We start from the raw sequence: 69,857 nt of genomic DNA on the forward strand, positions 1-69,857 counted from the left end.
CAACAACTATCTATCCTTATGCTTATATACCTCTCGAGGGTTGAGCTTGTGTCTGCATGCATATGCATTCGGCTATTTCCACTCATGTGGGGGATTGTAGAAATCATGGTATTAAATATGCCGGTCAATGGATTTTGACCAAATAATAAATGTGACGAGACATTTAATTTTGTAAAATTAAATGACATAGCGTCGATCTACATTTTACGTAGATAAATGTAGTATATTCACTTTCTCAAATCCGATTTCCGGTGAGTGAGAAATAGTGGATTAAAGTTGGGCATAATTAGCTTTTAATTAAAGCTTGGAGTTGGAGCTTAGGGAATAATTAACTAGTGTTAATTATCCCACATTGGAGGATTAACACATCTTTTAATGTGTATAAATTAAGTGACTTTATGTTACTTAATAATTATAGTGGTCCAAGATGGGTGAAAGAGCCCACACGCGCGCACACGCGGGCGCCGCCGCCGCCGCCCGCCCGCCCGAGCCCGAGCCCGTGCTCGTGCACGTGCTCGTGCTCGTGCTCGCGGCCGCGGGCCTCAGGCCTCGGGCCCGGACCCGATCCCGATCTCGATCTCGATCTTGGACTTGGACTTGGATCTTGGCAATTGGTCTTTGGGTGGTCTTTGGGCTTGGGGCTTGGCCCAAACTATTCTTTTTGGACCACCTCCGAGTCAGCAATCCAAGTGGCTTGACACGTCGTCAAGCGAGGCACAGTCACGGCTGCCACGTGAGAAATCCACACGCTCCACACACGGATGGCACACTCCTGCCACACGCTCGTAACCGTCGGCGGTTACAAATCTGCCATGATGAGCCTTCATGGCTGTTGACCCACAGCAGTGGACTGAGCCTATAAATAGGCTAGCCACTCCATGCATTACACTACATCATTCACAAGCATTACAGCATAAACTCTCTCCCTCTCTGCATTGTCTTTCTGTCGAAGCTCTGCCCTCTCCTACATCCAGTTCGTCGGAGCTCTACTGATTGCGGTGCTGCATCAATAGAGACGTAGCCGTTTTACCTTTGGGGACGACACGCAAAACCGAAGAGCACTACCGGGGCATATCTCGTCTTGCGGGAAGAGGCCTCCTCGACTCGGCTCAAACATTTTTCACGGTTACTGTTTCGTTTTTACATTTGTAATCTCATTCTAGTTCAGTTTCCTCTTTTGTATTCCTTCTTTTGGGTTGTATTACGCCCGGCTCTTATCTCTTGTAATCCAGAAACCAACAGAAGTATGCCGCCACGCTGACCTTGGGGGCGATGATTGGGATGTGCGTGGTGTAGATTGCACCGCCGACGTTGGGGAAGCTGGAGGAGGCCTCGAATTGGCGCTAGATGGCTGCGGCGCGGGCGCGGGCGGGGTGGGGCCAGTGGAGGTATTTGGAAATGAGGACGGCGCGGATGGTGGTGCAGACCTCGAGGACGAGCTTGTTGCAGGTGGAGATCCCGAGGCCGAAGCGCCTCGAGACGGAAGGCCCCCCGTGGCCAGGCGCCACAGGCACACGGCCACGCGCTGGCGCACGGGGATGGCGAGGCGGAGCATCGTGTCCTTCTTCGTCACGGCCGGCTGGAGCTCCTCGCAGATTAAATCGAACGTCGCGCGACCCATCCGGAAGGACTGGCAGAATTCCTCGTCCGGGTAGTCCGGTCTGCTCACGTGCTCCCACCACGCGTTGGACCGGGTCTTCACCCACAGGCGCCGCTGCCCCGACGAGCTCGGCTCGTCGGCGTCGTCCCGTGCCCTCTTTAGTAATAAATGATCGTCCATGATTTAGTGAGCATGAAGAATTAATTGAATCAATATAATGGGTGGGAGAGAGAGAGAGACGTTGCGAGGCACGATTGGGGAATGGGGGTGGACGGTGGGGGGTTCGGGTTTGCGTTTCGATATAATGGTTTGTTTTACGCGGTGGTTGGGTTTTGAGGTGAGTTGGGTACGCAGTCTTGGGAAAGGACGAGGAAGCTCTTTAATTGGGGGCATTTCACTAAAATTACTACCCAACTATTTAAAAATAGGGATAATTGTAATTTAAATCACGAATTTTAGTCAAATTTTGGTTTGTCTTATAAACTTTGAAATTAGAAATTCAGGGCGGGGCCAGAATTTCAATATAGGAAGGGCAAAAATATACACAAGGAAGTTTTAAAAAGCACTCCATCCGTCCATGATTAAATGTCACATATTTAACCGTCACAGAATTTTAATAAATTGTTTGACTTTATGTAGTAAGGTGAGTAGAAAAGTCAGTGGAATGTATGGCCTACTTTTATATATTTGTTTTATAATAAAATGTGAGTGAAATGAGTTAGTAGAATGTAGGGTCCATTTACCAAATATAGTAAAAGTGAAATGAGACATTTATTGGCGGACGAACGAAAAAGAAAAATTGAGATATTTAATGGCGGACGGAAGAGTAGAGGAGGGGCATTTATAAAGAAATTTGAATATATTTACAAATTTGATGAACAAGATATACTACATGCATGATTCTGAGGGGGGCATTTGCCCCACATAGACACCATGTGGCTCCGCCACTGATTAGAATATTATTAAATTATAAAGTTTCAATTTTTCTTGATTGTCTCGTCCACATGCAGAATATTGTCTTTTAACGATCAATAAAACTGACATGTTTAATTATGGTAAATATTTTTTCTTTTATATTCCTTTGTTTTTCTCTTTTGCCTTCTTATTTTATTAGAATATTATTGTTTTTAATATTATAAAAAGATGGTAATTTATGTATGGTTGAGACAATTAAGAAAAATTAAACTATTTAAATTTTAAAATTATGAATAAATCAGGATTTGATAAAACTTTGTGATTTAAATAGCTACTATACCTTAATAATATCACAATATTTTATACTCCTTAGTCAAACTTAGCAAAATGGGTGAAAAGGGAACTTTTGTTCGCTTTTCACTTTCGGGAAGTTTACTTCATAAACCGTAAACGGTGATTGGACATGCTATATGTGGTCTGTGGAAAGTATGAAACTCTTGGATTTCTCATCTATAATTAGTTATAAACAAAAATATTATAACTATTAATTTAATTTATAATTAGATGCATAAAATGTGTTGTTGGTGACGTACAAATTGAGCAACTGACGTTTCTTTTGAACAAATGAGCTCGCGGATTAAATATATGCCAATATAAAAAATAGGAAATTTTTAACTTTTTTGAATTTGAGAAAAAGTTTTTATTTTAGAGAGAAATAATTTTTCTTAAATAGAATTGAGAGTCTCATTATTCACAAATCTAGTCTTAAAGACCGAACTAGAGACCAAATTAGGGCCCTTGGATCTAGATTTTAATGGATGAGATTAAACCATGTCTCATGAATTTCGCTACTTCATTATATAAGCAATATACTTCAAATTAGGGGTATTTCGGTCAAATTACATCTAGGGTAAAAAAAATCACCCCTGCTTCTCCTCATTCACGCCGCTCCTCTTCATTCTCATCTCTCCCGCTCTTTTCTTCTTCAAATCAAAAAATACTTCTCCAAATCGAAGAATTCTTCTACTAATCGATGAATTTTCTACAACAAAGCGACGAATCTTCTTCTACAAAGCGACTCTCATCTTCTACTCCAAATCGATGCTCAAACGCTGCTTTTCTGCCAAAATCGACGACTCCACAACTTCCTCTTCAAAATGGTTGATACTAGAAAATCTTAGACGGAAAACAGCTTTGAAGCTTTTCAAAGATCTTACACTTAATTTACTTCATCTAATTCCTAACTTTGATTCTGATTTTTGTCAAAATAGCACAACAATATACTCGCAAGCATCCGGCTAAATCAAAGACGGTCAAACAAGCAACTCACAAGCTCGATGCAGATCCTGGAAACAAAATTCCAGATCCTGGAAACAAAATTCCAGATCCAGAAGGTAAAACCTAGGATTTAAATTTGTAAAATGAAGTAATAAAACGTTATAATAAAGTAACAGACTCTAATTATGAACTACCTATCTCCTGTATTGCATTGTTTTAGGATTTTTGGATTAATCTAAACTGCTGTGCTCTTTCGACATTAATATGAACTACATATTCTTTTTAATGAAGTAGTAAATTGATAATATGAAGTAATAAATTATGATGATTAAGTAATATAAATGCTCTGTTTAAACAGTAGGGTTTATGACTGAAATGAAGTTATAAAACATTATAATGAAGTAAGTGACTCTAAAATTGAAGTAGTAACAATTAATAATGAAGTAACATAGTATTCCAAGTGAACTAAGTGGATGATATGTTGTACATTAATTTTTGTGTTTGTTATGTATATGTAAAACTTCCTCTGCTCCCAAGAAGAATGCAGGTAGTGCTCCTCAAGTCCCTACTGAAATCCCTGCTACCAAAAGTAAAAAAAATGAATTTATATTTAATGTGCACTTAATGAAGTAACATAGTATTCCAAGTGAACTATCTATGATTGTGGATGGTATGTTGTATATTAATTTGTGTGTTTGTTATGTATAGGTACAACTTCCTCTGCACCCAAGAAGAATGCAAGTAGTGCTCCTGAAATCCCTCACAGCGAAGGTAAAAAAGTCTCCTTAAAGCATAGATACATGATATATTGAATTCATATGATTAAGTTAAATGCATATTAACTGAATTCAAATGAACCACATATTCTATTTAGTGAAGTAATAAATTTGTAAAATGAAGTAATGAAACATTATAATGAAGTAACAGACTCTAATTATGAGCTACCTATTTACTGTGTTGTATGGGTTTAGGGTTTTAGGATTGAACTTGACTTCTGTGTTGTTTGCACATACAAATGAACTACATATTCTTTTCAATGAAGTAGTAAATTGATAGGATGAAGTAATAAATTATGATGATGAAGTAATATAAATGCTCTGCTTAAACAGTAGGGTTTATGACTGAAATGAAGTAATAAAACATTATAATGAAGTAAAAGACTATAAAAATGAAGTAATAACACTTAATAATGAAGTAACATAGTATTCCAAGTGAACTATCTATAATTGTGGATGATATGTTGTATATTAATTCTGTGTTTGTTATGTATAGGTAAAACTTCCTCTCCAAATAGGAAGAATGCAAGTAGTTCTGAAATCCCTACTGGAAAACCTGTTACCAAAGGTAAAAAATGAAATTAAAGCATAGATGAATGAAGTATTGAATTCATATGATTAAGTTAACTTTGTATTAACTAACAAACCTCATGTATAGGTAAAACTTACTCTCAAAAGAAGATGAATGCAAGTAGTTCTGAAATCCCCACTGAAATCCCTGCTAAGAAAGGTAAAAAAATGAAATTAAAGCATAAATGAATGAAGTATTAAATTCATATGATTAAGTAAGATCTTGATCATTATCTAATTTTTAATGTGTTGGATTTTTTTATGTAGCAAAAGGTTCATCTGTACAGAAATTGGATGCAGCTCAAGGGACCAAAAATTCTATTTCGGAAGGGAGAAAGTGAAGTCTAAGCTATTTTATTTTGAAATATTGAATTGACATGGTGTAGTTAACTAGTATGTATTAAGTAATTAAATCTAATACCTATTATATGAAGTATCTATAACTGTAGCTCATATAAATGCATATAACTGTGTACATAGCTAAAAAGTGAAGTATAACCTAGGTAAAAAGTGAAGTTAACTGGTATGTAAATTGATAGTAATGAAGTTAATGCCTTACTATGTAAACTATGAAGTAGTAAATTGATAAAATGAAGTAAAAAAACATGATAATGAAGTAACAGACTCTAATTATGAACTACCTATTTACTGTGTTGTATGGGTTTAGGGTTTTAGGATTGAACTTGACTGCTGTGTTGTTTGCCCATACAAATGAACTACTTATTCTTTTTAATGAAGTAGTAAATTGATAAGATGAAGTAATGTAAATAACCTGTTTTCATATAACCTAGTTACTGTGCTTAGACCTTGACCATTATCTAATTTTTGATGTGTTGTATTTTTTATATAGTCAAAAGTTCATCTAAACAGAAATTGGATGTAGCTAAAGGCTCCAAAAGTTTTGTTCTAGAATGTAAAAAGTGAAGTTCAAGTTATTTATGTTTTGAAATATTGAATTGACATGGTGTAGTCAACTAGTACGTATAAGGTAATGAAATCTAATACCTATTATATGAAGTATCTATAACTGTAGCTCATATAAATGCATATAACTGTGCACAGCTAAAATATGAAGTTAACTAGTATCTAAATATATAGTAATGAAGTTTCATGCCCTACTGTGAAAACCTATGAAGTAGTAAATTGTTCTTGTAAAGATGAATCTATTATGCTTGATGATCCTGTCGACTCGACTAGTGGATTAGAATATGCTTGCTCAAACAAAACTATAGCAGCTGATCATTATTAATTAATTCATAGACAGTGAAAACGCAAGGAAACTTGGTTTTTCGAATGTATGTAGCATTTGTTTGATCAAATACTGGAATGAAGTAAAACCGTAGTCCAGTGAAGTAATAATGTTTTATAATGAAGTAAAATCCTACTTAAATGAAGTAAATATCTATTCATTTTCAATTTATTACATACCAGAATAATTTGTGTTTGTTATGATTTTTGACTAACAACAGTTAGTTTTTATATTTTATACCAATGTCTTGTTTTATTTGCCAAATAAAGTATATGTCCAAGCATGGTCGTAGATGTGCCAAATGAAGAAATAAAGGATTTGTCCAAGCTTGGTCGTAGATGTGCCAAATGCCACGTGGTTGGTCGGCATGATTGAAGGAATTGTGACAAAACAGATGAGAAGAAGAAGCAAATATAATTGATGCGTTGTTTTATTGATATTCTTTTGTTAGCATATTGATTTTCTAAAAATGATGTGATACATTTATTTGTTTGTAATTTATTACTTCTTTCCAATAGATTTGATACTTCATTCAAGTAGTTAACTACTTCATTTTGGCACTTTATTACTTCATTCCACTTTTAATTTGAATCTATTTAAACTTTTTGCAAACTTTAAAGTGAATAGACTGTATGAAGTGTTTTATTCATATGTTAATACTGAACCTATTCATTTAAAGATAACTATATGTGCATGCATTATTAAGGTATTTCCACATCCTCAGTATTTATTATGATGTATTCGTATAGTGTGTGATCGTTTAAATTTTTGGAGGTAAAATAAAATATCATTTCAAAAGTACATAATAGTTTTACGAACGAAGTACTTTTTTGCATTTTGTTTCATCATTTGTTAACCTTCCAATCTCTTTCCAAACAAAATATATAGCATATGATTAATATTATCGTGATAAATGTTCTGTTGGACAATCATTTATCAATAGTTCTTGTCTTGTTTTATGTTGACTCAAAGTAATGAACGGACGAAATGAACTAAATCATTTACGAGATAAAGTTTATAAACCAATGCTATAAAGGATTCAAGTGAAGATCAGGAAGATTAATCACTACTTCATTTGTGCGTGCATTTACTTCATTTAACAAGTATATCACTTCATCACAATAGCTTTTTACTTCATCGAACTTCAGGTGAGTTATTACTTCAGTTCACTACCTTATTAAATGAGATTATAATTTCATCAATTAGGTTATTTAGTCAATACAGGTACAAGTCCAACTGCACACTTATACATAAACACAATTCAGTTCATATTACATCATTACATGTGGTTATAACTTTATTGAATAATTCTTTGCAAACTATGCATACAACACAGTTCAGTTCATATTACTTCATTACTTAAGGTTATAGCTTCATCAGGTGCGTTATTTAGTTCATTACAATATTAATTCTTCGCAAACTATATATACAACACAGTTCTCCATCCGTTCTTTCCCACTCTGAAAAACTCCTTCAGTCTACCACGATGATTTCCACCAGAAATCCTTCAAAATCAAACCAGATGACGATAAATTGTTCTCGAAGCTTCTCTAGCCCGAATCAAGCAATATATGCATTTCTTTTTCGAGCAATTCTCTCAAGTAGTATTTTATTTTCTACTGTATACATTTGCCAGTAATCTGCATAACAACTAAACAATACGAAAGAAGAAAGAATAAGAAACACATACAAAGATTAACACAATAAATCATGAAGTAACTCAAATAATGTGGATTTGACAACCAATCATGAAGTAACACACAAAGAATAAAGTAGATGTACGTATGAATAAAGTAGTGATCAATCTTCCTCATCTGCTCCATAATCATTTAGACTAATAACCTAGTTGAATGAAGTGATGGAACTATTTGAATCAAGTAATAGAACATAATAATGAAGTAATGACCTAGTCAAATGAAGTAATAACCTAGTTGAATGAACTAATAATCTAACTGAATGAAGTTATAGCCTAGTTGAATGAAGTAAAATCGAAATCTAAATAATGACAATTTTCATATTGCTCTGCAGTTTCTTCCTCTTCTTCGCCACCAACGGCAGCTCGTCCAACATCCTCTCCAGCCCGTTCCCCTATGGCCCCATAACCTCATCAATTATCTCCTTCTACATTTTTTTATTCACCACTTTCCCTATGTTGAACATCAAGTGCAACACCATGTTACCCACCATCGTACCTGTCACCACCTCCCAATATGCATCCATCCTCATCTTCAGATCGTATGACACCAGCAACATATCCGCGTTCACGCCCTACATGTCACGACCGCCCTTCTAGGGTATAATAAATGCGGCGATCGCGACTTAAACAGACTTAAATGCAAAAAGGAAAAATAGGCTAGGGTTTCATCAAAGAGGTTTGACCAAAGTATTTAATGAACAATAAGTATAAGAAAATACGACTCTTTAACAATGAAATCCAATGAAGAAGGACTATCATACTTTAGGTCAAAAAGGCATGGCTTAAAATAATTCAAAATGTAACGTGTTTCAATATTCAAAATGAGAATCCAAAAATATCAGTATCAACTTAACGGCGAAATAATCATGTTTTAGCGGAAGCATCCAAGATAAGAGTGAAGTCATGTATGAAGACACGACGACACTCGGGGTTTCAAGACAATAACATTTTTTTTAATTGATTTGCTCAACACTGCCAACCGCTCGTCGCTGCTCAACCTGCACATAGGGAAAACACATGCAGGGCTGAGTACTATAAAGATACTCAGTGGGCTCTTGCCGAAAATATTTTCAATAAAAGTATTATTTATCATGCCATACATAAGTAACCATCGGGGTTTAGCTTTAGAAAGGCCCGAGGCACTCAAAATCATTTCTCATAGCAAAAGTCGACTGATCAGTCATTTTCCCATAGACGTTAGCCATATCTGCTCATACATGACAAGGAATGCGGCCGCAAACCAGGTCACTAGACCGGCCAGCCCGTACGCTAGCACACGGTCTACCATAGGTGTACACTAGTCCAAGTAGGGTTTGCGGCCTTACGAGGACCCAAATTCGATTTAAATAATAATGGCATAAAGCCATATCAGATAGGCACGTTAAAATCAAACAAGGCATGATAAACACAGTTTCATATCCCATCGATAAAACATTTAGGACATCGTCCTTATTTAAAAGAAAGCCCACCTCGACTGCTTAGATTTCAAGTATCTCCTTTCCCTTGCTATCACGCTGAGAGCGCGAGTTATTACCTTTGAATTATGAGTATCACAATCAGTCCCAAATACTGACTCAAAATCATGCATGTCCCCAACTTTCCCCTTTTCCCATCGATTCATTTTGTCAACATGAGGAAACACACCATAGCATGTATCAATGCACAATACATCACTACATCATCGAATTGGTTTATCATGTATATCATTCAAAACTTAATCATCAAGATCATTTGATCGTGGTAGGAATCTGGCAGCACAGCGCAAGCATTTTGTAAAAATCGTTAAGAATTTCATCCAACCTCCGTTGGAGCTAAAATTTTACCACAATGCAGTAAACACATCAAATACCATCCAGCTAAAATTTCACGTCAAAATAACCTTTTTAGGTCGGTCAAATAAAAACGAAACCCATTGGTCGAGAAAACAATTTCTAGCAGAACTGCGCAGTCGATTTCAAAATTTCACTAAAATTTCATCTTTCGTCCAAATAGGTTGAAATTTTCACACAACACAGAAGACGCCTTAAAGTTTACTCAGAAAAAGAATCGAATAAAAAGGAGTTCTTTTGGTAGGTCAAACACGCGTCGGAATCTACTGTCCGAACACTACAGATTTCAGGCTTCACAATTCCGAATTAGGGTTTACCAAATATTCATCCCAACACATATATTCATGCTTCAACAAGATCTCACAATTGTGTTCTCACATATTCACATAGCATTCAACATAAATCATCCACAAGATAAATCATATACAACCATAACGCATAAACATATCTTTTCTCATGAAATCATCAATCCCACCCGATTAATTTCTTAGACCTACGATCCTACACTCATTATGCATGAGGGAATCAAAATCAATTTTTGAATGGAGAGGATGAGGAAAAGAAGTTCAATTGTACCTTTCTTGATTGAAACGATCGGTAGAACAAAGTATGAATCTTGATTCTTCAACAAATTCTTGGCAAAAAATGAAGAGGTCTTGAGTGGAATAGAAGAACAAGTGGAAGAGAAGTGGAGAGGAGAAAGTGGCGTGTGGGATGGTGGGGGGGGCGTAGTTGTAGGTTTAGGGTTTTCTCCCCCTCATATGTAAAGAGTTGAAATAAAATCTCAATTAATTACATGAAGATTTGGAAGAGATTTGATGGGGGGAATTAACGTGATTCTTGGGGAGGAATAAGGGGGATTTCAAAAATTATAGGCTATTTAATTAGCCTATGATTTAATTTGGTATTTCACGAAGTAGAATAAAATAATACGGGGCAGAAAAATTAATAATAATCCTCCCAAAATATAGGGAAATAGGCGTGTGTTAAGTTCCTCCCACAAGGAATAAATTTCAAATCTTTAATTGAATAAGGTAAGGCAAGATTTGCTAGAATATTTCAATTCACTCATGGAAAGAAATAGATAAGGGATAAAAATAAATAATTTCCTCCTCCCATAATTAGGAAAATTTCGAAATCTCCCTTGGAATAAGCATAGGGATCGATTTTTCTCATGAAGAAATAAGGTAATTGGACTTTGGATTTAATTTGGATAATTATCCCAAACAAATAATTAAATCCAAGAAAATAGAATTTCTCTCCAATATTTAATAGTGGTCGAAGATTCTAAATAAAATGGTCAAGATAATTATTGATGATCCTATTTAATCTTACTCACCCTTAGAAAAAAAATAATTCACCGCAATATATTTCACCCCGCATCAAATATTCAAATAGCCATGTCATCAATTCAATGAAGTTGACTCCGTCAACCCAAAATCATAACTACGAACCAAAATTAGGTCACCAAAGAAATCACACAACAATTCGTCATTTAATTCACGACATTAAAAGAAATAAATGCAATCGTCTTAGGGTTCGAAAATTAGGGTTCAAAAAGTGGGGCGTTACACTACAGATGAGCGATCTCCCTGAAAATTACCATGAATCTGCTCCATGAATCTATTCTGCTCATCAGCTTGTACTACGATGCCGTGTACGCCCCATTGCACGTGTAATCGGAGAGCTTCTCCATCTCCACCAGATCAGAGATCCACTCCACATAGTGATGCGTCTTCCTTAGAGTGCTACTTCTCCATCTCCACCAAATCGGAGATCCACTCCGCAGGGTTTCTATCTCCACCAGATCGGAGATCCACTCCGCAGAGTGCTGCTTCTTCCTTGACTCCGATGCGGTGGGGCGGGGGAGGCCGTACGCCGGAGGTAGTTGGCGTGAGGGATGAGTAAGAATTGTAGAGAGAGAGAGAAGTGGGTTGGGTTTGAGAAGATAGGAGGAGATGCATACACAGTAACTGCATAATATTTGATCTACCAAAATTACCCTTTTGTTAATAAAAAAAATTAGATATTTTGTAATTACCATTAGATGTGATTAATGGGTGGATGAGATTTGGTCTCTAGTTCGGTCTTTAAAAAGGGTTCGACATTGATCACAACTCATATAATTGATACTATGTTTAAGGGATATTAAAAATGTCAAATATGGTCTATTGGGACGGATGGAGTATATATTACGGGAGGACAAATTTTTATATACTATATTCGAAAAACGTCATAAGTTATTTCAGTAGGATAAATATTTATATACAATATTTTTAAACACGCCAATAAGATAAAGTGTTTTTCCTATTTAAACAATGCTAAAAATTTCCTTTCAAGGAACATCTTTCCAAAATCATCCAAAATTCGAATTTTGCCAATATAAATAGCATGTAGGCTAGTTGTGTAAACCTCTTTCATAAAAAAATAAATCGATCTTATTTTTTTTCCTTTTTGAAAAATCTAGACTATATATTCACGATAGCATTTGGTTAAATTGGTCACGCAAATTAGATAATGGGTATATAATCCATATTTTTTGTTTTGTTATTTTTTAGATTTCTTCAGATGAATTTTAAATATGAGGGCAAATAGTTAGTTTATATAAATACTTTGATTATTTTTTAGAGTGAACTAAAAAAAGGTCCTAAACTATGGGTTTATCTTGTAAATAATCATTGGACTTTTGCATTTTTCACCTGAAAATGCCATTTTGGGGATGCGTACTTTGGTCTTTACACAATTTTCACTTTTTGAATCAGATACTATTTTGATATTATTTTAATGATAGTTACAATATTTTAGTTTTAATAAGTGACTTTAAAATTGAACTTGTTTTAATAATTTTATTTATTATAAAATTTGCATCCCCAATCCAAAAGTCTAAATCCGCCATTGCCTCTTCATACATTCTTCACTGTTACTGAGCAAAAACCCTTTTGTCATACATGCTAACCTCAAATTTGGTAGAGGTTGGGTCTTATTAAAACCTCCAAGTGATAAAATTCAGTGAGAAAAACTTTCTACAAGGAAAAAGAGTATCCCTGTGGCTGGGAGTAAGGCGAATTTGATAGCTCTTGAGATGTGATTGCTCATGTGAGTAGAGAGAGTATAATGTAGGATATGTCACTGTTTTCCCTTCAAATACAATGTGTTTATGTTTTTTTTTCTCATTAAAAGGAGGATCAACGATGGTTCCCCATCTACCCCCCCGAAGTGACTCGGACCCCCGGCCTAACGGTCGGAGGTGAAGCGTCTTACCACCGAGCTGCGCTTCGTTGTCTTGGAGGGGACCAACGGGTCCACCTACCTTCCTTCCAGGAGTTCTTTCTTTTTTTGTTATACCCCACTAATGGAATTCCATTTTAATGAAGGAGATTATAAGTATTCCGAAGGGAGGAGTGACGCATAAGAGTTATGCGTCGTTATTAATGAAACGCACAACCCTTATGCGTCTTTCGTTAATGACGCACAATGGTTATGCGTCGTTCAATGACGCATAACGCTTATGCGTCATTAACGAAAGACGCATAAAGGTTGTGCGTCTTTCAGTCAGCTTTTAACACACCACAGGAAGAAGCAGCGCACAGAATACAATTTCATTTCCTCTCTCGGGTTTCCGGCGATTTCCAACGTTATCTCCATAAGATCCGGTAATTTGTTCATCAATTTAGCTACATTCATCATTATTCATATTTATTTTGCTTTCATTTGTTAGTTTTACCAAATTTATAAAATTAGGGCTTGTAGGAAAAATGTTGTTGTTTTGATGATTTTGATGCAGAAATCATGCAAGTATTTGTGAGTTTGTATTGGGGTGGTAGAGTAGTTCAATTACTACATATGAGTATTGGTTATGAACCACCTCGTGCGAGGAGCTCCATCATATTAAATTCATGTGTTTCCTATTATGAATTGGTAGCAATGATATGTGATGTGATGAGAATAGATATGAACCAACACACAATTGAATTATTATGGAGACAATGTATAGTCTTTGCTTCCGGTATGAGTTATACATGTTCTGTGATTTGCAATGATGAAAGTGTGATGTATATGTTCAACAATGCTCAAAATTCAAGTGGGTGTATTGAATTATTCGTTGAGTATTCACCTGTGAGGACTTCAGAAATCCCACCAGTTGTTGATTATGGTATTGGATCATCTGCGAGGGTTGAACAAATGAGCTTTGATTGTGGTATCGGATCATCTGCGAGGGTGGAGCATATGAGCTTTGATCGTAGTATGAATGAGCAGAGAGATGTTGTAGATGTTGCTGATGTTGGTGTTGGATTGAATGATGAGGTAGATGTTGCAGATGATCTTGGTGAGCCAAGGCCACTATCTGAGACAGAGCCAGACCCCGATATCAGTGATGGTGATGGTGCTGATGATGTTGATGGTATTTATGATGATGAGATAGTACCATGTAAACCTGTTATGCAAGGTGAACAACCACTTCCGGAGTACAATCCTAGGGGGTTTAGATTCTTTTGTGAATTACCAAGTCGTCCATCTGGAGTATCTGATGATGTTGGTTGTAATGAACACAACCTTTTGTATTGGGATGAGAATGCACCGCATCGGATTGTGTTGGGAACATAATTTGATTCCAAGCTACATGTGAAGACTGCTATAACTATGTGGAGTTTGTGGAATGAAAAACAGTTTAAGGTCGTCGAGAGCAAATTAAGAAGGTGGCATGCCGTATGCAAATTTCCAGCAGGAACGACAGTAACAGGGGTAGGCATCATCAGCACCACCGAAGCTAAAAAGGCGAGGGAATGTAAGTGGGAGGTTTCAGTTACACAAAGGTCGCATGACGATATGTGGGAAGTTAGGAAGTTGAAGGATCGGCATACTTGTGTAGGCCATCGTGTTAACAGAGATCATGCTAACTTTTCATCAGCAATGATTGTTCTGTTGATTCGACATCATGTGCGACAATGTGCCGATTTCAAGGTCTTCTCAATAATAGCTGATGTTCAAGACAGATTTGGTGTGTTAATCAGTTATAAGAAGGCATGGTATGCAAAGAGAAAGGCTATAGAGTTTGTATACGGTGGATGGGAAGAATCATTTAGGCAGTTTCCAAGCTATATGTTTGAACTCCAGTCATAGAATCTGGGCACAATTGTTGAGTGGAAGCACAACGAGCTGTTGAGTCAGAGGCGTACAATGGTGTTCAACTATGTTTTCTGGGCATTTGGGCCTGCAATACATGCGTTCCAAAAGGGCACACCGGTGTTAACAGTGGACGGGACTCACCTCCGAGGAAGATTTAAAGGTAAGTTTCTTGTTGCTTGTGGTTTTGATGCTAACAAGACATGCTTGCCTATTGCATATGCTGTGGTGGATGAAGAAACCAACGACAGTTGGTCGTGCTTTTTGGATCATGTCAGAACTCATGTGGTGAAATACGAGAGGGAGGTGTGCATTATATCAGATAGGCATAAAGGAATCTTGAATGCAATGGAGTCTGAAATCATGACAAGGGCCCCGCAGATACACCACAAATTTTGTTTGCTCCATGTGAGGGCAAATGTGTTGAAGAGGCACAAGGTCCCCAATGTGAAGACCATTATTTGGAAGTTGGGGGTCAGTACTCAGGAACGTAAATTTGGTAGAAGACGTCGGGCACTATATGATGTCAACAGTGGTGCGGTTCGAATGCTCAATAGGATTACAAAAGAATGTTGGTCACTGTGCTACGATGGTGGACTTAGGTGGGGGTGGCCACAACAAACATGTCGGAGTGCTACAACAACGTGTTGAGGGGTGTGAGAGAGTTTCCTATTAGAGCGTTGGTTGATTTGACATTTTGGAGGACGGTACAATGGTGGGTGCAAAAGAAGACAACAGTAGAACACACCGAAGGTGAGTTAACCCTATGGGCGAGGGACAGACTTGCTAAGAATGACTCAATGGGGCGAAAACATTACATTACTGTCATTGACCGAGATACAGGGAAGTACCATGTCCGAACTAGATGATTGCTACTACCTAGGTACATGGAGATCATAGTACTATGGTCAAATTTCATTTGATGCACCAAGACACGAAGATTATTGGGTTGAACCTTCATGGAAATTGTGCATCACCCCTCAGCAGCTGATTCCTAGAACGCGTGGCTGAGTTAGAAGAAGGAGGATACTTAATCAAATGGATGTCATCGAGGAAGATGAACCGAGAGCTCCCCACCGTTGCAGAATTTGCGGGATTGAGGGGCATGACCGAAGAAATTGCTCAGCCGGTGCTGTTTAGTAAATTCGTGGGGCATATTTGATGGATCATATTTGACATTTACTATATTTATGTATCAACATTTGTGATATCTTGTTACATTCAAATAGTTTTTCTATTAGTACTAAAAAAAACAATGTAAGTTTTATATTTGTAGAAGTGGTTCGAGCTTTGATGTGTTTATCTAGTGTTTGATAGGGTCCAATCCTATTTTGAAACTACCAGTGTCTTCATCATCGAAAGAGCTTCGCGTGGGTACCTCACACGCCCCATTCGGAGTTCGGATGAGAGAGATATGGCCGATCTACGAAAGCCGCGGGGAACTGCCGAACATGCCACCCGGCCGGGTGGATTTTGTGTTGCGTAAATCCACCCGGCCGGGTGGATATTTTTGTGCATGAAATCTCCAGAAACTCTCACCCGGCCGGGTGGATTTTGTGTTGAATAATTCCACCCGGCCGGGTGGATATTTTTGTTCATGGATTCTCCAGAAACTCTCACCCGGCCGGGTGGATTTTGTGTTGACTAATTCCACCCGGCCGGGTGGATATTTTTGTGCATGGATTCTCCAGAAACTCTCACCCGGCCGGGTGGATTTTGTGTTGAATAATTCCACCCGGCCGGGTGGATATTTTTGTTCATGGATTCTCCAGAAACTTTCACCCGGCGGGGTGGATTTTGTGTTGAATAATTCCACCCGGTCGGGTGGATATTTTTGTTCATGGATTCTCCAGAAACTTTCACCCGACCGGGTGGATTTTGTGTTGAATAATTCCACCCGGCCGGGTGGATATTTTTGTTCATGGTTTCTCCAGAAACTTTCACCCGGTCGGGTGGATTTTGTGTTGAATAATTCCACCCGGCCGGGTGGCACTCCCCGTCAGTCGCGCGCGGCTTTCGTTAATCGGCCATATTTCTCTCATCCGAACTCCGATTTGGGCGTGTGAGGTACCCACGCGAAGCTCTTTCGATGATGAAGACAATGACAGTTTCAAAATAGGATTTGGACCCCATCGTGATAGGCAGATTAACGTTTGAAGCAGACCTCAGCCTCGTCTTGGCTCATTTTGACCGTTTTTACCTATTTTAACTTCAAACACTAGATAAACTCATCAAAGCTCGAACCACTTCTACAAATATAAAACTTAAAATATAAAATGAGAATTATTTCTGCAAGAATTGAAGTTGAAACAAGAAATTGTTAGATGACTATTTTTTTTAGTACTAATAGAAAAACTATTTGAATGTAACAATACATTGTTATTCCTTGTTGAAATATTATTTCCCCGAAGGCGTGAACTTTGTTGGAGGTTTCCCTTTGTTCTTCCTTGTTGAAAATCCACTTAATACATTGTGCATAGCCTTCCCAATCTTACTTGATGAACTCTTCACAGTTGGACGTGAGGATCCCTCGGTCGGTGGTCGAAATATAACTTCATTATCTTCTTCCCCGACCTCGTCTTCATGGTCATCTTCTTCCTGGCTTCTTCCCCCACAGGATCCACAAATTGATAATTCTGAAAGTATGGATCACGTCCTGGTTGAGCTGCATCCCAATCAAACCCACCGCCAAAGAATGAGTCACATGATGCTCGTGCTCCCCATTGCGAGGGCTCGTGGCTTGCACTACTCAACTGAGACCATCCTGGGGGATCGTACTCCGGACTCAAGGGCTCTGGTACCGGATACTCAGGTTGCAGCTGCTGCTGCTGCGACAACCTATGCTGTCGTGTAATCCCTTGTCCACCCGTCCGAACACCCGACAGTCCATGACGAAGAGAAGTTGGATGGCATGGCGGCATGACCATATTTCGCCCTTGCGAAGTTGGATACTCCATCACATCAGTATGATCCGTCGTACGAAGGGCCTCAGCACCCATTTCCCGAATCTGCCGTAACCGAGGGTCTGTGTCATGTTCAGAGGTCAAATGCCATATCACCTGAAGGGTCTCAACCTAGATAACAAAAATACTAAATCATTACAATAAATCTGTACAAACTTCAAACTAAATACATTTTTTATACAAAAACACAACATACCAATTTCTTCATTTAAGAGGCTGACTCGTCATCCCAACAGTTGACTGTGTCGCAGGTTGAACTAGGTACGACACTGTGATCCTATTGTACCACGCCATATAGCCCGGATTAATGTGACCATCCATGGTCGCCGTGGCATGGTCAAAAGTTGCTTGGAACCTGTCGTGTCTCAAATCCCATTCATCAATGAAGAATTTATGTACCTTAGCCCAATCGGCGCCCTTCCTCCCACGGTGGTGACTTTTACACAGATGTCCGGCATTATGCAGCATCCTATCACAATACTGAGGAATACGCTGGTAGCGGTTAAATTGTCGGCAAACGCGTCCAGCCTCGTGTGCCTCGACAAATGACCAGCACACCAAATAAGTGTCGCACAAGAAGGATGCAGTCAGATCAATGCAGTAATCGGGCAGGATACAATCTGCATACGGTGTCCACAGAAACTACAAAAAAATAATATGAACAACATAATTAATTTCATACTATAGTAAATTCATTAACTAAGTCAACAAAAATAAATTTTACCTGGCCCGGACGAATCAGTGATAATTGATCATGATAATGAGCTACTGAATGTCAGGGAGCATTTCCAATTTCAGCAACTCCGTGCCACCTATACATAATATTAATGTCAAAAATAAGTTACCAAAAAAATACATAATTAAGTGAGTTAATGTAAAAAATACATTACTTGGCTCCGCACGGGGTATACGGCGTGTGCATAGGCGATATCAAGAAGGCTGGCCTCAATGTAGGCATTCTTTCCCACGCCCACAGCTGCAAGAGAACCATAGGTCCACCCATATCTCTTTTCTGCCTGCCTACAGAAGCCTCGCACAAATAATGATACAGATATGCTAAAGCAGCACTACCCCAACTGATATTAGCCACTTCTTCCGGATCGTCAAAGGTATTTAACCACATAAAGGGGACCTTGCACCCTGTGGTGTCCGGTAAAATAAGTCCCCCTAACAAGATCAGAGCATGTATGCGTGCTCTTTGGATGTATGCATAATCATGCAGCCCATCACCCAACGACATCGTCGCTTGGTGGATCAGAGATGTCATCAACAAACCACCGTGCTTCGTTTCTGTTTCTGAGTCAGGTATCCATCCCAACACATCTCTACACTTGCTGGGCCAATCTTCATATCCAACAGGGTAGTCACGGCCAGTGAAAACACGACCGTCTGCTCTCAAACCCCACAGGCTTTGCACATCCTGTAAGGTTATGGTAACTTCACCAACTGGAAGGTGGAAACAGTGTGTCTCGGGCCTCCAGCGCTCGATCAAGGCAGTTATAAGCTCATTATCCATCCTCATCGGCCTTCCACATTCAACCACGCCTCTGAACCCCCATACATCAAGCCAGTACATCACATTTTCATGTATTGGCACTGCCCAAACCTTACTCTCCGTCCTACGAACTCTCTACACATTTGCTGTGTTATTTTCCAACAATGAAGCTGAAATGTGTTCGTTTTAATGAAATAGTAATGATGGATCCTCAGGTCCATAACATAACTGTTGTTCGGAACTTGCAGATGTCATCTACTTCAAAACATTCACCCAAGATTCAATTTTTATCATAAAAACTCAACAATCTAACTAAATTGCATATGAAATACACAAATTACAAAAAATCGACCAACAAATCCATCAATTTCATCATAAACCCTAATTTTGCTAAATTATATGCATATGAAATACACAAATTACGGAAAATCGACCAAAAATTCCATCAATTTCATCATAACCCCTAACTTCATCATAATCCCTAATTATAGGCAACAAAACAACAAAAATCGACCAAAAATCCATCAATTTCATCATAAACCCTAATTTTGCTAAATTACGGAAAATATGCACAAATTAAGCCATAAATGATGTATTTAGCCAAATTTAAGAACAATTACCTGAATATGGTTGCAAAATGGTGTAAATTCGCCGGAAATTGCTGGGATTCGTCGGAAATTGCTACGGTTTCGTCGCTTGGTTCGCTTCGCTGCTTCTGCTCTGTTTGTTTCTGAGATGCTTCTGCCTGTTTTTAAAATGCGACGGAAGACGCATAAGCGTTATGCGTCCCTAGTGAAAGACGCATAAGCGTTATGCGTCGCTAGTGAAAGATGCATAAGTGTTTTGCGTAGCTAGGGAAAGACGCACAATGCTTATGCGTCACTAAATAAAGACGCATAATGGTTATGAGTCTCTCTATTAACGACGCATAATGGTTATGCGTCACTCCCCGAGTCGGAATTCGACTAATGTGCTTCATTAAAATGGAATTCCATTAACATGCATTACCAAAAATAGAATTTTTCCTTCCCTCCAGTCACGGGTCCAGACCAGTTAACCTATCTTCTCAAGTATGGGCCTGACCAATTAACCTATCTCCCCCTGCTCCTGGGTTCAGGCCAGTGAACTCATCACCCCCCAGGGGAAATAAATCCCCAAGATGCGCCTCCCATAGGTCGAACACGTGACCTCTAACGATGGCGCGGTATCCTTGCCCCTTTCTCAACCACTTGAGCTAAGGGGCTTGGATGTACAATGTGTTTATGTTCAAATGCAGCCTCCTCAAATATTAGTGCATTTCAGGCCCTCCGTATTAAGCTCACTTATGCCATGAATTGTGAGCCAACCTTCGAGCCTTGCACATGACATCCACTCCACTTATTTTCTTAATCATTCACTTGATGGCACTAGGAATGGTCATAATGACTCTACGAAATCCAATCATCTCTTGATTTTCCTATATACCTCTCTTATATCACACTAGAAGAAGAGGTGATCAACAGACTTAGTGTGTGCCATGCACAGTGGGTAGTTTGTCCCTTGTTGGCAGGTTGCCTCTTATGGCTTGCCAGATTGTAGATGAGTGTTTGGATTTGGAGCTAGCCCAATGGGCTAATATGGTTGCTATCAATAAAATTAGCATGTGGTTATTTTAATACCTAATGATGAAAATTAGTCATATTTATAAAATATAAAACATTCAATTAGTCATGTGGTCATATTTATAGTGTATGAGCGTAATTGTATGTCTTTGTGTGTAGTGACTACATGTGTGTAACTATGTGTGTACATGTGTGTGTACATGTGTGTGTTTCTCTTTGTGTGTGATTGTCTATGTGTGGTTGTGTGTGCTGTGTTTATATAATGTGTGAAATTATTCAATTTTATGAAGTTCAAATTGTGAAATTAAGAGAAATTAGAATTATACTTCAATTCCAAATTCAAATATTTTGTGGTACCATATATTGGATTTGGAACCAAAGGCTCCAATTCCAATTCCACAACCCCAATTTTGTGATACCGAATGGAACCTAATTCTTTTTTTAATACCGAGCGGAACCTGGTTATTTTTAGAGGAATTAGAATTGTAATTTAATACCACATCCAAATATTTTGTGGTACCAAACATTGGATTTAGAATTGAAGGCTTCAATTCCAATTCCACAGCCTCAATTTCGTGATACCGAACGAAATCTGATTCTTTTCTATTTTATTGTTAATTACAAAAATTTACTAAAATATAAAGCAGATGTTATCATATGTGTCATATATGAATATATACAAGTGGTGATATAATTAAATAATAACCCTAAAAATATTCTTCTAGTTCGTTGTTGATAAGGTGTGATGCTATTTGTCCTCTGTTAACATCAAATCTTAAAATATAACGGTCCAGATCATAGTTTAGATTTATAGAAAAGATATAGTTTGCATTTTAACATTAAAACAACTATCATTTGAAATTATTTATTTTTCCATAAAAACTAAATGTTTCATTAATTAGGCATGGATCTATTGTTTACTTTTTCTTTTAATGGAAAAGACATATTCGTTCTATGTTATGGTAGAATATGGAATAAAATATTCATACAAAATGTGAACTTTAATTTAATTCTAATAATTAAGTAAAATTAGTGTATTCAGCAATCATATAATCTACAGATTATGATGTAGGCGTCAAAAATTGTTGCTTTCTCTCCGATACATCCCTCCAATCCAAGCTCTCATTCAAATTCTGTGACAATCCGGAAAATTATTTGTTTGCTTGGCGCGATGGGGAATCCAAAGCAGAAGTGGACCGCCGAAGAGGAAGAGGCGTTGCGCGCCGGCGTCGCCAAGCACGGCGCCGGAAAGTGGAAAATTATCCACAGAGACCCTGAGTTCCATCACCTCCTCTCTTCTCGCTCCAATATTGATCTCAAGGTAATTATTTTCTCTGCACTTGACTATTGACAATTGCAATTTCATCATTAATTTTTAAATTTTGAAGCATTGTACTCAATTTATAATTGGTTGTTTTTCTCTACTTTATCTGTCCATCTCTTTCTCTCTCGTTGTTTGTGCATAAACTACAAGTATTGCAAGCTTTATTGACTTCATAAATGGGATGGAGAATTAGGTACTGTGGTTGAAGTAGATAAAATGTTACTCTTTTGTGATTACAGTTGGTTTTTCTTTAACAGGATAAGTGGAGGAATTTGTTTCCTAGTGGCCAAGGGCCAAGAGATAAATCAAAGGCAACAAAGGCGAAACGGAATCCTGCTGATGCTCCTGCTACTCCACTGCCAACTTCACAGACCTCGGGTTCAGTTACTCTGTCGTCCCAGGATGTAGTTATGATAGACTCTTTAAGACCCTTTCCAGAGGGGATTAATGCTGCCAAGTAATTTTTCTCCACCACTATTGGCTTAAACACATTTGTTTGTTTGATGTGTTGATGTGCTTTGCCACAAAGACTTAGTACTTATTAATTTAGTAGTTTTCTATGTATGTATGTATGCGCGTATATGTATGTCTGGAATCCTCAATCATAGGCAATAAAACAGAATAAACATTGTTTTGTTATCACCAGCCTTTTTTTTTTATCTTATTGTCTCTGTCGTGAGTGCATATGCTTGTCAATGGACTGGATAGCTAATTTAGCTATATAAGCGTCTACTGTAGTAGCTTGGTACGAAATAGATTGACGAAGATAATATATTTCATGCAGTTTAACTTAGATGCAAATATGTGATGTAGCGTGCCATTAGTGAATAGGGGAGGCTCAGGAATAAGGATATGGAGGATGAAGGTGGAACAGTACCCAATGCAGTATTTTTGGACGATATAATGAGTTTGGGGTTCGGTTTAGATGCTTGGACATCATCTTAAGAATCTAGAGCTTTAACAAGTTCAAATTTACTTTCCATGTAAATTATTAATATTACTAGTGTCTAGTAGGTTGGTGAAGTGTTTTTGCCTTAACAGGTAGAATAGAGCTTTTATCTATTTTATTGACAGCGTAACAGTAAACAATCACTATTTCAGTAAAACAAAGACTTTAAATTTCGATAGTTCTGCATTATTTGGCTGCACTAATTGATCGTTGGAGCCCATGTATACTAGGTTTTCAATATCATGAATTGACCTGGAGACCCTTGTAATGATTCTACACTGGCTAAGTTCTACAAAATGCAACTTTAAAGTGCACTGATCAGATAAGCTTCCTTCTAGAACAGTCCTGTCGACTATGATTCAATTTATACCAACAAACAGTAGAAAGGATTTTATGTAAGTTTGGGTGCGTTGTGTCAATGTGTACTTTTTGATCTTGAATTTTATCTGATAATTGTAGAAACAGATTTACAGACCCTTAAAATGTCCTGAGCGACTTCTACTCACAGTTAAGTTTAAAAGGACAGATTTCTATTTCCCAAGCACAATAAATATCATATGGGATTAGTCTGGAAAGTTTTTCTTTTCCATCATAGCGAGGGTTGCAGTTGATGTTGTGATATGGTGTTTATGACTAATAAGGCTGATTCCACTGCCTAAGTGGCTTTATTGGATTATGGCTTTTGACATTATTATATCAATTGAGATGTTTGTTGCTTCTGGAGTTAAGAATGACGTGTGAAATTGTGGAACTTACTCATATTTGATTAATATGTTACTATGTGCTTCTACTAGACTTTCTAGTTGTGGTAGTAAAGACAGTGATAACGAAGGAAGACAGAAATAGAATAAAAAATGTTTTATTCTTGTATTTCCCTGATAAGCATGTTCTCGTTTTGGCATACTCTCTGTCTTCTTGCGACCTGAATTTCTTGATTTCTGGTAAAACTTTATATTTATCCTCTCTTGTAATGCATGTCATTATTGATTGGTGCAGGTACAATACAGTGAAATTTGAGGCATTGTCAACTCTTATAGACCTAAATGGTTTGGATTCTAGTGCAATAGCCAGCTTTATTGAGGTTGGTACATTTGGTTCTGAAAAATCTAGTTGCATGCTGCAACTCAGTTTCTACTGAATTATTTTAGGGCCACGATCTTCTAGTGAGATTATATTTGACCTCTTAAAGTTGTGTAAATATTCCAGAGGCTCATTAGTAATATTTTATTTGTTTTATATTATTTCATTGGTTCCTTGAATTGGAATTTGTTACCTATCATTTCTGCACGTTGCTGACATTTCACAGAATTATGATTAGGAGCATAAAGATCGTTATGCTATATCCTTACTCTGGCTCATTCTCTTAGCTAATTGATTCATTTTCTTCTGTCTTCTATAGCTGAAACTCCTAATGTAGAGTTAGATACATCGAGCCTCTGTTTTAGTGTGAACATTAGTATTTCAGTTTGCTTTATTCTGCTGTTTTAAGCTGGATAGAAAGAGGCTGTTTGGATCAGAGATTGTTGTTGCCATGTGTTTCATTGTCTCTCTCATCTTGTAAATGTTTTTTGTACTTATGAATTTAATTTTACTTAAGTTTGTGCTCATAGTGCCTAAAGAGTAAAGATATTTCTGCTTCGGTGTTGAATATTCATGCAGCAAAAGCATGAGGTACCAATTCAGCCTAGACCAAATCAGAGCATTGGTCGCCTTGTCGATACAGTGGAAGAGGCAGCAGCCTCCGCTGCCTACCAAATTGCAGAAGCTGAAAACAAATCATTTGTTGCTGCTGATTCGGTGAAAGAGGCGGAGAGAGTAGCTAGAATGGCCCAAGACGAGGAAACACTCCTACAATTTGCAATGGATTGTTTCAATCAAAGTAACTTCCAAACCCTTGCATCTTTTTCTCTACCTCATACTGAGTGGTAACCTATTTATTCATCTACAAGAAACATGTTTGACCCATTTTATCCTCAGCGACAGGCGAAATATTGGTAATGGCATAAGAATGGTTGCCGCAGTGGTGGCATTAAGGTTCGGTGTTCTGCAGTTCGTTACCAGAATCTTGCCATGGTTCCTGCTGAATTTCGATAGGTTATTTAAACTTTAGGATTTGAAAACATTATTAGTATTGCTTGTGTAGTTTTAGTAGAAGGTGCCTAGACTTTCATATTTATAGCATTTCTCGTCGTTTTGTTTTGCAACGACAAGAGCATCCTGAACGAGTAACAAACCCAGTCAAATAGTGACGGAACGTCTCAGATCTCATTCTTTCTCTGTAGCGTTTGATTGCACGAAGAAACTCCTTCGTGTAGTTGAACCTCGATAAGGTGTCATCATCACCAACAAAAAGTAAACCTCATCTAAATCCTTATCCTGCTCTTAGGGCTTGAAACTTCTGCACAATATTTCATCTAAACAGTTTCTAAAGCCGGAAAGAAAAAGAGAAGCAAAATCTTGTTATGGATTTTTTTGTTGGATTCATTTCATGACTGCCATTTTCACTTTTCTCTATTAACCACTATCAATGTTTTTGGCCAGAAAAATTTGCATAACATCATAACAATTTTCACTAAACTCTTCAGCTAAAAAATGTGCATAACACTAGGATGGAAGGTGAAATTAATAACAATAAGAGTCCGATTAAAGGTCAACCGGTTTAACAATAAGAGTCCGATTAAAGGTCAAATCGGATCACAATTAGTCCTCCGTTTACAATTCCGTTAATTTCATAACGGTCAACCGGTTTAACCCAATTTTGACCGATTAAAGCTCTTAATTATGATTTTTAACTCATTAGTTATTATTCTAATTTATTACTCCTAATAAAACAAAATAAATATATTAAAAACAAATGAAATTAAAACAAATTCCCTAACACTTAGCTAAAAACGAATCGTCTTCTCACTCTCCCCTCTCCCTCCCGCGATGAATCACACTCCATCTCCCTCCCCCTCACTTCGATCGCCGACGAATCCCATTCCTGGACGAGGGATTAGAGTAGTTCTCGACGAAGCCTTGTACTTGACTAACCCTTTCTTGTCGCCCAAACGAAGAAACCTTAACCCAACGAACAAAGAAACCCTAAATGGAGAAGGGGAACGACAAGAAGAAGGAGTGAAAGAGGGAAAAGGGAGAATTCTGTAGCAAAAAGGAACGAGAGAATAACATGCAAAGCATGAAAAAAAAGAAAAAAAAGAGAGAGAAGTGTGTTAGTTTTTGAAAATGAATAAGAGTTGACCAAAAAAAAGGGGGAATTGGGAGTTGAGAAGAGTCTAGGCAAAGCCTAGGACTAGCTAAGGATTGCAGTGCACAAGGGTGAAGTAATCGTAGTTTCATTTCGGGATTATAGTCACTTTGGTCAAATTTTCCTCACCTAACCAATGAGCCTTACATTACAACGTTTGGAAAAGACCTTTTGGATCCTAAATTTGTAGTCACAACATAGTAGAGGAGAGTCTAGACTTCGAGCAAGCTTATGGTAAGCTATACATTTTTGATTGATTTGAGAGGTTCATACTATACATATACACTTTGAGAGTGAGGGAAAAATAAAGAAAAAAAAATATCACACTATATGCATCCTGTGAGGGCAAATTGACAAAGTGGAATACGTGCTAGTAGCTTGAAGCAATGTTCATTTTGGTGTACTTGTTTGCGAAGTTATTGATACATGATAATTCTGTTTTCTTTTACTGAAGCAGTGATGACAATCCAACATACATACACGAGTTCTTATTCTCTGTTTTCCACTCCTTATTTGAGGACAAACAAGTGTTTAAGTTTTGGGGAGTTTGATAAACTCGTAGTTTAGCAAGTATTTTGGATGTTTAACGTGAATATTTCAGTGTTTTGTAGCATATTACTTGAGTTTGCCTCCATTATCCACTATTTAGGTGTTTTGATGAGTTTGTAGAGTGTTTGTAGTTAAAACAGGCGAAAATGGGTTGAAAAGGAGTTCGGGGCTTGGAGTACAGATAATTCGCCCGACCGGGCGTTTTGCAATGAAATATCGCCCGACCGGGCGTTTTGAAATAAAGAATCGGGAGTCCAGAAAGTTCGTCGGACCGGGCGTTCTGGCGACTTAAAATCGCCCGGGCGGGCGATTCGTGCGGAACATCACAATTGCTTCTATTTCCGCCCCAGGTATAAAAGGGACCTAGGTTTTCTACTCCAAAGACATCAGACACGCCCAGAAGCAGTTTTGAAGGCTTGAGAGCGAATTTGAGAGACAAGGAGTTCCAATCCTCAACAAGATTGAAGACGAAGATGACTTGCCCATTCAATCCACCCTTAGGAGTATCTTTATTAGTTTTCCTATATTCAGTTCACTTTCTATGGATTTATCTTGTGAATTTGCGTTGAATATGAGTAGCTAAATCTCTTGTAGAGTTTTGGTGAAGACTACAATGAACGCTTTTGATTAATTCAAGGACTTTTGATTACCCATGCTCTTGTGATTTCTTTGTTTCATTCTTAAGTTTTTTCAATTCAATTGCTTAGCTACCAATTGGGTTTGTTGACCTAGTTTTGAGTAATCGAGACACCTAGATAATTTACATTCGAGAGAAGGAATTCTAGAGTGAGGGCTTGAGCCTTTTGTTTTAAGGAGTTAATTGTGAAGTATTGGAAGGAGACTTCAATATTAATGTTTAATCAACGGGTTGAGTGCACTCGAGAGAGGGCTTAGCCTAGACTAGCGACTTTCCTAGTAATCCTAGAGACTTCAATTGGGTAATCGAAGTTGTTGAATTGTTCGTATCGTGTTCGTTGTAATTGGATCCAAAGCTCTACCTCATTCTCTTATTTGAAACTTGCTCTTTTGTCTCTTGTTTTACTTTGTTTATGTTTAATAGTTACATACCAAAACCAAACTTTTGATTTGTCTAGATAGTAGTTGACATCAGTTCGTGGTACTTGAGTTTATACAATTTGTCTCTGTGGGATACGATACTCTTGCTTGCTTTGTGCTACACTAGCCCCGTACACTTGCAGGAATTTCTTGTGTTTAAATAAGTTGAGTCAAGATTCCTTTCTATTTCTATGGATATTAATACCCAAAATATTTTGAGCATCACCAAGGTCCTTCATGTCAAAATTATCACATAAAGCAGATTGCACATACTTGATGGATTTAAGGCAGGGTCTCATAATCAGCATATCATCAACATATAGCAACAGAAAGACAGGAACCTTATCAAGATTTTTCACATATAGGCAAGCATCAAAGGTATTTCTCACAAACTCAAGTTTTTGCATACAAGAATTAAACTTGATATTCCACTATCTAGGGGATTGCTTTAAACCATACAAGGACTTTTTTTAGCAAACACACATGATTAGGATACTTGGGATCTACAAACTCCTCAGGCTGTTTCATATAGATAGGTTTATCTAAATCACCATGCAAGAAGACAGTTTTCACATCCACTTGTATCAATTCCCAATCAAAATGAGCACACAAAGCAAGCATAAGTCTACAGTAGTAAATTTCACAACAAGATCAAATATCTCAGTATAATCTACCCCCTCTTGTTGAGTAACCATTTGGCTACAAGTCTGGCCTTGTACCTCAGGCCATCTACCTCATTTTTAATTTTATATAACCACCTGCAATCAACAACAGAAGCACCAGCAGGCAGAAGAACAAACAGCCAAGTACAATTAATTTTTAAAGATAACATTTCATCTTCCATGGCTTTTTGCCATTGACTCCAAAACTTAGATTTAACAGCATGTTTATATGACTGAGGCTCATCACCATCAGATTCATGCACATTAAAAGCTAATGTAATCAAGTTGACCAAACCAGCATATCTATTAGGTTCATTAATATGCCTCCTGACTCTATCTCTAGACAGGAGATAATTTCTCAAATTCGAACCAATGTTAACAACAGGTTTAGTCTCAACAACTTGGTCATCATGATGAGTCACATTTTGGTTGTCAACACGTAAGGGTTCAGTCTCAGGTTCAAGCTTAGGGGGTGATAGGGTGGGAATTCCAGAAGTGCTCCACCTCACTTGGAGTATCCTCAAATACCTCCACATCAATGAGAGTGTCAGTGGACTCCACCTCACTAAGAGGCTCACTGTCAACACTTGTTGGAGTGGAATCAGAGGCAGGTTTAAGACAGAGAAATTCATCCTCATTGAAGATAACATCTCTACTTATAGTGACCCTGAAACCAGGCTCACTCATATTCCAAATCCTATAACCCTTTACACCCTCAAGTTATCCAAGAAACACCCATTTCTTGGATCTGGGGTCCAGTTTATCAGTTTTGGTATGAACAAAGGCACTACAATCAAAAACTCTCAAATGAGACAAGGAGATTTTTCTACCAGTGAAAATAGACTCTGGACACTTTTCCTTTAGGGGAACAGAAGGAGACCTATTGACAAGGTAGGCTGAGGTCAGTAAGGCTTTGCCCCAAAATTTTTTAGACAAACCACTTTTAGACAAAAAGCACCTAACTTTTTCTAGAAGAGTTCTATTCATCCTTTCAGCAACTCCATTTTACTGGGGGGTATAAGGGGTGGTCTTGTGTCTTTTAATTCCAAACTGAGAACACATAGAATTCATTTGGGAATTACAGAACTCAAGACCATTATCTGCCCTAATTACCTTAATGGTTTTTCCAGTTTGATTTTCAACAAAATTTTTCCATGTTAAAAATTTTTCAAAGACCTCAGACTTGTTTTTCATTAAAAACACCAAACTTTCCTAGAAAAATCATCAATTATAGACAGAAAATACACAGATCCTGAATGAGTAGATACAAAGGCCGGACCCCAAACATCCATGTGTAGGTATTCAATAACACTGTGACTAATATTTTTAGTCACAGGTGTTGGGAAAGACACTCTATGTTGTCTGCCTAAAACACAGGTGTCACAGAAGGGGAGACTATTTTGAAAATCATTTTCAGACAACAACTCATTTTTCTTCAAAATATTTAGACCCTTCTCACTCATATGACCAAGTCTATTATGCCACAATGATAAGTCGCATTCTAGGCCTTGGTTACTGGTCAGTATACTTGCATAATTGGATTATATATGCAAAACAGTTGCTAAAGTGTGCAGGGAAAGGGTTCTAGTCAGAAGAAAGGGTTTCAGATAACTCAAGGGAAAAGAGCGACAGAAGGGTGCAATACTAATCAGAATGCATGCTAGAAAAGGCTCGAGATGGAGAAGAAGGACTGCTGGGAAGGATCAACCACAAACAAGGGCAAAAGAGTCATTTCACGAAGAGAGTCTACCCTAAAAATCAAGGTCAGGCCTCCCTATAAAAGGAAGCCACTTGGAGAGAGAAAAGTGGATCGACACACTCCACTATTAGTTAGAATATTTTCTCTCGGTAGATCAGTTTCCTTCAGCATTGTCCTACATCTTCTCATTCCTCGCCACAACCATGATCACCTGAAGTTTCCAGAAGTCCGCCGGAGATTCGCCTTCCACCGTTCCAGCCAGTTTATTCTGTAGTCGTAGCAGTTTCATCGCCCGGAGTGGCAAAACAATCTTTATTCGCTTTCTTAGTTAACCTTTACTTGTTTTCCTTTCGTTGGATCTGTTGCATTTTCAGTACTTGTGATCTTTTGATGTGTTTCGTTCAGATCCAAACGTTTTATGCAATGAAGTTGTTTTTATGCATCTCTTTCTGTTGAATTTGTTTCATTATGCCTAGGTAGCTTAGATCTAGTTGTTGTTGTTGTTTCTAAGTGTTGAAGGCATGATTTCCTTGGGAGTTGTTCGATCTGAGTTTGTAGTTAAATTTGTTGTTTAGATCTAATTCCCGAAGTGTTTAAGTGCGAAATTTTAGTTTACGTGATTTCCGCCACCTTGCATGTCACCCAGTGAGCGTAATTTTAGTTTCGCTAGATTAATCTTTTGATTTAGAGTTTTAATCATGAATCTGATTTGTGGAGTTTGTTAACCTGAAATTCTCGTTCATGGAATCTGAGTTGTTTGCTTTGTGTTCATACTTGTTCGAGAAGACAATGTCCACATCCAAATTTGGGACCACTTTTACTTTTTAGTTACTTTTGCTTTTGTGCTTTACTTTTTCAGCTGGTACCCTACATATCTGACAGTGTAGCCACCCAACTACCACCTTTTCTCTGATATTCCGTTTAGCCTTTTATAGTAACCCAGTACTTCCCACATGTTCCTGAAACACCATGTTCGCCACTCTCACGTACAGAGCTGCATGTCGATCAATTCTCACTCCACCTAGTCAGTAGAGTACCACCTTTAATTCCTGTCTAGGTAGAATCTCAACCCAAGCGTGGTAGCTAACCAAACCCTTCCAGAATATCACCACAATTACCCAAACGCATCATCTATGTGGGATTCGACCCTTACCTCCACTATACTAGCCAGTAAAAGTGGGTTGAGGAATTTCTTTGATAGCCAGGTTCAGACTTAGCTGAGGTTTTTATCCTGATCAGTAGGATACACCTTGCTTTACGCGACATCTGCACACCTGCATTATGCGCTATCACACAACATGGTTTTATTAACCCTGACCACATTTGAGACATTATTCACAGAGGCCAAAGACTAAGCAGAACACACATAGAGGTTACATCTTTTTTCAGCTTTAAACAAGCACATAGCACCTTTACAGATTTTCATAATCCTCTGCCCCACTTACCCTCAAGCCCATCTAGCTCTAAACAGGTACAAGAAAGGAGGTTATAGCACAGATCATACACATATCTCACATCTTTCAAGTTAAGCACATAGCCATTGCTGAATTTCAAACACACAGTTCCAATGCCAAGAATCTGACATTTTTTATCATTTACCATAGACACAAAAGTATTTTCAAAAGGTTTGAACTCAGAAAACACAGATTTGAAAGGAGATATGTGATAGGTGCATCCTGAATCAATCAGCCAATCATTCATGGAAAAAGAACAGCAAGAGAGGAGTTTACAGACAGAATATCATGAGTCATGAAGCAAACACCTTCAGAATCATTATTCTTAGCCAGGTTAGCAATAGAATCCAGTTGATTATTACAATTTTTCTGCTTTTTAGGGTTGGGGCACTCCCTTTTATAGTGACCAACATCACCACAGTTAAAACATTTTCTATTAGCCTTAGGATTCCTGCTTTTAGACCTGGACCTACTCTTGCCCTTCTTTTTACCATAGTAATTAGAGTGATTGTCCTCATTACCCCATCTTGTTTTAGATCTGCCCCTAACATATAAAGCCCTTGACTGAGGAGGTTTAAAAGCCTGATTTTCTTTAATCTCAATTTCCTTAGATTTTAAAGAACTAATGATCAAATCAAGAGGGACACTATCCCTGCCATACTTTATAGCAACTTTAACATCACTATACGAATCAAGGATAACATTCATTAGAGCAATGCTAGTAGTATACTCATCAATTATTTTATCACCAGATCTTTTAATATCTTGAACAAGTTTTTGAAAGGTATCAATGTTATCCTCAATGTCCTTTGAAAGATCAAGTTTAAATTTGAAAAGTTTTTCCAACAAATACATTCTTGAAGACATTAAGGTTTCAGTAAACAGAGTATCTAGCTTTGCCCATAATTCAGAGGCAGACTCAATGGCTCCAACCTTTCTGATCACAGAATCAGAAAGATTGAGTATAATAGTAGATCTGGCCAATTCATTCATTTCTGCAACCTTGTCTTCAGTATCAGTATCAGGAATAGTTCCCTCAACTGACTTAAAAACTTTTTGCTGAATCAAAATACATTTTATTTTCTGTTTCCAGATTACAAAATCATTTTTCTCATTGAGGGGTACAATACCAACTGGCTGAGACATTTTGAGAAAGAGTTTTACACACACAAAAGGACCAGCAACCCAGAAGGCACAACAAGCAACCCTGCTAGCACAAAAGGGGAATTAAACACATAACAATCGGTGAGTCCACTTAAAACAGTTATGCAGGGATTTATCATGTAAGAAATCACAGATGCACAAAAAATTACAGCAAGGCGCGCACACACACAGGATACAATTCAAAGTGATTCCAGACACAAGAATCAAGTCAAAACTGAGTTCCTCCCTATCTGTCACGTGTACCCCAGCAAGAGGATTTCCCAGTTCGCAATCACCCAATGTATGGGGGCGCAGGGGGTCACTGAAGGCGGTTAAGGCACAGGGTAGATAGACAATTCACTCAAGACACAAAGACTAAGAGCATCAAGAAGCATAAAGAAGACAAGAGCACAGAAAACATAAGCCACGGCTAGTGGCATCTACCAGCAACAACTACCCAAACCTAGACTAGAAAGCTGTAAAAGTTAAAAGAAATCAACCAATTTACTAGAGCGGATATCCTTCGTTAAGGAATTCCCGTCTTACCTCAGGGACTATACCAGAGGCCGAGCTTTACTCTGACGAGCCCACCTCCTTATTAATTTGCCACCCGGCATGCCCAAGTGATCCCCCCGTGGCTCTGATACCAATGTAGGGATCAGATCACTCAGGATCACTAATTACCGTGACCTCGTTTTGTTATTGGATCAACACTGAGATGGCTAATCTCAGTAAAGAACAAGACAACTACAAGATATTTGTTACAACTAGAATCGTATGCTACGAGTACAAGATTACAGAAAACCCTAGCCTATATAGGATCTGGAACCGATCGAATATCTCGAGCTATACACTGTGAATCTCATGCACACTTAATACACAAGTTAGTAACACAATATCCAAGATCCTTCCGGATCTAAACCGCAAATGAAAGACAAGAACCAAATAGGACAGAAGATTTAGGATATGGCTCAGGTCGCACACACGACTGCACAGGGCCAAGGATCTCCTCAATCTTCTCCAACAAATCACAAGGGAGCATAGTGGAACAATCGAACCCTAAAACCTAGGGTTTCCGATTACTACAACACAGTAGCCACCTCACACATCCAATGACTCACACCACAGCCATAAGGCTTCAAGAACACACAAATCCCACGGATCTAAGAAATCAACCGAGGATCTTCTACCAAACAGCCAGAATCGAACTCAACCGTTCGAAACCAAAGAGATCTCCTAATCAACACAGAAGTTGAGAGATGCACACTCGATTCTCACTAAAACAGAGAAGGAGTCACCAGAGAAGAAAGATCGGATGTCATTTCAGAGAGAGAGAGAGAGAGAAGCCGGAGAGAAAGCATGTAGAGAGAGGGGCAAGTGAACAGACTGAGGAATCATAGAGGCGCAGGGAGTGTATAACTCAGCAAACAAACACACCCTAGATCCAACGGCTCATCGTTATGATCCGCGTGAGGTGGCATACGTGGCAGCCATCGGAGCGTCCATTTAAGTATTGGACCATATCCGGATTGGTTCACCAATAAACATAAACGGACCATCAATAAAAACCAGCCCAACTGATTTAAATAGCAAGCCCAAATTGAAGTCCACAATTATTTCACAAGATTTGATTTCTTCGGCGATTGATATAGATTGAGTTTATCTAGCTGATCGATTGGTTTTCTTCCATTTGTATCGTGATTTTGGCGTCATTTTTTTACGATTGTTGATTCATTATGTGGAATATACGTGCTCGATGCATCAACTTTATCATAAGAGCATCCGCAACTCGTCTCGTTGCTGTCTCTATCTCGTCTCGGAGAGACGAGACCACATCGAGACAGCGTTGCGGGCTCCGTCTCGTCCCCAGCCCGTCTTCATCCTGTCTCGTGTCTCGTCGCGGAGAGGCAGTCCGCGAGCTGTCTCGCCGCGCGCGTTGGCCATGTGGCGAGCTGTGGTTCGTCCGTGACGCCCACTCGCCGGCCCGCGAGTGGGCGTCGTTTATTTCCGTTGAAAATGTATTTTTTTGTTTTTTTTAAATTCAGAAAAAAATCGAAAAATAAAAAAAAAATCCCAAAATTATACTAGCCGTTTATAGCCATTTTTTACAAATTTCTAACTATTTTGTATTTTTTTAAGCCCCCAATCACTTCTATAAATATCAAATCATTCCCACAAATTAATTCACTAGAAAAACTCTCTATTCTCACTCGAACACTCTCAGACACTCTACATTCTTCATCTCAAAACATTATTTTTCTCCCAAATTTAATCCATTCATGGATCCATTTGAGCAAATGCGTCGAATAATGGAAGAATCGCTAGAAGAAGATCGGCGTAGGGAGGAGGAGGAAGCCGCGACACCTCAAAGGCGATCCCGGACTTACATCCATCGTAACCGGGAGGAAGCCGCCGCAAGGTTAGTACGCGATTACTTCTGTGAGAACCCGGTATGGGGAGAGGCCTACTTCTGTCGTCGTTTCCGCATGTGGAAACGGCTATTTCTGCATTTTGCAAATACATTGGCAGCCAGGGAAGAGTTCTTCCAAGAAGGGTTCGACGCCGTTGGCCGTCCCAGTCACACGACGTTTCAAAAATGTACTGCAGCAATCTGAAACTGCCTAAGGAAACAGTGTGTGCTTTTGTGCTAGGTCAAGCTCTCAGATTCAGAGAATCCGCTAGATCACAAGGTCTAAGAACTCAGAGGATTCTGGAAGTCTCGGTCATCGGACGCACTAATTCAGCATTAAAAAACCCTCAACCCGCTATACTGTGAATTAGTACAGGGAAGTAGGGATCGATCCCACGAAGATGGACGCGTAAGAATGCATTCAAAAGACTCTGGAAAGGTGAATGGTTGCTGCCACACAAATTTGGGTTGAGGCAACTATTACTTAGGGATAAAGTCTAACACTAGACCTAGGAAATTAAAAACATCATGCAGACACGGATTATCATTTAAACAACAATAACTCAAACGAACTTCCTTGACCTAGTAAATGGCTACCTAATTTAGCTAAACAGAAAGCAACGTGCAGTGGGGACCATCTTCCAGAAACAGCAAGTACGGAAATAAAGCTGCAGATAACAAACTAAGGAGTTAACTAACAACGACGTACATCTCATTACCTGATTTAAACGCGAACATGAAGCAAACAGAGTAAATATTCAGATTCAAACAAAATGTAAAAGTTTGGACGTCGGAAACTTGCGATTAGCCGGATATAAAACAGATCTACATATACTAGACGAAGGGAAACAAAAACACGGAAACAATACATCAACTACGATCAACTCTGTTTCAGATCCAACTGCCGAATGCTTAATCCACTCCGGATCCAAGCAATCCGAATCCAACCACAAACAACATCAACTCCATAAACTACGATTTGACTAATCTGTTTCGATCACAACAACTAACCACTGCTCTACTCCGACTCTACAGATCGGCGCAAAAATCATCCATATCAGTAAACAACGACAAACTCAAAATAAATACCATCCATGCCACGAAATCTACTGCATCAAAGCAGAAAACAGGAATTGCATAGATCACGATAGTTCGACGGAAAACAGAACCGAGCTTTGAACAACGAAGCTCGGTGAAATTCACAGCAGCAAAATGAAATTAAAACAGAAAATTGTATCTTCGCCCCATGTGAGACGGTGTTACGCGACAACTAACGGAAAGTAAAACCCAATACCCCTGCCTATTCCCGGAATTCTCAAGTGTGTAGGAGTGTATAAGTGAGCTGAGAGCCGAAAACGAAAGTAAGTTTTTCTTTCTTCCTCTTTTTTTTCTCTTTTTTCTCCTTTTTATAGGTGCGGAGGTGATCTTCTAGAAGCCTTCGCAGAAATCTCAATTCTGCCCTTCAGCTTAGCGATCTCCTCCGTCAGGTCATTTTTCCTTCATACTGCTCACTTTATCGCCAATTTCCTTCCGTCATGCAATTGTCTTATTTTCTTCCTGGACCTGGCGAAACCTTCTACACACATGGCTTAAAAAATGCGTTAGACCCCGTAAATGCATGAATTCCACCCTTTAACTAATGCATGAAATTAGCCTTATCACAATCCGTCAGCTTGCTACTGGACAAACGACGGATTTGTTCGACAAATACCTGCACATTGGGGAAAGCACTAAGAGAATGTGTTTGATGAACTTCTGCAAAGGCGTCCGGGCAGCCTTCACCGACGAATTTCTCTGGAAGCCAAGCACCGCAGATTGTTAGTTTCTGCTCCGACTTCACGAACAAGTGCACAGATTCCCCGGGATGCTTGGCAGTGTTGATTGCATGCATTGGCAATGGAAGAATTACCCTGTGGCGTGGAGGGGGTCATACACGAGCGGCCACAAAGGCACCTACCCCAACGTTATACTCGAGGCCGTTGCCGACTATCGGCTATAGATTTGGCATGCGTATTTCGGGGTCCCCGGATCGAACAACGATGTCAACGTGCTTAACCAATCTGACCTCTTCACCGAAGTTTTGAATGGTAAAGCCCCGGCCATCAACTTCATCGCTAACAACCGGCAGTATAAAATGGGGTACTATCTTGCCGACGACATCTATCCGAAGTGGTCAACCTTCGTGAAGACGTTCAACAGGCCGATGAACGAAAAATAGGCTCTTTTTGCGCAGAAGCAAGAGGCTGCTCGTAAGGATGTGGAGAGAGCGTTCGGGGTTGTCCAAGCTCGCTTCAACATTATCAAAGCCCCGGCTCATACGTGGTTTATGGAGAATATGGTCGACATCATGTATACATGCATAATCTTGCACAACATGATTGTCGTCGACGAAGGACCTGAAGGACCTGAGGTGGGAAATTGGTTCGACCCTGAAACCCCAGGAAGTTCTACTGCAAGTAGTCCGCCTCGCAGTGGAGTGCATCCGTCTATACAAGATCGGTTGTCTGTTCGGGCAAGGACACGTGATTCTACCGCCCACGCCCAACTCCAGGAGGATCTAATGAAGCACATTTGGGCAAAATTTGGCAACCACTAGACGCACATGATCGCCATTAGACAACTCTTTCTTTTGCTTCTTTGAGTTTTGAGATTTTGAATTTAGAGAGAGTGAGCGGAAGATTTTAAATTATGTAATTTTTATTTTTTTAGGATTTTATTAATGTGATTTTTTATTTTTTTAGAATTTTAAGTTGTAATTTTATTTTATTTAATGAAGTGTGTTTTTATTAATCGAATTTGTTGGAAATAAAAATAAAACATGAAATTGAATGAATAGTTAAGGGATGAGATAGTTAAGAGATGGAGGGTTGTAGGTGATGTCTCTTAGTTAAGAGATGTGATGAAAAGTACAGTGGGGCCCATGAATAGTGAAGAGATGAGACGGTTAAGAGACGGATAAGAGACAGCATTGCGGATGGCCTAAGAGTACACACGATTGTTGCTTTGCTGGAATTGCAATTTGTTTAAATCATAATCGGAGTGTGCAACATTTCATTAGGGCATCCACAGTGGGGCGGACGATAGGCCGCCCGATGCCTCGGGCGCGCCATCGTCCGCCACTGTGGGTGCGCGGACGACGGACGATGCGTCGTCCACGCCCTAAGCTTAGTCCGCGGACGATAGGGCATCATCCGCGACATCGTCCGCCCACTGTGGGTGACGCGGACGATGCAACGCATTTTTTTTTTTTTTTTTAAATTTGTCTATTTAAACCTCGATTGTCATTCTATTTTTAATACGAACTTTTCTCGCATCTCTCATTTCTCTCATCTCTCACATTTCTCCATCTCTCACAAACCAAAATGAACCACGACGACGACCGGAGTTCCTCAGAGGACGGTAGTCCGACCTTAACTCGAGCCTTAAATGCAGCAGTGCAAGACGCAATGGCAGAATGCTTAGCCATAATGCAATGCGAGGAGGCGGAGGCGGAGCAGATCCCCATGCCTATTCGACGTCGGACGTTTGTCCTCCGCGAACACGGCGTAGCTCACGAATGTCTATTTGCAGACTATTTTGTCGAGCAACCACGGTGGGGCCTGACTATTTTCTGCCACCGGTTTAGAATGCCTCGTTACCTTTTTCTCAGCATTGTCTAGATGTTGGAGTCACGTGATGAATACTTCCAGTATCGGGAAGATGGCATCGGCAGACCCGGACTTACGCCGTTGCAGAAGTGCACAATTGCACTCCGTCAATTGGCCTACGGCACCAGCACTGACATATTCGACGAGTACCTTCACGTCGAGGATACAACAGGCCGCGAGTGCCTGAAGAGATTTTGTAAGGGAGTTGTGGAGGCCTACATCGACACATATTTGCGAAAGCCGACTGCTTTAGATTGCCAGGGCCTAATGAGAATGCACGAGACGGCGCACGGCTTTCCTGGGATGCTAAGGAGCATCGACTGTATGCACTGGGAGTGGAAGAATTGTCCGACGGCGTGGAGAGGCCAATTCACTAGTAGATACAAGGGCAGCCACCCGACGATGATCCTAGAAGCTATCGCTGACCATCGCCTCTGGATCTGACATGCTTACTTCGGTATAGCCGGGTCGAAAAATGACATCAACGTCATCAACTCATCCACCCTCTTCACCGAGTAACGCAATGGCAACGGCCCGGCCATCGAGTTCACTGCCAACATGCGCCAATACCACATGGGGTACTACTTGGCCGATGACATATACCCAAGGTGGCCTGTTTTTCTGAAGACGATCAGCTGCTCAATTGGTGATAAGAGAGTTTTATTTGAGCAAAAGCAGGAGGCGGTGCGGAAGGATGTGGAGCGGGCATTTGGTGTGCTCCAATCACGGTGGGCAATAGTGAAAGGGCCGGGGCGTCTCTGGTTCAAGGAGGTCCTCGCCGATGTCATGTATGCGTGCATAATCTTGCACAACAAGATAGTTGAACATGAAGGTAGGAGCATCACCGATTGGACCGATGACGAAGGTGCATCTAGCTCCTCCAGCACGGCGACCCCGCCCCCCGCTCAAGGATTACCGACGGGTTTCAATGAGGTTTTATCTAGACAGGCCTCAATGCGCAACCAACACGATCATGCACAACTCATGAATGACATGATTGAAGAAGTGTGGGCCCGTAACCGCCGTCGCTGAGTTTGCGTATTTTTTTTTATTCGTATTGTAATGTATTAATTTTATAAATGAAATGAAGGTTTTTTCCAATTTTTGTAGTTATTTAAATATTCAAATAGAAGAAAATGCTTAGGGTGTCCCACTGCAGGTGGAAGGGCAGGAGGATAAAATGTTGACGTAACGGTGCATAAGGCGGGCTTTAGGGCGCCCCACTTATGAGTTTCTCAGTTCGCTCTTTGTGCATTTCTTCATGGAATTAATGCGAGCTCTTGAATTCGTTTGATGTAGGCAATGTCATTTCTTTGTTAGTATGATTGTTTGGATATCTGCAAATTCTTCCAGCTCATGTTTTTTAAACGATTCAACTAACTATTCCTGATTGTTCTCACTTCTCAGCCTCTCACCTAAATATGAGTTCATATATATAGAGAAATTTCTGAGTTATTTGGTCTGATTAGGTTTCTATGTAGTGAATATTTTTATATACATAACTTCTTGAAGTCGGAAATGTGTTCGGATTAGTAAGGTTATTAGAAGCATAAATTTGGGCACCTAATTAGTTATGATAAGGTAATTAGAAGCATAAATTTGGCACATAATTAGTTATGGGCATTGTTAGGTTAGAGTTCCAAATTATGTTCAGCACACGTGAATGTAGTTCCCCTAAAAGTTGGCTCTCTTTGAAAAAATGAAAAGATTGTTAGGACTCATTTGGTAGACTATATATATTACGACTAATTAGGAATGATCCTATATATATCATGAGTTGTGCTAGTTATATTTCTAAGTGGTATGTTTGATAATTTAATTAAATTTTAAAACTATCTTTAATTTATATTTAGTGCAAAAAATAGAATATCATGGTAATTTTTGTGTAGACTAAAATGACCTCAATAATATGTATACACAAATTGAAAGGGGGAACTATGGGGGACAACTCAGTAATTTTTTGGTACGCAATATTTGAACAACGTGCAAAAATGTCCATAGTTAAACAGTATTTTTGCACCGTATATCAAATGAGTATAACGCTTGTATATTTACCTAAATAATTATAGTATGAATAAGTACTCTATGATACACATATTGCTTGATATAATCGAATAGCATAGTTATATAGAAAACAACCATGTGTTGTCTTGGATAGCAATTTAATATGCATAAGCTATGTTGTTCAAGTCGTTTTCGATATTATCCATAAGCGTTCCATGTGTTCCACACAATTGAGAAACTAACAAATATATCTAGTGTTTAGGTTTCACTATCAAATCTTTACATTGTCTTAGGTTGTCATATATACAAGCCTATAATGTGCTCATCAACTTGATCGTTTACATATGATACAATGATCGATTAGGGGAGTATTAGATTAGTTAAAGTTTTTACTCCATAGTAACAGATCCGCTCTAATAGGATGAACATTTGATTTTCGGTTTTTTTTTTTATCAAATCAAACCGAACCGAAAAATCGAACTATATAAATCGATCCGAAAAATCAAATTTTTATAAAGATATAAAAAAAATTCGAAAGAGAGGGGTGGAGAGAAAAAGTAACTAAGGTATTGTTAGTGGAGAATGAATCACATCTCATTAAAGAAAAAAGACTTCCAAAATTAGAAAGTGCATATTTTTATGGGATGTCATCTGCCAACAACACATTCAGTTTACCAACTAAGGTTAATGAGATTACATACTCTTATGTAAATCAAATAGATGAACAACCTATTATATTACGTCTATTTATTACTTGCAATATTACAAAACCAAGGCTAATTTGACTAATTCCGATTATGATTGATTATCGTGCATTTCCAATAAAACGATAATGGCAACTATTTTTGCACGCATCAATTTTATTTAACAAAATATTGGATCAAATTAGTACTTTGGAAGACATTATAGTATTCCATAAATAAATAAGATTAACATATGTAAAAATGGTGCCAAAATCAGCATCTTCCGGAGGTGCTACACTGCAACCTTTTCTATTTGCATTCAATTGGGTCTCGCGCCGTAAACACTAAGATACGTCACATTAGGATGGGAAAAAATATCGAAATACCGGCCTTATCGTACCGAAAAATACCAAATTTTTGGTATACCGTGATTTTCGGTAAGGTACGGTATGAATTTTTATATACCGAGGTATACCGCGGCATACCGAAATTCGGTATATACCTTAATTTAAGGTATATACCGTAACATATAAATATAATTACCGAAAATAAGGTATATCGAAGTTCGGTATACCGAAAATTTTGGTAAGATAAATATATAATTTTTTCGCATATCGAATTTACGGTAAGGTATACAGTACTATAGTTTCGGTAAGGTGTACCCCACCCCTACAAATAGTTACAAATCAAAGCATGGAATGGATGAACATCCCAACATATTAAAACCGCCTTATTTTTATTTCATCAAAATTAATTTAAATCTCTCCAACCGATTTCTTCTCTGAATTAGTACTTGTTTTTCGTTTCTCAATTTTCCGCGCGATGGCGATCTTAGACTCGCCGGAGATCCTCGCCCCGACGTCGTCAAGCGCCGACGATGGCGGCGCACACCACGCCACTCTTCGACGGAGACAGACTCCGCTCTCTCTTCCGCCCTCCGATTCCAGCTCTGCGGAGGCTGAGACCGCAATCGACGACCGACACGATGCTGATTTGAGCTACGGTAACGAGGATGAGGAGAACACAGCTAAGGAGAATGAAGAAGGTAGTAATGTCGACGGAACGGACGCCATCGCTGCCAAATTGACATTCAGAGCAGCTGCGCCTACGCACCGCAAAAATAAGGAGAGTCCTCTCAGCTCCGACGCTATATTTAAACAGGTAGCTTAAACTTCTTTGAGGTCATATGGCGTTGCGTTAACAGTTTTAGGTTTCCTTAACAGTTTTGAGGTAATTTCGAACGCACACGATATTAAATCGGTCTAATTATTATTGTTTGTCATTCTTGTGAAGGCTTATTTGACCCAACTCAGAAAATGAGGCCTAGTATATTCAGTTAAATTATTACATAAAGAATTATGGAGTGTGTGATTTTAAATTTGAACTTCCTTAACCACAAATGTTGGTTTAAAGAGAGATGTTTATCATTTTGGAATAATTGGATGTTGAATGGTAGGGGAACTACTTGGTTTTTAATAATCATTTATTTGTCCTCTTGCAGAGCCATGCTGGTCTATTCAACCTATGTATAGTGGTGCTTGTTGCTGTAAATAGCAGACTTATAATTGAGAATTTGATGAAGGTGCATCTTTCGCACAAGGCCAGTTCTTTGAGTTATTACATCGTTACATGTCTGCTAGCTAATGACTCTAGTTATAGTTGATGCATCTTCATAAAACTTTTACATTATATATTCACCCTAGTTTTTGTATGTAACTAAGTATGTACATGCCACTTCTTAATTGATTTCTTTTTTTTATCTCTATTGTCTAATACTGTCTTTGTTCAGTACGGTTTGCTAATCAAAGCAGGATTTTGGTTTAGTTCGACATCACTTAGTGATTGGCCATTGTTAATGTGTTGGTAACTACATTTTCAACCCTCTTATTAAAATTTGGGATGATTTATATATGAGATTATCTTAACGGTAGCTTTTTTACATTGTTTTTGCAGTCTTTGTCTACCAGTTTTTCCACTTGGTGCATTTCTTGTTGAGAAGTCGGTGAAACTAAAGTATATATATGAATGGGTAAGTAGATGTCAGTTCCTTCTTCGTTCTCCCATTTTATTGTTTGGGATTCTCTTGTAGATGAGTGTGTGTATACCTACTATCCTTTCAATACTAAGTAAGATGTTTGGAGATTCATCCCTGAATTCTCATTAAAATAAGTGAGTATTTGTTCATTTGCACACAAATGAAATGTAAATGGACACAATTTTCCGCCTGAATGTTGCATCTCCGTAGCAGTTCTTTGCTTTATTGTATATAATATAATACCATAAAAAGCTTACAGTTGAGTTACGGTAGTATTATTGCCATCTGTCAACCTGAGAAAGTTGTTTTGCTACAGTTGAAAGAGTTATGAATGTTTTTTAGTTGCTTTTTGCTGATAATGTGTGTTTTACTCTACATTTAATTAGCTCGGCTAACTCTTCTTGGGCTAAAGTTTCTCAAAGTTTACTATGGGTTAATGTGTGGTATCCATTGTAAAGGTTTCAAGGTGGAATAGTATGTATCGTTGAATTATGATATACTCCACTTAATATTTTTTAAAAACTTTTACGCTAGGCAGGCAGTACCTTACTTCTTGAATAATAGTAGATCATACTCCGTACTAATTCTGCATCTGTTGAAGTATGGACATTTATCCATAGTGTTTTTCACATTATTGTTAGTTGACCTTATGTGATAATTGTTACTTAGTATGATCTTAACTTGCATTATTGGCCATTGTGCTTAATGGTCCACGAAGATAATATTTCAGAATATAGTACTAGTTGAATTTATTATGTTGCAGGTTGCAGTTTTTCTACATGTAATAATTACAACAACAGCTATCTTGTTTCCAGTTGTTGTCATTCTTAGGTATGTCTTTTTTACTACAACAGAAGTTGAATATTCATCTAAAATGAGGGAATCACCAAATTAGCACCTTCAGATTGTTTTTCAAGGTTCATACGAAAGATTCTACAAACATATATTTATCTGCAATGTTTGAACTTGCTTTAGTTACTCATTGTTAACTCACCAATCTATTTGGTATGGTTTGATGATATTTGAAGGTGGAAGTTGTAATTATCATTGCTTATTTCAGACAGTAATGTGTTCTGATACGTGCAGAATTTTAAGTGTTTTTTCTTATCATCAGTATGCTGATCCTTTAACCTAGTTCAAGAATCATCTTGTTTAAATTTCTTCTTCGACGGTGGCCAAAAGACCCGGCTAATATGTATAAGAAAAATATTAAAATGTTCCCATCAATTTCCTCTTAGATTTGACTAGAGAGGAGAATATCATTGAAATTGGACATCTATGATGAACCTGTTCTGCAATTTACTCTTCAAACTGGTGAATAAACAAATTTATACTGTGACTGATGATTTATCAAAGTGAATTTGGATAGATGGGACTTTTAGTCCACTTTTAGGGAATTTAATTGCTCAGAAACCCATTAAGAAGATCCGAGTATTAGTTGAGAAGTGGAGGGTGCTCCTGACATTTTGACATGATACAGTAAATGCTAGTTTCTGACTTCATGTATTGCTAATTTACCATCATGACGTGACTTTTTAAGCTTTGTGGGTTGGTATTACAACCAATGGATGGAATGCTATACATGCTTCATCATACACCCTATACCTATTATGTGTATGTTAGAGTTTACTGTTTGCATAATCTTACGAACAGTATGAAGCTGGGATAGTGAATGTTTTAACAGACATTTCATTTCGTCAGTTTCTTTTGTTTGTTGATTGCAAGTAGAAGACACACAAATGGATAGAGTTCCTGCAGGATTGTTAGGGAGGGTCATTAAAACATTAGTTTTAAGCAATTCTGTAGGGAGAAAGGATCTCAGATGAACTGGTGTAAAGTACAATCCTGATTCAATTGCTGCACAGGTGTGATTCTGCTGTTCTATCAGGTGTTACATTGATGCTCTTTGCTTGCATTGTATGGTTGAAGCTGGTTTCATACGCGCATACAAATTATGATTTGAGAGTACTAGCAAAATCACTTGATAAGGTAATGAGAACGGATGTTTCTGTTATCTCTTGGTGTATGCTGTCACAAATATTCCTATTACTTATTCATACCTCGGGATTATAGTCCTCAAAAATGTTTACATCAGGATTGTACTAAACAAGCATAAATGCAGTAGTAACTTTTACTTGAATCCCTTCTTAAAGAGGGAGCCATGCTTGGATATTTTCTCATAGAAGTTTACTGTATGATGTCAGTGGGAAGCTGTATCCAGATACTGGAACCTCGACTACTCATATGATGTTAGCTTTAAGAGTCTGGTGTACTTCATGGTTGCTCCTACATTGTGTTACCAGGTATACTTGCTCTTGCAATTCATCAACAGAGACATCACACTCACTCTTCAATCATTTTTAGTTTAAAGCCTTGGTTTCCTGGATGGGGTGCTTTTTCAAGATCGCGTATTCAATCTTGGTAGTGCATATTCAGTCTCCATGATGAATAAATGTCATTTGGAATCATATTCTGCAGAGGGTACAATCATTGGTATCTGTATTGTCAAGTAGCTACATAGAAAGAAACACCATTCTCAGTTACCTAATAGTAAATTATTTTAATTTTGTGGACTGTACAATGCATAAGTCCTTAGCAGTACTATGGTCTGGAGAACCTCCATTGTAAGTGTTTATGCTTATGTAGACTGTAATTAAGTGAAGTTTTGTTGTTTGTAGCCAAGCTATCCTCAAACATCATGCATTCGAAAGGGTTGGGTTGTAAGGCAACTCATTAAGCTGATAATATTTACAGGATTCATGGGATTTATTATTGAGCAGGTAATTTCCTTTTTCTTCCTCTTCAAATTGAGATCATTCAACTTATATAACTGTGTGACATGGCTTTATATGGTTTGCTCTATGATGCAGTATATAAACCCGATTGTTCAAAATTCTCAACATCCCCTGAAAGGAAATCTTTTGTATGCCATTGAGAGAGTCTTGAAGCTTTCAGTTCCAAATTTATACGTGTGGCTATGCATGTTTTATTGTTTTTTCCACCTCTGGTATGTTCTTTGTTCCTAAAGTTTATTGAATATATTCACGTCAAATTACCATGATAGGTTAATCCACTTACTTTGGTTCAGGAAGTATTATAGTAGCATTTATATGGCTGTGTCTTTTCTGCTTGTGAACTCTGTTAATTTAGACATTGCTATTCTTTGAACTCTGTTAATTTAGACATTGCTATTCTTTACGTAATAACCATGACTGGCTGAAAGCTGAGTGGTTTCTGAATAACTCGTCATAATATGAATAACATGGTTTTCTAGAGCATGTATCTCCATGAAGTATTTGAAATGATGAATTTTTAAGCCACCAAGCCACCAAAAAGGACCACAAATTGTTCATACTCAATTAGAAAGCCCAGTCAACCTGTTCCATGAATCAATTTGGGGTGTTAATTAGTCATGGATAGATATCCATTCAACTTCTTTTCACCAGATTTTCCTAGGGCACTTTATATTTATTTGGATAAGCTGAAGAGTGGTTCTCTTTTGCGTGCCACTTTGTAGAGGTAGTTATTTCATGATACTGCATGGGAAGCGTTATGTAAGATGTTGTGTTGGTGCAGTATCTTCCATATTTTTCTAGCATAAAATGTTAAGCAAACAAAAGCTATTGAGTTTGATGCATTGTAGATAGTATATATACTCCAATAATATGCTTCATCAGATACTTGTTCAAACATTTTTTCAAATATATGGATTATGGCTTAGAAGTTAGACCAACAACATTGACATGACTTTGTGTTTCTCCTTCACCATTAAACGTTAGCATATTTGCTTTGCACGCTCAATTTTGTCTTCATCCACGGGACCAAGACTCAATAAAGTTAAGACTTGAGAGCATGGTTTCTTAGCATGATTATTTAAAAAAAAATCTTAACTCCCCTCTGTCCCAAGATAGTTGAGTCGTATTCCTTTTTGGTTGTCCCAAGGTAGTTGAGTCATTTCCCTTTTTAGCAAACACTTTATCTTCTCTCATACTTTACTCTCTCTTCATCTCTCTTACTTCATTCTCTCTCTTACTTTACTCTCTCCACTTTAACCTTTAAAATATCAATTTCTTTAATCTCGTGCCCAAAAGAAATGCCCCAACTACCTTGGGACGGAGGGAGTATAATGTAAGACACATTAAGAGGGTTCAAGAGATTTAAAATCAGTCCTCTTTTGACTAGTTGATTGTACTTCAAATTGATGCCATGTGACTTATAAATATTTGCTAAAGAAGATAATATGGGTGTCGAGTACAGTAGCCAAAGGCATCTTAGGTGCAAAGTGCCTGTAGCACAAGTAGTGTGGCGTGCCATTTAGAAGCAGGCCACAAATAAAGAAAACTTGGTAGAATTTGAAATATGTTTTGAAAAAGCAAGAATTTCATAAAATGAAGTCAATAGAATTCATAATATGAGATTTAAGGGGAACTTGCATATTAGATCATGAGTTATACCACAGTTTGCAATTTTGACACAACTTGGAAAAGTTGACAAACAATTAAATACTTGATCTATATATGTACATTTGCAATTAGAACTCAGACCCTTCTTTGGCCCTAGCCTCTAGGCATTTGCCTTATCAAGGTGGCGTGCCTAAGGCTTCAACCTCTGCTGAGGTGCGCCTTTCACAACTATACCCTGCAACTTTTTCATCTTGGTTTGAGGTAACAAAAGTAGACTTCATTTAGTACTCCTTACCAGTGCAGCAAAAATTCATCAGGAGATTAAGAAAGTTTGGTGATATTTATTCAATTGAGGTAACCTTAAGATGAATTTATGTTGTATCACCTCCTCATCCATTGATTTTGTTGTTAACAGTAAAATCGTTGAAACTTAACTGTAACATGCCGATAAAATATACTACGACCAGGAACACATCTTTTGTTGTCGAACTGCATATTTAAGAGAGTGAATATCTGTGTTAAGTTATAGATTTTTTAAAGTATCGCAATACTTTTGTCTTGACTCTTGGATGCAAATTAGATCTTAATTAGACATTCATGAACTACATGACCCTCTCTCTAAATCATTGAATCATGACAACCAAAATCACAACAGCTAAATAATAGCATGCATATAAGTATCTCATCAGAATTGCTAACAATTTGCAAGGCTATATGTATTGTTATATTAATTTAAGAGGTCTCACCACGATTTCTCTGTGTTTAGACTGGGTAAAAGTTAATATAGGTAGCACCGATACAGTTCATAGAATATTTCTCTCTCTAAGTTTTGTAGCCTCTATATGATGAAAAACTAGGTTTACCACTTAAACTTAGCTTGTCCTTGTAGCTGCATTGCTCTGATCATATACTTACATGCAGTGTTATGATATAGGCTAAATATACTTGCTGAACACTGATACAGTTCATAGAATATTTCTCTCTCTAAGTTTTGTAGCCTCTATATGATGAGAAACTAGGTTTACCACTTAAACTTAGCTTGTCCTTGTAGCTGCATTGCTCTGATCATATACTTACATGCAGTGTTATGATATAGGCTAAATATACTTGCTGAACTTTTATGCTTTGGGGACCGTGAGTTTTATAAGGATTGGTGGAATGCAAAGACAGTTGAGGAGGTAGAATACTACCCTTTTCTATTGTCTATATGCTTATTTTCTTTATTAGAACATATACATGACTGACAATTTTTTTGTATGTTCTTACTATGTATTGATTGGACAATGTTGCTGCTGTTGTCAGTATTGGAGAATGTGGAATATGGTGAGCTTTTTAGTTATTCAGAGCTGATTTATATTGTTGGGGAATATTGAACCCATTGACCGAATTCATCTTTAGAGGTTTGAGCAATTTGACATGTTGAACTAACTTTTGTGCTGAACATCACATCACAATGTGCATTCCTGAATGTTTGCACGTCAAACAACTATTTTCACATGGTTATGTTAGAATTTGGTGGTGGGAGGAGAAATATGAAAGCTGGAATGTGATGCATGGAATGAGCCATACGTTCTTATTTCCATTCAAAAATGTTTATTCACTGTGCATTTTTTGGGCTAGCTGGATTATCACTTATTGTTTCTCTGTTCTCAAAATTTCTAGTATTTACAAGTAGGCATTAGTTTATGTTTTGGGATTAATGCATTGGAGCATCATATGGTACATATATATCTGATTTCTGCTGCCATCTCTTAGTTCCACTGCTTTCTTGTAGTTACTATCTTCTGTTGTACACTTCTTTATTATCTTTTGTTCATCGCAGCCTGTTCATAAATGGATGGTTCGACATATATATAGCCCATGCTTACAAAATGGATTGCCAAAGGTATTCTCTTATAATTTGTTTGTTAGTTGAATCAACTTCCTATGAATGCTTGTACAGATTTATTGGCTATAGGCAGTTAGTTTCCCAGTGCTACCTTATTCTTCAACACCACATTATCCTTTTTCTATGCATGATCGTCCTCTTTTACGTGTTTATACATGTAAAACTTCCAGCTAATTTATTATGCTTTTCTAGTGTGCCTTAGTTAAACTCTAACTGACACTCAAGGGTCGTCAGCTTCAACTGCTATCTAATTGACATAGTGTTTATGTCTGTGAATACTTGATACTAGAATTTTGTTATAGGTTTGAACGACCTCTATCCATCGCTTTAACGCTGAAATATTTCATGTTAGTTGGGTCATTTCTTTTTTTTTATTAAAAAACTTTATTCTCTCTCCACTTTAACCTTTAACACCATTTTCTTAAATCTCATGGCCGAAAGAAACAACTCAACTAACTTGGGATGGGGGGAGTAATATTTAAGTGTTTTCGTCGCAATGATGAAAATGACAACTGTCATTCCAACAACTTGCTTATAATGAAGTTCGTTGCAGTTGTATAATTACCCAAGTACAATGTATATATTGAGTTAACTTGTGTATTTTCGAAATTCTATATGGTGAGTTAAATGTTTTTTACCCGGTGGGATTCTTTTATATATAAGGAACACAAAATAAATTAGATCTACACCATCAATTTTTTAATCTAATGGACTGCATTTGACCTTAGTTTTTATATAAGATTTGGTTTTGATATATATATAGATAGATCAAATCATCCTGCTGCAAGTAAACTATGTGAAGCACATCACCATTTACTTGTGTCTCCTTCGTTTATCTTTAAATGACCCTCAGTTTCTGATGCAGATGGTGGCAGTTTTGATTGCATTTCTTGTTTCTGCAATTTTCCATGAGGTATGATGACCTTAACATGGTTTATAAGATTTATGGAACATAGTAAATCTAGCAGTTAGATATATAACCGTGGATTATATGTGCCAAACAGTTGTGCATTGCTGTCCCTTGTCACATATTCAAGTTTTGGGCATTCTCTGGTATCATGCTCCAGGTATGAGATTTTATACTCTGTAAATCTCATTATCCTAGAAAACATGACGCCATTCTTTGAAGATATTTTGTGAGCTTTAGAAAAAACAACTTACTGATTTGAAGAGGCTTGCCTTTAGAGGCAAAATGTCCAATAGGGCAATGGACATGATTCTCTCTAATTGTTAAATCACTAACTTTCCCTGCATATAGTGGCTGCTGTGATTGTAATGTAGTAGCACAAAATCTAAAGAAACTCCGTAAAGGAAATATGACCGATCAAGCCGAAATTCAACTTGGATTATTTGTTTAAAATCAGATCCAGGAAAATGCTCAGCTAATAATTTTAATTTATAAAACTAATACTCACTCCGTCCCTGAAGAGTATGCACTATTTCCTTTTTCGTCCGTCCCCAAAGAGTATGAACATTCCAATTTTGGAAATCTCTTCTCTCTAATGAGGGGAGACCCATTCTCCACTAACAATACTTAAAAAATATTCTCTATCTATTTCTCTCTTACTTTACCAATAATACATTAAAACCTATGTCGAACCCAAAATTCATACTCTCTGGGGACAGAGGGAGTAGTATTTTATTTGATATAACCAAGAAATGCATGGAATCAACAGCTTTCAATGTCGACTGGCATTCTGCAAAATGAATCAACTTATATCTCGTGTTGAATTTTTAAATGAGAAAAGTATAAGGAGAAAGTAGATGAAAATTGATGGTTTCCATCATCATCCAAAAAACATGGCAGAATTGCTGCAATGATATTATTGCTTGTCAGTTGTCACCTTATGCTTTACATTTTAATTCTTATTAATGCTACAAATTACTTGAAAGATAATTCTAGTAATTCTGTCCTTTACTTTGCATTTGAACAGGTTCCTCTTGTAATCGTGACAAGTCACTTGCAAGATAAATTTAAAAACTCAATGGTTGGTTTCCTTTTTCTTATCACATTTACTACTTCTGCTCATTTATTCTCTTATCACTTTCACGGTGACTGATTTGACCTTATGAATTGCTCCCCCCCCCCCCCCCCCTCTCTAAAAAAAAGGAAAAAATCAAGGCATAAAATGTAGTCATTAGTAGCACAAATGCACAATAGACGATAACTTGGGAGTTTACTTTTGAGTGATTGGATGGATAGATAGAAAATAAAATAGTTTAATCTACCATTTACTTTGATTGATTAACTTAGTCATCATATCCTTAGCTTCCTGGTTTTGGTCTTGTATAAGGTTTATTTCCTGCACATAGTTAGGAAGACGTCTATTAGCACAGAGCGGTCTATTTAACATAAGTAGCGGCAGAAGGTTTACTTGATCTTGGATGAATAATCTAAAGGAGGGTGTACATGTGAAAAGATTTGTTTGTGTCAAATTATATGTTTTTCTGATCGCAAAATACTTCAATAATTCGTAAATAGCTACAAACATTTTTGCCGTGTATGCTTCCTTTTGCTTTGCTCTTGGTAAAAATCATATTCTGGTCTCCACTAGGTGGGCAATATGATGTTCTGGTTCTTCTTCTGCATCTTCGGTCAACCTATGTGCGTTCTACTGTACTACCATGACTTGATGAATCGAAAAGCTAGCGCAAGGTAGGGATAACCATCCTGAAAAGATGATCTTCATCTTCCAAGTAGGCTCACCCAAAAAATAAGAAAAGGAAATTCCGGATTCTGTGGTGATAGAGAACATGCTGCATCATCATATCTGTGTGAAACAGCTTGGAGTAGTATGTTATCTGCCATGGGAGGACGAGTTTATGATTTGTTGAAAGGGGGATAGGGGCCTAGTTTTCAAGGATATAGAGAATGGTCTTTAATTTGATCAAGCATCGTCATTTTCAGACTATGTGGAGATGGCTCCAATTTGTACATCTTTTCTTTCTGTGATATCAAACTTGTAAATTTCACGAAAATAGCTCGTGTTGTATGTGGACTGCAATTTGATTTCTAGACCTAAATGGCTAGCTTGATCAATTGCTAACTTTTTAAAGTTGCTATTAACTCATCAACGCAGTGCATTAAAAATGTCAACACAATGACATTTAAATATCAAACATAATGTCAACATAGTATATTGAAATATTAACAAAATTACGTGTTAATATTTTAATATCATCATGTGACATTTTTAATACACTAAGTTGATGAGTTAATAGAGTTAGCAACTTAAAAAAGTTAGCAAATATGACGTATCCCTAAATAGCTCGTGCTGTATGGCTAAATCGTATATTTAACGTATAATTCATGTGCGTGAAAATAGTTCATATTGGTCATTTCGGGATATTTTCCAAACTAGTGCACATTTCATTTCTATGGCCATTCTTTTGGTTTAATTTGCCCATGTTAGTATTTATATTTCGTTATCAAACGTTATTTTTATATTTTATTCACTTATGTTTAACAAAGTGGAGTCTTTTCTCCACTGAATCCTATTAGCCCAACCGAGCTAGTTTTGACAGTCTAGCAATGTGTGCTCAGGGCACCCGCAACGCGTGCCGCCGGCGTTCCGCATGCCGTTCCGCTGGAACGGTTTTGCCGCGGAACGCGTTGCGGCGCACCATTCCGCTCCCATTCCGTTCCCATTCCGTGCCGGGTGCCGACGACGCACCATTCCGCTCTAATTTTCTATTTCAATCTCCTTCACAAAATGTCCGGCGACGGGAATTACGGCGGTGGCGGCTCCGGTGGGTGGGATCTCAACGCGTTCGGCGATTGAGAGACCATGTACAACACACTTGGTGGTTCCGGGTCGTCGACGCCGGGCACCCAGGGGTCGGCGACGCCGGGTGGGTACCAACCACCCACTTTCGATGTGGATGCCTACGCTCGACCACCCGGCTCGCGGCTTTCTCAGGGTTTGTCCCAGATTTGGGAGGATATCCCCGTTGAACCCACCCAGGGAGGAAGCCGAGGCGGTGGAAGCTCTAGGGCTGTGTCTGAGGCACCCGAGGAGGAGGAGGAGGAACTGGAGGATCTGGGCCGGCATCCGTACAACAACGAAGAAACTAAGGCGGTGTACACCGCCTGGCTCACCGTCTCGTACGATCCCATCGTCGGGAACCAACAAGCCGCCAAGTGCTTATGGGAAAAGGTCCGTGATGTCTACCACCAGACTAAGCCGAAAGGGGCCCGGAAGCGCAAATATACAATGCTCCGTGCTCACTTGGGCCGAGTTGACGCACAGGTCAAAAAATTTTGCGGCATCTACTCGGCCGAAGCGGCGAACTACCAAAGCGGAGCTTCGGGCGCCGACATTCTGAGGGCGGCTTTGCGCGTCTTCTACCAGGACACCGGTCTACAGTTCAAATATGTTGATATTTGGCAGCTCGTCAAGGACGAGAAAAGGTGGGCCGGCGGTGTCCGCTCGAGCTCGGGCTCAACCTCAAAGCGCACGAAGCACACGGCGAGCGGCAACTACTCGTCTGGTGACACCGGTGGGGCCAGCGAGGGTGAACCGCAGGTGTTTGGGGGTACGGGGGATCCAACGCCCGACGAATACGGGGGATCCAGCCATGGGCGCCGTCGGCCGCAAGGGACGAATGCGGCGAAGGCGGCTAGAGCGAGGAAGGGCCGAGGCGAATCAAGCCAGTCGGCCTCGGGATCGGGCTCGCGGGGAGGCTCGGACACACTTATGGTGGCGTACATAACCGCCACAATGGCGGACACTTCCCGCTTCTCGTACGCCCAATTCACGGCCTGGTGGAACGGAATTGTGCATATGGCAGGACTACTTGGTCTTCCTCCTCCCCCTAAACCTCGACCGCCTCCGGAGGATGATTCGCCGGCAGAGTAGTTTTTTTATTTTCCCACGTTTAATTGTGTGTTTTTTATTTTGTGTTTTTTATTTTTTTAGGATTTTAATTGTGTGCTTTTTTTATTTTTTTTAAGTTTAAGTTGAATTTATTTTTAATGTTGTGTGTTTTTTAATAAAGTGTGTTTATTTAAATTGAATTGGGTTGGAAATAAAAAAAAATGAAATTGAATGAATAGTAATTTAAGGAACGGTTAAGGAACGGAGGGTTGCAGGTTCCGTTCCTTAGTTAAGGAATGGAGTAAAAAAGTACAGTGAGGCTCTCAAATAGTGGTTTAAGGAACGGTATAGGAACGGTATAGGAACAGCGTTGTGGATGGCCTCATAAATTATGATTTTTTGTGGCTATTGCAAACTCTAAAAGTTGTCCATGATATAATGAGTTTCAAGACACGTTTAACTTTGTACGATGTATCTTGTGTGCTAAAGTTTTTTTTTTTTCAAAAATAGTACTCCCTCCGTCCCGCACTACTCGCACGTTTCCTTTTCGGCACGGAGATTAAGGAATGAGTGTATAGCAAAGTCAAATATTACGGCTGTAGGTGAAAATATTTACTAAAAATGAAAAGAGTGCAAATAACTTGGGACGCCCAAAAAGGAAATAAGTGCAAGTAGTCCGGGACGGAGGGAGTATATTGTGTTACATTGGTTTTGGCCATGTGGGTCGTGACAAGTCTACCAAGTTGGTATTTGGCTAACACTTGGCTAGCAACGTGTACTCTTGTTTATACTCCCTCAGTCCGTCAATAAGAGTCTCATTTTTCCATTTTGGTTCATCTGCGAATATGAGTCTCGGTTCACGTTTACTATAAATGGTATATATGTTTCACATTTCACTAACTCATTCCGCTCACATTTTCATTTAAAACTAATATATAAGTTACCCTCTTATTCAACTAACTTTTTTAAGATTTCTTAAAACTTGTGCCGGAAAGAAATGAGACTCCAATTCACAGACAAATGGAGTATTGTATTATTGCAAACTCAAAATTCCCAATAGTAGTACTCCTATATGATTTCGCTCAATGTAATTAAGACGTCAATGCTTTCTGAAACTACGTAAAAAGAAAAGATGTTATGACAAGTTATAGCCTTGAAAAATATATAAGCATGATACGGCTACCCGAACACCAAATGTGTAGGTCCGCCGGCCTGATTAAGAAATCCACAATGGTTTTCCAATTTTCAGCCCACAACATCTGCAATACAACTAGCCTCATTTTTGAACCTATAGCATATGAATTATCACACTCGTTTGTTTGAGGATTTACTTCAAAGAAGATCATGTAGGTGTTTGTTACGGACTCAATTCCTATATTGGCTGTGATAACAACTGATGTAGGGTATATAGACTAAATGAGTTCTCTCTCCTAACAGGCTAGTCTTTTGGGTGAGTTCTCCTATTTGGTCTGTAACAGTGTTTTCCAACGTTCTTGAATGGATTCGTAGTCAAACCATAAACATAGTGACATGGATCATGTCAAATCCCAACATTTGATTAATGGATAATGCGATGACGCTGGAGACGTACCAGTCGGCACTTGAAATGGACAAGTATCGATGTTCGACGTGGAGCGCCAATGCCATGAAAACTTCCTTTGGTTGCGCTAAAAATGTAGATTGTGATGTGTTTGTCTCTATTTTTAGTTTTATGTTTTTTATTTGTAGTTTTAAAGATTGGTCCATTTTGTCTTTACTCTTTGGCCTACTCCATGTAGTATTTAAATTGAACCGCCATCCTAATTTAGTGTTAGAGCATCTCCAATAGCGGCGAGCGCACCGGCTAGCCGATTCTTGGCGCTCGCCGGTCCGCTCGCCGAATCATTACAGCCGGCGAGCGCCAAATCGGCGAGAAAAACGGCGAGCGCACGCTGATTCCCGAGCGCTCGGCGATGCGGTCGCCGATCTCCTGGCCGCCATTGCAGGCTCCAGATTGGCAAGCGGGATTTTTTTTTCGAAACACTATATATACGCGATTTGGACTTCATTTTCATTTGCACCACTTGTTTTAACGAGTACTCTCTCTATCTTAATTTCTGTACAAGAGCAACAACGCGAAATGGAGCACAACAACGAGTCTACTCCAGTGACAAGCGGGTCTCAAACTCCGACGGTACCTGCGGGAGGTGGTTGGGCTATGGCTGGACTATTTTTATTGGAGATGCTCTTAAGGAATACTCCCTTAGTCCACGAATATGAGTTCATTTCTTATGGCTCGGGTTTTAAAAAATGTTAAAAAAAAGTGAATGGAAAAAAAGTTAGTGAAATATGAATCTCACTTATACACGTACTTTTAAATGATATGGGAGTAGAATGAGTTGATGGATGTGAGGCTATATTACCATTATGATAATTATAAAACGAGATTCCTATTTGCGGACGGAGGGAGTATGATACTAACGAATAAGATGCATATCCTATTAGGATAGGTGCATATTTATTTGGGTTGAGTTTTATTATTAGCTGAGTAGCTTACATTGTTGCCATTTTCGTAAAGTCCGAACGTGTTTCATTTCTTTTATACTCGTTATTTTATACATGTTTCAACCATTAATATAAGATGCTTTAACGTAAAAACTAGAAAGATGTAATTATTTCCATAAAAATTTGTACATTTATGATATCTTATCTAACTACTTATTAATTACATGCACTTTCATGTATCACTAAATTAAGTGTTTTAATAAAGTAAAATCTATATATCTTTTGCTATTGGAATCAAATGGAGTACATGTTAACGGAATCGCAAGTTCAATACTTCCTCCGTTCTTTAGATATAGAAATTATTTCTATTTTTGTCTATCTCTTAAAAATGAAAATTTCATACTTTTTAATTTTAGGAAATTTTTTACTCTAATAAAGTGGGGACCCATTCTCCACTAACAATACTTCATTTATTTTTTTATCCATCTCAGTCTTACTTTACAAAGTATATATTAAAACTAGTGTCGTTTCAAAAGTTTTTTTTTTTCAAAGATGAAGGTAGTAGTATTATGTTTTTTTATTAAAAAAACATAGCCAATTAGCCCCAATAGTTCAAAACCAATAATATTACTAATACGAGATTAAGGTGTTGTTCGGTTGTTATGACTTCATTATCATATGATTATTTATTCACGATTAAGTTGAACGGGTCATAAGGGCATCCACAATGCGGCTTGTTGCTGGCTTCTTCAATCAATCTAACCTCTTCAATCAAGTTTTAGAAGGTCACTGCCAATATCCTTCACGGTCAACAACTGTCAATACAACATGAGGTACTATCTCGCCAATGGTATTTATCCGAGGTGGTCGACTTTCGTGAAGATGCTCAACATGCCGCAAAATCCAATACGGGTTTTTTGCGCAAAATCAAGATTCTACAAGCACGGTTCGCGATTATCAAAGCTTCAGGTCTTTCTTGGTTTCTGCAAAACTTACCGACATAAATGTATTATCATACACAACATTATAATTGAAGATGGCGGACTAGAAGAGGAAAATTAGTTAGATCGACAATTCGACCGCAAGTAGTTCCCCACGCCAAATGCATCGAGGTCATTTTGCAAGCGATTAGCTCGCCGGGCAACAACGCGTGATTCCGCCGCTCACACCCAACTCCAGGAAGATCTAATCGAACACATTTTTGCGACATCTGACAACCATTAGCTGATTGATTTTCCACGAACCCTTCGATTTTAGGATGATTAATTTTATCGCTTAAAATAAATTGTAATATTATGATTTGAATATGTAACTTTTGATTTTTTTAATAAAATGTCATTTTTATAATTTTAAAATAACATTTAATCTTAATTTAAATTAAAAGGTTTAAGAGAAGTGAAGTTTAAGAGATGAAGTAAAAAGTGGGTTGCATTGTCTCATCATTAAGAAATGAAGTGAAAAATGGTATAAAGTCTATGAATAGAGTAAAGATGAGATGGTCAAGACTCAATGTATGGTTAAAATTAGGATTGTGGATGACCTAATTGAATTGATCCAATCATTGCCTATATTTTGAGAGAAATAAGGCCATGAACAAATAAGGCCCATGGGCCCATCTAATAAAGTTTGGTCCAATTCTAAATCCATATTCTAGATTGTTCCATAACTTTTGATGACAAAAAAACCCTCATTTCACTCCCTCACTCACAACTCACACACAATAGGTGTTTGGGCAAATCAAAATTTATGATGAATTGAAGTTCTCTTTCCTTTCATCCCCTTTCTATTGCACAAATCATTACATGGAAACACTCACCTCCCTTCTCACTCGTTAACTCTTTCCTCTCACACATAAGGTACATTACTTGCTTGCATGCTGTGAGATTTCGTTAACTCTGTCTATGCATTTTGCTTCATAGTATGAAAATTGAAGTGCCCACATGCTTGATTACTTTTATATTATGCAGTTATTTTTGCTAGAACAGACTTTTTATATTTTTCTCCTTTCTTTCAACTTCCCATTTGTAGGGGATTGTTTTCTAGTACTTCATGAGAACAGTTTTTAAGCATAGGTTTTTTTTTAAATTAAATTTTAAGTAAAGTTGATATACGTCTAGATTTTAGCAATCTGTGCGTTAATTACGTCATTAATCATTTACTAGCATTTGATATAAGCAAATATTATGAATAAAACAAGCTTTTATTTGGAAATTTATTTGATACGGATGGGCTTCTGCACTTTTCCAGCATTATCTTTAGTTATTTATTAGTTGTTGACAGAATCTTGTTTATTGGTAATTGTTTTGAGATAGACTTGATCTCTTAGAGTTTTGAGTTGTTTTGAGTAGGTTTAGAAGTCTTTAGTTAATTATGAATATTAATTACTACTATTATTCAACTGTGTTTTTCTAATTATTGGGTATTTGGGGCGTTGTAGTTTGTTTTTTTTTTCCTATTATTAGGTATTGGGAGTGTTGTCTGTGCCTTCTGGTCATGTTATACTCTCTCCGTCTCTTAAAAATAGACAAAGTTGTATATGCACGAGTTTTAATATGCAATTGGTAAAATAAGAGAGAGAGGAAAAAGTAAAGAGAGAGAGGGGAAAGGAGGTGGAAGTAGTGTTAATGGATTATGGGGTCCACGTTATCAGTAGTTCAAAACTTATTTAGACTTTATCTATTAGTCTATTTTTTGGGGGACAGAGAGAGTATTTCTGTTTTACTAATGAGATCAAACTATTCGCTTACTCGAACTTGGACGTGGATATTATTGCAGTATTTCTGTTCGTAAGTAGTGTTCGTGAATTGTTTGAACGTGGATATTATTGCAGAATATGATGATTGACAATCTACATGTGTGGTGTATATAGGTAGCTCATTGTTGAATTTGGGAACTAGTTTATTTTCAATGGATTGCAACAAAGATGAGGCCATCAGGGCCAAGGAAATTGCTGAGAAGAAGATGCAAAGTAACGACTTCGAAGGCACCCATAAGATTGCTTTGAAAGGAAAAAACCTCTACCCGAAACTCGAAAACATTACCCAGATGCTGAGCATCTGTGATGTGCACTGCTCAGCTCAGAAAATGGTTCTAGGATCCGAAAAGGATTGGTATGGAATCCTTCAAGTCAAAAAGTCGGATGACGAGGCAGCGATCAAGAAACAGTATCGCCGGCTAGCGCTTATTCTGCATCCCGATAAGAATCAATTCCCTGGCGCTGAGGGGGCTTTTAAGTTGATTTGTGAAGCTAATGCATTGCTTTCCGATCCAGCAAAGAAATCTGCGTACGACAGTAAGATGAATGTCTGGTCCGGAACTACAACAAACCATCCGAATCATCAGATTAACAGAAGCTTTCAGGTCAATAATCAATATGGTGCTCAAAAGAGAAACGCGTCTGATGGTTCAAGCAGCCTGAATCGTGATCAAAATACTGACTCTACCTCGGTTTTCTGGACACAATGCCCGTTCTGCAAAGTAAACTACGCGTATCTGAGACAATATATCAACAGATGTTTGCAGTGCATCAAATGCCATAAGAGTTTTGATGCATATGAAATGACTGCTCCGCGTGTTTCCTCGACTAATTTGGGGAACCAAGGCTCTCAGCATGTGCCGTCAAAACCTGATATACACCAGGTAGATAGTTCTCAAGAGACTATACCGGCAAATTGTGAAAATGGTGTGCAAAATATCGAAGTGTCTTCAGTGTCTGGATCACAAGGGGATGTCAGCATGAAAAGTGTTCAACTAGAGGTAGGTGTCCGAAAAGGAGGCCGTTCCGAGAGTACTGCTGAAAATTTGAAGACCGGGACGATAGGCAAGAAGAGGGGGAGGAAGTTAGTGATAGAATACAGTGATGATTCTGATACTGAGCTAGAGAATGTATCATACAAGAAAGCTGATGAAGATTATCTTTCTATACCTCGTAAGAGAGCTCAAACAAGCAACGAGGAAGATGTTCAGAAGCACAAGGATGGCAATCAAAATAGTTTCCCCTCAGTTCTAACATCTTCCAAGTTTGAAAACAAAGAGACAGGAGCTGATCGCCCCGAAAAAAGTTTGAAGGAAAAGAATAAGAGCGTTGATAAAGAAGCTGACCTAGTGGAAATTGAAAGCTCTGACATAGATTTATCTTCAAGTAATGATTCAGATACAGGCTATTTCGAGTGTCCTGATCCAGAATTTTACAATTTCGAGGGGCTGCGCGATGAAAGCCTGTTTTGTGCGAGACAGTTTTGGGCTTGTTATGATACGTTCGATAGCATGCCAAGATTCTACGCTAGGGTGAGGAAGGTATGTTATTCTCCGTTTAAATTGCATATTACATGGCTGGAAGCTGTTCTTATACATGATTCTTGTAAACGATGGGTGGAAACAGAGTTACCGGTTGGTTGTGGAAGCTTTAAACTTGGTAAACGTGACACTATATCAGAATGCTTGTCACTTTCTCATCAAGTGCATTGTAGAAAAGGAAAAAAGAAAGGTTCTTTTTTCGTATACCCGAGAGAAGGCGAGGTCTGGGCTCTCTTCAGAGACTGGGACATCAGTTGGAGTTCCAATCCCGAAAATCATAAGGAATTTAGATATGAAATTGTGGAGGTGCTCTCTGATTTTGCTGAAGGCATTGGCATAAAAGTTGCCTATTTGGAAAAGGTTAGTGGATTTGTGAGCCTTTTCAAGAGAGCAGACCAAAGTGAGACTAATTCATTTCTAATAGGGCTGACAGAGCTGTACAGATTCTCCCACTGTGTTCCCAGTTTCAAATTGTCTGGCATGGAAAGCGAGGGCGTGCCAATAGGTTCATTTGAACTTGATCCCGGCTCCTAGCCTCTTAATCCCGATCACTTGTATTTCCCTGGGAGAGCCAAGATCGAGCGTGGTTATAAGAATCCTAGCCTTGGGAACTCACTTCCTAAGTATGCTAAGGGAAAGAGTAAATCTTCTTCGACAGGGAGTTTTTGAGGTTCAATAAGGCTGGATTTGGAAGGGACTAATTGACTTAATCATGTATTCGTCCGAACAACATTCGTTTACATGGCTGGAAAAGATTTATGGCTAACCGAATGTGGATTTAGTGTTTATTCCTCGATACATAAAACAAAACGCGACTTTTGCTAACAAATGGTAGGTACTCTTTGGCTGTTTTAAGGGGCAATTTTCTATCTTGATGTCTCGTTCGGAAGTGTCTTGTACGGTCTGTACAGAAACATTTGTTAGAGCATCGTAATAGGAGCCGGAGATGAAGGATTGTGCAGAGACTGCTACATATTTTTTCATGTTCCAGCTTACTGGTAAATAGGTAGTCTTCTGAGGGGCTTTGGAATCTGTTTCTGAGGGTATGTGCTTTTTATGAATGGTAGAAGGTCCATTATAGTGGTGGTGATAGTCATTTAACCTTTCCTTGATTGATTATATATACTTTCCTTTTTAGTTTGTCTAAATCAAGATGACCAATTGCTAAAATTATAATCATATTTATCTCTATTTTATTTCCTTGTTTTTACTTTATTCTTTTATGCCGCTCAACGAAGTGGTCATCTTCCCTTGGATGAAAGGAATTTGGCTAGGGATATAATGACATGTGCATAGATTTTATTCTAATAGACAGTGCTTGATTAAATTAGTCCAATTTTAGGAAAGTCTTCAAAGATTATGAATCAATGTCACTATAATATAAATTTACCATACAAATCCAGGTCACATAATCCGGACACTTTTTCAATTTATTAATTTCTCGTGTTTATAAGATATTACATGACCATTAATTAATCGAGACTGCTACTCGCTCAATTTAATTCTTTTTCTAAAGAATGAAACAATACATCACACTAATCCTTAATTTGCAACGGTCAAAAGGAGCCAAAACTGGAAAAAAAAGAAGACTTGGCATGCAAATGAGACATTTACAAACTTATTAACTGAATAAAAGAAGAAAGATTTAAGTTAGTTCCCTTATTGAAGAAAGTCCTTGTCTTCCTCAGTGAGCTGCAGCTATCGGAGTCCTCGGACTCGGCAGTCCCATGTACGAAACTCTAGGCGAAAGTCGAAGCTTTGGACTAGGCCGGGGTGATGGGATTGGCCCATAGCTGCCAAGACATCCATTCGCCACCCTCGGTGAAAGATTCACTTGTTCAAGTGCTCGTGTCTGCAGCTCCGTGGGGTACTCCCTCACACACCCGATCCTCGGCCCAGTTCCCGTGCTCCACTTGCACGACATACGCTTGGCAAAGTTGAATCCTATCTTGTCTTCGTGATCACGTAGTGGCTCCATTGATGGAACATCTTGATCGCGTGTGGTGGCGTTATCCTGTTGGTTGAGGTTGCTCTGTGATGTGTTCCGTGAAATTGGCAGCTCGTTCGTAACAGGAGGACGGTCATCATCAGTAGCGCATCTCTGCACCAACACGAATCACGAAAGTTTAGTATTTTCACATCATATCGTCGTGGCGAGATGGAACTGATCAGAAAATATAGCGAACATATACCTTGACGTCTGCAAGATCAACAGAGTGGTCCTCGAGGAAGCTTATGAACTCTCGGAAGTTTTCTTCCGTGGGAAGATAGTGACCACTGTATGGCCAAATTGCCTGCAAAGATCAGCAGCATTGTTAGTTTACACGACAAATGATGCGTTTATCATCTCGTGTTTAGTTTGTTTACCTCAAGAACACCTCCATGGGCCACCAATCTTCCAGCAGCTGTGATGGCTCCTCCGGCTAAGAAACTCGAATGCTGGAAAACTCCCTTCTTCTTCTGCCCGATGTACAGAGTTCTTGTCGTGCTAAGAACGAAGATCCACTTTGATCCCTCGACAGTTTCCACCAACACGCCATTTTCTTTGTACATAAGCTTCCCATCCTCGACCACGACCTCATACGATTCCCTCTCCTTCTGTCGAAACAGAATCATGAAGGTACGCTTAAGTAAGTACGAGCTCATTGAATCTAAACTTGTTATTTTGAGGATTCACCGATGACTAGAGACTTACTGGTCCTAGATAAGTGATGCATTGCTTTTGCAGATTGGTTCTCGGGCATTTCTCGATATTCACCTCCTTCCCGTCTCCAACGTCCAGCCAGTAGAAGAACGGCTGCACGCTCTCGCTCTTGAACCACACATCGTAGTAGATGTGCAAATTGTGTCCATAGCGATGACGCGGATCGATCTGCAGAGAAGTTAAGATAACATCACTCAACATTATATATCAGAATATGAGATTTAAATAAAAAACTTTTGTTTGGAAAAATGAAATTCATAGATGTCAAGAAGACTTACAGCTTCAAGCCAGTGCTGAAGTGCCAGTTTTTGAGCCTTTTCATCCTTAGACAACCCCTTTCCCACCTGCAACACATTCAAACCATTAGCTCTAAATACTAAATCCAAATAAAGTCATCAAAGAAATCAAAATGTATGTTGAATAATCCAAAATCCAACCTTGGCAGCTCTGGTGCGCGCTCTAGCCCAGCGCGAGACAGCAGTCTCTGGCTTCTCGACGTTAAAGAACGAGACAGAGCTCCGTTTCAAAGCAGCAAAGTCCAAGGCCTTCCACCTACACACATCACCAGCCATCTCAAGTGAGCAAAACAAGGCAACAAATATACACGATCTCAGTCATCAAGAATGCACACACACACCATAGCTCCTCCACAACAACTGCACAATCAGCGAGGTTTCGCCTAGTCCGGTAGCTCTTGTACACCTTCTGGAGCTTCACCGCAGCTGCATCCAGCTCGCTGACTGGGCGCGGGGAGAACATTACAGCAGGCTCAGGGAGATCAACAGCAGACACCAGCTTATCAGCACCATTATCACCTTCTGATTTCCTTATATCTTGAACTAATAAATCCTTGAATGAAAGTGAGGTTTCAAGAACCAGTCTAACAGGCTCGCAGTTGATCAATTTTATAGAATTCTTCCTGCTCATGGTGCTAAGCCCTTTTGTTATGGTCATGGCCACAGACCCTCCTGATTTCCCAAAACTATTGGTTCTCAACATTTTTCCACCCCCAAAATCAACCCCAAATGCCAAATTGAAAAGCCTATGGTTCACTGTTTCTTGCCAAGTTGATACAAGCAATGAGAGAGATAATCCCATCAAATTTCACTCCCCCACCTAAATCAATACACACATGTAAGCAAAAAGAGCATTCAATCATGCTATTATCCAAAAAAACAAGAATCTCTTACCAAAAATTGGAGGAATCCTAGGTTAATCTTGAAGTCAGATATCTTTAATTTTGTATGTGTGGATGCAATTATGACACAAATCTACACCTATATATATGTATAGGAATAGGAGTATTGGAATTGAATATTGGAGTCTCCTAAACCTTCAAATACGAAGGAGCAGGCGTGGAAGAAGGGGAAGGAGAGTTAGTTTGAATTGTAGTGAGAAGTTTCTGAATATTTTCTTGAAATGGGAATGCAGAAAAAGATGGAAATGGTGGGTCTGATTCAAAGATTTCTACCCACGAGATTCAAAGATTGGATTTTTAAGCACTTTGCTTTTCTTTGGAGTGGAAAAGATTTCGCCTTTAACAACAAAACATTCGAAAGCAGGCTAAATATATATACAATCTGATTGTGTGCGTGTATAGATATTGGTCAAAGAACGTAAGTCTCAGGCTGGTTCTATGAAGAGTCACCCAGGAATAAAAGAAATTCAATTTGGAGGAAATTCATTTCTAGTCGAATTTATGAGTTTGGAAGAGAAAATATCAGAAAATAATAAATGTGAGAGGGTCAACCAACAGAGCTGTGTAGTCGCCGATGAACGTGGATGTGACTCAAAAAAACGCGCCAACACGTAACGATACTATAAATACACTTGTCTTGACTTGTCTACAAGTCAATTCCATGTAGTGGTACAGTTCAAATTTCAGCAATTTAGTAATCCATCATACCCCAATAATTTATCATTATTTGACTTGACATTGACTTGGCATGAGTTTTAAAAAATTACAATAGAAAATGAGTTGTAAAAGTTAGTGACATACAAATTCTACTTTTATATGGAGTATCAGTTTTATACTTCATCCGTTCCATAGTGCTGGAGTCATTTTGCAATTTTGATACGTTCCATAATAGTAGAATCAAAAGTCAACACATTTCTTCTCACTTATGTTACTTTCTTACTTTATTCTCTCTTCATCTCTCTACATTTTTTCATTTCCTACTTTATTCTTCTTTTACTTAACTCACTTAACACATTGTTTTCTTAATCTCGTGCCGGAAAGAAATGCATCCACTACTATGGTACAAAAGAAGTAATAAAATGGAAGTGGTAATGTGTTAATGGAATGTAAAGTTCACTGCCAAGAATGGTAAAAGTGAAGGTGATAAATTTTTTAGGAGCGGACGAAAATAGAAATAAGTGACAAATTTTCAGGAACGGATGAAGTGTATTTTACTGCTATTTTAATAAAATAGTGCGGTTGAATGATGGCTAACCACATAGCGTCGTTTATAAAGTTAGCTAAAAAGTATTGACATATGTTGATTAGTGTTACGTTTTCTCGGAGATGAAAATGACGAGTGATTGAAAGCAGCGAATGGAAATTTGGGATTGTTTATTTCTCAAGAACAAAGCTTACAATTTGAATTTGGGGAATATCACCCTTTAAACTAATTCCCTCCTTTCCTTTTATAAAACGCTATACAACTAACTAACAACTTATTAAATCCTACGGCTAGGATTTAATCTTCACTACTCCTCCATCCAACTTATTAAATCCTACGGCTAGGATTTAATCTTCACTACTCCTCTATCCAACGGCCCCTGAGTCTTCTCGGCCCATTGCTAAGTTTCTTCACTTCTAACTTGATTGTGAGATATTGCAACTAAGCAATTAACTCCCACAAATCTCCACCTTCATTGCTTAGTTGAATTTCTGGACATCATCGTTTACACAAACTCACTAGCCTTACAACCAAATGTCTTGAGGTGAGAGTAGTCCCCATAGCTGCCATACCACCTAAGATCTGGAGTGTCCCCATCAATGCTAGAGGATGGACACTTGTTAATCAGCTTCACAGCAGTAGCCACAGCTTCTGCCCAAAATCTCTTCTCCATGCCTGAGGCCAGCAACATACACCTTACTCTCTCCATAATTGTCCTGTTGCCCCTTTCTGCAACACCATTTTGCTGAGGATTTAAGGGAACAGTACGGTGCCTCTTTATCCCCTTGGTTTGACAGAACAATCCAAATTCTTTTGACACAAATTCTAAGCCATTATCAGTCCTAAGGCACTTCACCACACACCCCTTCTCCTTCTCAACAATAGTACACCATTCTTTAAATTTTGAGAGAGCCTCATATTTTTCTTTAAGTATATACACCAAAAACTTTCTAGAATAGTCATCAATAACAGTCATATAGTACTTGCCTCCACCAATAGATGGCACAGGGGATGGTCCCCATAAATCACTATGAACATAGTCTAATGGAGCTGTGGATGTATGATTACCTTTCTGGAATGGCAGCTTCTTGGCCTTCCCCATGATACACTCCTCACAAGGTTTAACAGCCTTCTCATCAGTGCCAGATATGACTTCCTTGCTCATTAGTTCTATGATACTACCCATGGTCGGATGCCCCAGCCTTTTATGCCAAGTCTCAATTGATTCGGTCTTGACATTATTTATCTGATCATTCAACTTGACAGCAGATCCACACAGATAGTATAAGCTTCCATTCCTTCGGCCCTTCATGACTAGAACTCCATTCCTCCTGATCTCCATGACCCCATCAGCTGAATGGAATGAACAGCCTGTTCTTTCTAACATTCCCAAAGATATGAGGTTCCTTTTTACTTCCGGGATGTACCTCACATCACTCAGAATGGCCGAGGACTTGTCATTGAGCCTAAAGCGAATCTTGCCGACCCCCTCAATCTGGCATATCTGATTATTCCCTAGTACCACCGAGCCATGAGCCTCTGCTATATCCTCAAATAACTCCAGCTTTGGACACATGTGTAGGCTGCAGCCAGAGTCCAAGATCCAAGGCTCCCCACATGCAATTTCCATAACATTCAACGCATGGGGCACCTCTTGTTCTTGCACACAATCGGAGCTCGGTTTTGGGGGGCCATGTTCTTGCGCCTGTTTTCTTTTCCATGCAAAATAGTCCTTCTTCAAATGACCCGACTTCTTGCACCAATGGCAATAGCGCGTCTCTTTCTGATCAAGGCCACCAGATTTCGGAACCTCCTTCTCCGTCTTGAACGGTCTCTTGCTCTTGATTTCTGATCAAGGACGCTTCATGAAGAGTCGGTTAGCCAATGATTTCATCATGTACAATTCCTCGCACCTTTCAAGGATTCCAATCGCCGTCGTCTCATTTGACACTTCGCGCAAGACCTTGTCGCCAAGACTCAAGATCACCACGCTATGCGCCTTAGCGAGTACCCTTGCCCGCTTGATCTTAGCCTTTTCATCGAGCACCACATCTGGATTGTCTTTATTCAACGCATCTGCCAGCCCCTGCTGTATAAGCAACGCTCGGATCTTCCTTCGCCAAAGACCGAAATCGTTCTTACCCGTGAACTTCTCCGCCTCGAATCTTGAAGCCATCGTCGTCGATCCAGAGCTCTGCACAATGTCCGCTACTCGTCGTCACCTCCACCGTTCCCACAGACGGCGCCACTTGTTACGTTTTCTCGGAGATGAAACTGACGAGTGATTAAAAGCAGCGAATGGAAATTTGGGATTGTTTATTTCTCAAGAACAAAGCTTACAATTTGAATTTGGGGAATATCACCCTCTAAACTAATTCCCTCCTTTCCTTTTATAAAACGCTATACAACTAACTAACAACTTATTAAATCCTACGGCTAGGATTTAATCTTTACTACTCCTCCATCCAACGGCCCCTGAGTCTTCTCGGCCCATTGCTAAGTTTCTTCACTTCTGACTTGATTGTGAGATATTGCAACTAAGCAATTAACTCCCACAATTACTTGTCAGAATGAATTGGCATAGTATGTTATTGGTTATCAATATTATCATAGTAAGTTAGTTTTCATTTCATTACACTGGTTGTGCCAATATATAGATACGATATCCTATTTTGCCTTTCAATTCTTTCCCAATGCAATCAATTTTAATACTACTACTTGGGTGCGTAGAAGAAAGTTTTTGTAAAGACTCTGCCTTATAAGGTGATAATAGCGTTTTATAGACTGCATATCCATCAAAGGGTAAGAATAAGAAGATGAAAAATATAAGTGATATAATTATAGCTAGGAGGGAGAGTTATTCGGTTTAGGGCTATTCAGGTTGGTGATTTTTTTGGATTATAAA

The 69,857-nt window shown here is 38.6% G+C and overlaps 4 protein-coding genes and 1 pseudogene across 8 annotated transcripts; 3 read left to right on the forward strand and 2 right to left on the reverse strand.

Annotated features, from left to right (window-relative positions):
- LOC121752807 overlaps positions 1 to 1,780 on the reverse strand; it is an 8,342-nt pseudogene extending 6,562 nt beyond the window's left edge.
- Positions 1,781 to 22,114: 20,334 nt separating this feature from the next.
- LOC121750316 (telomere repeat-binding factor 5-like) lies at positions 22,115 to 25,637 on the forward strand. Its single transcript, XM_042144833.1, has 5 exons — positions 22,115 to 22,417; positions 22,678 to 22,877; positions 24,366 to 24,450; positions 25,029 to 25,248; positions 25,347 to 25,637. The coding sequence occupies exons 1-5, from the start codon at positions 22,268 to 22,270 to the stop codon at positions 25,373 to 25,375; spliced, it is 684 nt and encodes a 227-aa protein (XP_042000767.1). The 5' UTR covers positions 22,115 to 22,267; the 3' UTR covers positions 25,376 to 25,637.
- A 16,990-nt stretch (positions 25,638 to 42,627) lies between these two features.
- Positions 42,628 to 53,273, forward strand: LOC121752052 (diacylglycerol O-acyltransferase 1A-like). 2 transcript variants are annotated; one of them, XM_042146935.1, is made up of 16 exons: positions 42,630 to 43,084; positions 43,425 to 43,505; positions 43,713 to 43,786; positions 43,877 to 43,952; positions 44,722 to 44,789; positions 45,824 to 45,947; positions 46,163 to 46,261; positions 46,637 to 46,738; positions 46,829 to 46,965; positions 49,458 to 49,539; positions 49,664 to 49,684; positions 50,184 to 50,246; positions 51,115 to 51,162; positions 51,254 to 51,316; positions 52,184 to 52,237; positions 52,805 to 53,273. In XM_042146935.1, the coding sequence occupies exons 1-16, from the start codon at positions 42,746 to 42,748 to the stop codon at positions 52,907 to 52,909; spliced, it is 1,536 nt and encodes a 511-aa protein (XP_042002869.1). In that variant the 5' UTR covers positions 42,630 to 42,745; the 3' UTR covers positions 52,910 to 53,273. The 2 variants fall into 2 exon arrangements, 1 of the variants encoding a protein (XP_042002869.1); XR_006040236.1 differs by lacking the exons at positions 52,184 to 52,237; positions 52,805 to 53,273 and having other exon boundaries at positions 42,628 to 43,084; positions 49,664 to 49,761; positions 51,254 to 51,269.
- Positions 53,274 to 59,261: 5,988 nt separating this feature from the next.
- Positions 59,262 to 62,994, forward strand: LOC121751389. Of its 4 annotated transcripts, XM_042146128.1 has the most exons (4): positions 59,262 to 59,406; positions 60,420 to 61,846; positions 61,932 to 62,206; positions 62,271 to 62,371. In XM_042146128.1, the coding sequence occupies exons 2-3, from the start codon at positions 60,458 to 60,460 to the stop codon at positions 62,184 to 62,186; spliced, it is 1,644 nt and encodes a 547-aa protein (XP_042002062.1). In that variant the 5' UTR covers positions 59,262 to 59,406; positions 60,420 to 60,457; the 3' UTR covers positions 62,187 to 62,206; positions 62,271 to 62,371. The 4 variants fall into 4 exon arrangements, with proteins under 4 accessions (XP_042002062.1, XP_042002060.1, XP_042002061.1 ...); XM_042146126.1 differs by having other exon boundaries at positions 60,420 to 62,206; positions 62,271 to 62,994; XM_042146127.1 differs by having other exon boundaries at positions 61,932 to 62,316.
- A 261-nt stretch (positions 62,995 to 63,255) lies between these two features.
- On the reverse strand, positions 63,256 to 66,221 carry LOC121750650 (IQ domain-containing protein IQM1-like). The gene is made up of 8 exons (XM_042145225.1): positions 65,741 to 66,221; positions 65,188 to 65,666; positions 64,988 to 65,102; positions 64,829 to 64,894; positions 64,542 to 64,718; positions 64,214 to 64,444; positions 64,039 to 64,140; positions 63,256 to 63,947 (listed from the first exon to the last, which is right to left on the reverse strand). The coding sequence occupies exons 2-8, from the start codon at positions 65,646 to 65,648 to the stop codon at positions 63,531 to 63,533; spliced, it is 1,569 nt and encodes a 522-aa protein (XP_042001159.1). The 5' UTR covers positions 65,649 to 65,666; positions 65,741 to 66,221; the 3' UTR covers positions 63,256 to 63,530.
- Positions 66,222 to 69,857: the final 3,636 nt, after the last annotated feature.

This window comes from Salvia splendens, chromosome 10 (genome assembly GCF_004379255.2).
Source record: "Salvia splendens isolate huo1 chromosome 10, SspV2, whole genome shotgun sequence".
Classification (NCBI taxonomy): Eukaryota; Viridiplantae; Streptophyta; class Magnoliopsida; order Lamiales; family Lamiaceae; genus Salvia; species Salvia splendens.

Bases quoted from the DNA above. Each gene is read 5' to 3' on its own strand.
- LOC121752052 (XM_042146935.1), top strand. From the start codon at position 42,746: ATGGCGATCTTAGACTCGCCGGAGATCCTCGCCCCGACGTCGTCAAGC. The intron at 50,247-51,114 runs GTATTCTCTTAT...TTTCTGATGCAG, and splicing joins TACAAAATGGATTGCCAAAG to ATGGTGGCAGTTTTGATTGC. The intron at 52,238-52,804 runs GTTGGTTTCCTT...GGTCTCCACTAG, and splicing joins ATAAATTTAAAAACTCAATG to GTGGGCAATATGATGTTCTG.
- LOC121751389 (XM_042146125.1), top strand. From the start codon at position 60,458: ATGGATTGCAACAAAGATGAGGCCATCAGGGCCAAGGAAATTGCTGAG.
- LOC121750650 (XM_042145225.1), bottom strand. From the start codon at position 65,648: ATGGGATTATCTCTCTCATTGCTTGTATCAACTTGGCAAGAAACAGTG. The intron at 64,719-64,828 runs GTAAGTCTTCTT...ACTTCTCTGCAG, and splicing joins TTCAGCACTGGCTTGAAGCT to ATCGATCCGCGTCATCGCTA. The intron at 63,948-64,038 runs GTATATGTTCGC...GTGTTGGTGCAG, and splicing joins TTGATCTTGCAGACGTCAAG to AGATGCGCTACTGATGATGA.
- LOC121750316 (XM_042144833.1), top strand. From the start codon at position 22,268: ATGGGGAATCCAAAGCAGAAGTGGACCGCCGAAGAGGAAGAGGCGTTG. The intron at 22,878-24,365 runs GTAATTTTTCTC...TGATTGGTGCAG, and splicing joins GAGGGGATTAATGCTGCCAA to GTACAATACAGTGAAATTTG. The intron at 25,249-25,346 runs GTAACTTCCAAA...TTTTATCCTCAG, and splicing joins AATGGATTGTTTCAATCAAA to CGACAGGCGAAATATTGGTA.